This window comes from Silene latifolia, chromosome Y (assembly GCF_048544455.1).
Source record: "Silene latifolia isolate original U9 population chromosome Y, ASM4854445v1, whole genome shotgun sequence".
NCBI classification, from domain to species: domain Eukaryota; kingdom Viridiplantae; phylum Streptophyta; class Magnoliopsida; order Caryophyllales; family Caryophyllaceae; genus Silene; species Silene latifolia.
Window position 1 is genome coordinate 134,921,234 of NC_133538.1, and position 72,089 is coordinate 134,993,322.

General features: G+C 36.9%; 2 protein-coding genes and 1 non-coding gene across 3 annotated transcripts; 1 reads left to right on the forward strand and 2 right to left on the reverse strand.

Moving 5' to 3' along the window:
• Positions 1 to 20,099: 20,099 nt before the first annotated feature.
• Positions 20,100 to 27,818, forward strand: LOC141633419 (syntaxin-51-like). The gene is made up of 6 exons (XM_074445894.1): positions 20,100 to 20,321; positions 21,163 to 21,389; positions 24,399 to 24,604; positions 24,699 to 24,799; positions 24,933 to 24,977; positions 27,485 to 27,818. Exons 2-6 carry the CDS (start codon positions 21,169 to 21,171, stop codon positions 27,614 to 27,616), a joined length of 705 nt encoding a protein of 234 aa, XP_074301995.1. The 5' UTR covers positions 20,100 to 20,321; positions 21,163 to 21,168; the 3' UTR covers positions 27,617 to 27,818.
• Positions 27,819 to 30,248: 2,430 nt separating this feature from the next.
• Positions 30,249 to 31,586, reverse strand: LOC141628980 (uncharacterized). Its single transcript, XM_074442060.1, has 3 exons — positions 31,461 to 31,586; positions 30,960 to 31,336; positions 30,249 to 30,865 (listed from the first exon to the last, which is right to left on the reverse strand). Exons 1-3 carry the CDS (start codon positions 31,584 to 31,586, stop codon positions 30,253 to 30,255), a joined length of 1,116 nt encoding a protein of 371 aa, XP_074298161.1. The 3' UTR covers positions 30,249 to 30,252.
• An 18,633-nt stretch (positions 31,587 to 50,219) lies between these two features.
• LOC141634647 (small nucleolar RNA R71) lies at positions 50,220 to 50,326 on the reverse strand. The gene has a single exon (XR_012539373.1). It is a non-coding gene; the product is annotated as a small nucleolar RNA R71 (small nucleolar RNA).
• Between the last annotated feature and the right edge of the window lie 21,763 nt (positions 50,327 to 72,089).

Here is a 72,089-nt window from a genome sequence, read left to right on the forward strand (position 1 = left end):
CAAACATTGTGTTACTTGAACTTATTTTGGATTACTTATGTTATTTCAAGGAACAGTTACACTTATTTTCAAATAACTGGTGTTAACATTTACACTTCCCATGTCAGCACATTTACACTTCCAGTAACTTCACATTTACACATACTGTATCCTCACATTTACACTTTGAATATCTTCACATTTACACTTCCAATTAAGTCAGTTTTACACTTTATTTGTTCACATTTACACTTCTCCTATATTCAAATTTACACTTCCTATTTGTTCTTATTTGCACTTTTTTTTATTCACATTTACACTTGGGCTGTCACCACATTTACACTTCCCATGTCACCACATTTACACTGCATTCAATTTAATTTCAGTGTGTTTACATTCACACTTTCAGTATGATTAAGTTGACACTGACAATGTTAACATTTACACTTTAAGTGTGTTAACATTTACACTTAAAGTGTAAATGTGACTAAATTACAAGTGTGATAACAGTTACACTTGCAATTTAGTCACATTTACACTTTGAATAAACTATGATTATAAATGCCAAAAAATAGTCAACCATTACACTTCATTAGTGTAATTTACCATTACACTTCATTACTGTAAAGCTTACACTTGCAAACATTGCCAACCACAGTACAAAACTATCTTTTCTAAGTTCAAGATTTCCAAACAAAATACATTTACAAAAAAAATTATGTCCACAAATTGTTCACTTTTTCGACAACACGGCCTTAATTTTGCGCTTCTTTTGTAACTTGGCCCATAAATCTTCTTTTCCAGCGATAAACCCATTCAACTTTGCTTCAAAAATGTCTCTGTTGACATTTATGTCAGCTAGAACAAGCGTCGCCACCAACTCGACTACCAAGTATCGTCGATTCCTCTTCCTCTCCAAGTCTGGATGCTCAAAAGGTTGACCCTCGTATATCAGCATATACATCATACAGAAAATCCCTGATTCTGTTATGTTAAGAAGGGGTGTTTGGCGCCTGAACGGGATTTGCCGATGCTCAAAGCTAGTAATCTCATATCCCCCGTCCGTTCGACGTCCAAATAATCGCTAAACGGTGATGCCACTTGGCGAGTAACATTGCACATTTCGGACTGATCCCAGTTGGCATGATGTTGGTAGTCAAGAAGATCAATAGTTTGTTGTCCAAAATTTATACAGACGCATGCAAAGTGCCCACCAACGTTGACAGGTACGAAAATAAACTGGGCATTCAGGTTGAAAGTTTTACCACAATCCTGGATGAAGGTATCCCAAATGTGATACAGCCGATCAGTGATGTCATTAGACTGTGAGCCTGCTTCACGTATATCCAAAAGCAGCATGATATATTCCTGTTCAGATAAATGAGTGAGACTACATAATAAAAGTAAGAACTAATGTATAACTTTTAGGCTTTGTAGGGGGGGGGGGGTGTACCATATGACGTATCCCAAAGAAGGCCATCCTAGGAAGTAAGTATTCAAACGGACTCCAAATGGTTCAAAAAAGCGACCCACGACTCAATGACATGACAAAGCGACATTACAACCTCGGGAAGCATGGTCATGATGTCGGACCGGACAGCGGGCATGCCCTCGTATCAAGAGATTGATTCGCTGCGATAAAACACACGTGTAATAGTAAGAAATTGAGAAGTAGTTACAAATTAAATATCGTAACTAATTGGCCCTGTTATAAGAGTATGGCAGGTACTAATGAATTTTCAAAGTTGTAGTCGTCTTACAAGCAATAGTCCACCGCATGCTTTCGACGTGATCGAATACCCCTGACCAAGCTTTGATTGTTCCGTAAGAAGGTCGAGACAACAAGAGTCTGCGTGCGGTGACCCCACAGTCAATTGAGCAACCAAGCCATCCCCTCCGCCCCGGGGACGGCTCCGTACGGCTGACAAAGGTTGGCTACCTGACGACTGCGCTGACGCTTGAACAACAACGGGGCTGATTTCCGCCTGTATGGCTACAGGATTGACCACAGGGCTTCCTTCTACGCGATTAGGGGTGGGGCGCAACACGGGACGTTTATCGTACGTAATCTCTTCCTCATCGTCCGGACTCCGCTTCGTGCAACATTGGAGACCGGGTTCGGACCTTGACCATACTTTTCCCGAATTGGGTTATCCTTGAGCGAACGCTCTCCCTCACTTTGTTATGGTCACTCGGGATAAGAATCGACACCACTTCATCCCGGACGAGGTTGAACGTCCCTCTCACCTAAGGCGCGATCAAATAGCTTCCCATTGAAAAGCAGCATGTGTATCATCATGTACACCCCGCAATCAAACGCAGAATAACCCGTACCTTGCCATTTAAATTCGACATTCACAAATTTGAACCCGGCAACCTTTGAACCTCTGACAAACCCTTTAGACTCCAGATACGCACCCATTAAATCACCTTTGTAAAAGGAATTTGAAAAAAAAAGTCAATTTACAAACAGTGTTTACAATTCCAGAATACATCGACACTAAAGAACAAATTAAGCTATGCTATTTATAATTATTACCGCAATACGGGAAATTCCAAAATATGGAAGCTTCTCAAAATCATCGTCGTATCGACGGTTGTCCAAGTACTCAATCTGCTCGGAAATGAAGTTTATACATGCACAGCTGTAATGATCATTATTGCCATATAAGATCGGGATGAAGACCTGGCGGGTGTGACAACAAAGACATAAAAGATACACTCAGTAAAAATTTCAGATTTACACTTTCAATAATTCGTCACATTTACAGTCCCTGTGTCATGACATTTACACTTTCCATATATTCACATTTACACTATATATGTCATGACATTTACACTTCATATTTAGTCACCTTTACACTCCCTGTGTCATAACTTTTACACTTCACTATATCTCACATTTACACTTCCTATGTGATGACATTTACACTTTCCATATATTCACATTTACACTTTATATGTCTTTGACATTTACACTTCCTATTTTAGTCACCTTAACACTCCCTATGTCATCACATTTACACTTTCTATATAATCACATTTCCACTATACATCATGGCATTTACACTTCACTATGTATCACATTTACACTTCATATTTCATTACATTTACACTTCACAATATCTCACGACATTTACAGTTCACTATGTCTCACGTTTACACTTCGTATTCATGACATTTACACTTTACATATATTCACATTTACACTTTATATGTGCTGACATTTACACTTTCTATTTAGTTACCTTTACACTCACTATGTCATCACATTTACACTTTCAATATAATCACATTTACACTATACATCGTGACATTTACACTTCACTATGTATCACATTTACACTTCATATTTCATGACATTTACACTTTCTTCTTAATCACATCCAGGCATTTACACTTTCTGTGAAAATCACATATACACTTTCGGTGTGATGACATTTACACTTCACAATAGGTCACATTTACACTTACCATATCAGATCCAAGTTGAAATGGAGACAAACAGAATTGAATCCAAGCATCCCACCCAGCCCAGATTTCGTCCTTTTTGTCAAGAACAATTCCTTTCTTCTTGGCTTTCCAAATATCCAGTGCAGGGCTCTGTTCAAATGAAGGGCAGCGCTATTAAATTTAGACACTTACGTTACAATTAAATTGGAACTATAAAAATTGCATTGAGTGAGGATAGGGCAAGTACGGTGTGACTAAGCCCGAAGAAACAACGAGAGGATGCAACTGGTGCAGTTTGGTCATACATCATCTTATTGATTAGTAGGCACCAACAATCGATTCCAGAATTCATAACTTCCTGTCCAGGTTCAAGGGTTAACATGTCTTCTCGTGACACGAAGAAAAAGTCTGAAAAAAGCGCCAATTCTTCGCTAAAAAAAAAGAAAAAATTATATACGGCGAACATGGTTACGACAACATATAAGTATTAATATGTTTGACATAGAAATTAATCGACTCACCCTTTCAACCAATCTTCTGATTTGTTAAATACGTAGTCCAGGACGTATTTCCTTTCCTTAAAAACACCCCTAAATAATTTCTTATTCAGCTGCAGGTCTACAAGAATAAAGCCCCGCTTTCGGCATGGGTTCCCCACAATCCATGGTGCAAGTCGATTCTCGGGGACCACTTCCATGCACTGTAAGGGCTCAGGTGAATGAAATAGGAAAGGGTGGTGATCCATATTACTCCGGGGGACATAAATTTCCCGACCATCCGCGGAAACGGCTGGTTGAGAAGGGCCTGCCACATCAGTCGTTCCAAAATCCTCACCCGGAACCCCTTAAATGCCTCGGCTAGCTCTGCAGTAGATATAAACGTACACTAAAATTCCGGCAACTTAAACTCAGAGGAGGGTGCTTCGACTACCACCTTATCTGCTCCCTCTGCAACATCCATGGGCTTGTCATCATTCTGAAATGAACCAGCACAACCGAGTTGTTCAGTAGGGCCCTCACCTTCCTCGTTGACCATGCCACTACCAATCTCTAACCCTTCTTACGATGCATCTTCACAGACTGTGGTCGGAACAACGCCAGGCTCACCATCCGGTGCTTTCGTACCACTAACTTGGCGTCGGTCAACAGGCTTATCCACTCCCGGTGCACCGCTAACATCCACAGCCTCACCAGGCACTCGTCCAACCACGAGTGGTTCGGGCCCACGGCAGGGCCCCTGGTCTTGGGGCGACTCCATGTCCATGCCCTGCACAGCCTCATCCTGGATTGTCGGTGCACCGCTAACATCCACATCCACGCTAGGCACTACTCCAACCACCACTGATTCAGGCCCACAGCGGGTCCCCTGATCTTGAGGCGGCTCCATATCCATTCCCTGCACAGCCTCGTCCTGTTCTCTCAGTGCACCACCCTGTGCCACTTCACTGTCGCCCCTGTCTGACAACTTTTTCATCGCGTTATCAATATCAGCTATCGCTATAAATTTCAACTGAAAAGAAGATGATCCATCTTCAATTGACGGGACTACCACATCCGCATCCACCTTGTTTGCTACTTTTGAAAAAGACGCCTCCCCTTCACCAGAAACAGGCCCCTGTTCTTGAGCCAGCTCCATATCCATACCCTGCACAATCTCATCCTCACCTATCTGTACGCATCCTTGTACCGCTTCACCACCACCATGACCAATATCTGTCAAACCTTGCAACGCGTTCTCAATATCAGCAGTCGAAATAAATTTTAGTTGAACTGAAGATGAACCATCTTCAGTTGACTGACCTACCACATCCGCATCAACCTTATTCGTTGCTTCTGATTTACACGTCTCAACAACATGTTCAGCTTTCTCAGGGGCACCACTAGTGTCAGGCACTTCCCCTCCCAAACTTTCCTGCTCCTCGTTCAATGAGGGCTTTGTGTAAGCTTCTTCAACTTCATCCGGGCTATAAATTTTTTCTAGAATCTGCCGATCAGATAATTGAGTCAAGTCGTCGGTTAAAAGTAGCCCGCATTCCTCTTCCTCTCGTCGACAGGCTTCGTTAAGTTCAGCGGTGTTGTAGAAATCAGCGGTCTCCATTACATGTGACATCGCCGCATCACCTGCTTTATCACCCAAATCAGAATCTTCTGCAAGTGATACAGGCTCTACAGTAGGCGTAAACTCGAACTTAGGAACCTTGGTCTTTCTTTTCTTGCTTGCCTTTGTTTTTTTTTTGGCACTTTGTTTTTTTCTTGGCCAACATCGGACAATGAGGGAGCGTTATCATTATACTTCTTCATTTGGGAAGCTAAATTTCCAACTTCTTCAACATATTCCTTCACCTTTGCACCTTCAAAAAAAGCTTGCGTCGCTTGTGACGGAACAAGATCAGTTGAAGAAGAAGCACCTGTTGTTAAATTCTTAAGCATTGCAGCTGCATCCGTATACCAGGAATAGAACGCCACAGCGTTCCTTTGAATCTTCAAGTACAGCTCATGTACACCCTACAGTTGGTAACAAAAAAAGATTTAAGAGTCTAGATACACAAAATATACCTGCTCAATATATATATATATATATATATATATATATATATATATATATATATATATATATATATATATATATATATATATATATATATATATAGAGAGAGAGAGAGAGAGAGAGAGAGAGAGGAAGGATCAAGTGAGTCCTCCTTCCTTCATTGAGTCCCTAAGTCCTCCTTAGGACCATTAAAAAGATAGGATGGAGGGTTGAGATTGAAGGGGAAAAGGGAGGGATTAATACTAAATGAAGGGGATTGAAGCTAATTAATCACTTTCCCTCACTACCTCCACTAATCAACTACTAATTTTACTATATATCATTTATTTTCCACTCACTTCTCTCTCATCTCACACAATTACATTTCTCTCATCTCTCTAAAAACCCAAAAAATTCAAAACTAATCAAAAAATTTTTTCCCCCTCATTCTCCTCTTATCCTCATCAGTATCACCATACACCACCGTCATAGCACCCACCACTCAGACACCCGCCGCCATCACGACGCACCACCCACCACTCACACACCCGCCACCATCACCACGACTCACCTCTCCTGCCGACGACCACAACACCACGCAGCCTTACGCCACCATCCCCCACGACGACCACCACCACCTCCCATCATACCAGATCTACCACCACCAACCGCCCAACCCACAACTCCACCACCCCCGTATCCCCTCGATTTAAAAAAAAAAACCAGATCTGCCAACCGCCACCTTTCTCTCGTCCTCTGCCGCGGCTGCTACTGTCGCCCTCCACCACCACAACTTTTCTCTCTTTCTCGTTTTCCTTTTTTTTTTTTTTTAAAGATCTGAGAGTCGTCATTTGTGGGTGGTAACCGTAGGTTATGGTTTGTGTGTTTGTGTGTTCTTTGTTTTTTTTTCTCTTTCTCTCTTTCTCGTTTTATTTGGTTTTAGTTTGTCTGTTTGTGTGTTATTTGTTTTTTTTTTTCTCTTTCTCTCTTTCTTGTTTTATTTGGTTTTAGTTTGTGTGTTTGTGTGTATTTGTGTGTTATTTGTTTTTTTTGTTTCTCTCTTTCTCGTTTTCCTTTTTTTTTTATATTTTTTTTTGTTTTTTTTCTTATTTGTGTTTAAAGATAATTACCACATTTTATTCTTAGATCTAAACAAAATATAATAGATTATTGAAAAATAATCATATTGTCATGTTTTTTATTATTAGATCTAATAAATATATTTATTTTCAGATTTACACTCGTATTCTATACATTTTTGTCAGATTTACACTCCTAATTCTTTAAATTTACACTTGTATTTCCTCACATTTACACTCATTTTTATTTAAATTTACACTTGTATCTTCTCACATTTACACTCATATTTCTTTACATTTACACTTGTATTTCTTTACATTTACACTTATATTACTTTACATTTACACGCATTTCTCATATTTACACTCGTATTTCTTTACATTTACACTCGTATTTCTTTACATTTACACTCATATTTCTTTACATTTACACGCATTTTTCAGATTTACACCCTTATTTCTTTACAATTACACTCGCATTTCTTTACATTTACACTCATATTTTGTACATTTACACTCATATTTTTTACATTTACACTCGTATATCTTTACATTTACACTCGTTAAAATTATATAGATTTGCACTCATATTTTTTGTGGATATGAGTTGGTGGTGGAGGACGACGGTGGTGGTGTTTTTTGGTAGTCGGACTAAAGTTTTACTCGTAAAGGACTAAAGTTTCACTTATAAAGGACCAAAGTTACACTCAAAGGACCAATTTACTCTTAAAACATCACATTTACACTCGTAAAATATTACATTTACACTTGTAAAATGTTAAAATTATGTAAATTCAAAATTTCCGTCACAAAAAATCAAATTTACACTGTAAAAATGTTATATTTACACTCGTAAAACATCACATTTACACTTGTAAAATGTTAAAATTATAAAAATTCCAAATTTCCGTCACAAAAAATCAAATTTACACTCTAAAAATGTTACATTTACACTCGTAAAACTTCACATTTACACTTGTAAAGTGTTAAAATTATATAAATTCAAAATTTCCGTCACAAAAAATAAATTTTACACTCTTAAAATGTTATATTTACACTCGTAAAACCTCACATTTACACTTGTAAAATGTTAAAATTATATAAATTCAAAATTTCCGTCACAAAAAATCAAATTTACACTCTTAAAATGTTACATTTACACTCGTAAAACTTCACATTTACACTTGTAAAATGTTAAAATTATATAAATTCAAAATTTCCGTCACAAAAAATCAAATTTACACTCTTAAAATGTTACATTTACACTCGTAAAACTTCACATTTACACTTGTAAAGTGTTAAAATTATATAAATTCAAAATTTCCGTCACAAAAAATAAATTTAGACTCTAAAAATGTTACATTTACACTCGTAAAACTTCACATTTACACTTGTAAAGTGTTAAAATTATATAAATTCAAAATTTCCGTCACAAAAAATAAATTTTACACTCTAAAAATGTTACATTTACACTCGTAAAACTTCACATTTACACTTGTAAAGTGTTAAAACTATATAAATTCAAAATTTCCGTCACAAAAAATAAATTTTACACTCTTAAAATGTTACATTTACACTCGTAAAACATCACATTTACACTTGTAAAGTGTTAAAATTATATAAATTCAAAATTTCCGTCACATTTACACTTGTAAAACTCATACAACATTACATTTACACTTCTGAAATCTAAAACTCAAAACTGATTAATTAGGGGCTAGAGAGAGAAAGAAAAATTAATTAGTGTATAGAAATTTGATTAGTGGTAATTTTTTTTGGTAATTTTCAATCTCAACCACCCATCTCAATCCAACCATCCACATTTTTTTTCCTTTTCTTTTTAATGGCCTTTAATCAAATTCATCTCAACCATCCATTGAGGCCATCCAATGGCCCTAGAGGACTTATGGACTCAATTTGAGAGGAGGACTCATTAGATCTTACCTCTATATATATATATATATATATATATATATATATATATATATATATATATATATATATATATATATATATATATTCAAAAAATATGCGATTAATTAAACAATCATAACATAAATCTTACATCTACCGCCCTAGCTTTAAACTCATCGTCATCTTCAACACCGGGAGGGAGTTCAATCTAAATAAACTTCTTATCGGGTGATGTACCCGACGTTGAAATCAGAAGAGGCGTAGGGCTTGCCAATGGCGCCTTGGGCGCGCCCCTATAGCCAACATCGTATTACAGTGTCCTTCTCATCGTGGGTCTTGTTTTGACATCGCGGGTACTTCACCTTCGACAAAGTTAGTCGACCCAGTGGCCCCACGTCCAAGACATCCTTTAACCTATTCGATAGAGTTTTGGATCCCAATCTTTGAATAAGTGGAAGTCCCATCTGGGAACTCTTGCCACGGTAATCATACCGCAATTTGAAAATAAGTAATCATAAGGAAAGGGATACAACCAAGCAGATAGATCGCACGCTGCGAGCCTCATTGCGAAAGATTAGCTAAACATTCTAATACATACGAGCACCAGTCATACTCCGGTATGGCACTCACATCTTCAACCACTTTCAAAAGTTTGATTTCAATGTCGTTGTTCAATGTCAGCGCAAGGAATGATGAAATGCTAAGAAGCACAAACAGGCGTCAGAATTCATCACCTCCATCTTTGAATTGCGACTCAATATAATTGAAGACGTCTCCTAAAAGAATAGAATCATAATTTGATTTCACTTTGAACTTTTTGCGCCACAGTTGTTTTATGCGCACATATTTTTCATCTTTAGCACTGGCATATGTCCGTGAGGTACTATTTCCATCTCTCTCTCACCAATAGGTAACATGAAACAGTCATAGACATCATACTTAGTAACCATAAACTCCTTCAACTCCGACGCCCTGAAAACATGAGAACCATGGCTGAAAGCCTCAAGAAATTCAGGAACATGTGAAAGCGGGAAAGTTCTGAGTTTCAGATGAAGCAGCCCCCCAAATCCAATCCTCTGTACAGCGGCTCGTTGGGCAATGTTAAGCTTACCAATGAGCTTGTGAAGCCGGTTGGGGCGACACTTAATGTAAAAACTTGATGGGGGTAACTTGTGGTTGTTCTTCACTTCCAGGTACTTCTCCATCAGATACCATCTGAATCAGGAACAAAAAGTAGATAAGAAATGCACAATATCAGTCAACCTATAACAGTATATACATTTACATTCACACTTACTCTATCCTCACATTTACACTTCGTTATCTTCACATTTACACTTCCAATTTAGTCAGATTTACCCTTTATTTGTTCACATTTGCACTTACTCTATCCTCACATTTACACTTCCAGTATCTTCACATTTACACTTCCAATTTAGTCATATTTACCCTTTATTTGTTCACATTTACACTTCTCCTACACTCACATTTACACTTACAGTATCTTCACATTTAGACTTCCACTTTAGTCAGATTTACACTTTATTTGTTCACATTTACACTTCTCTTATCCTCACATTTACACTTCCAGTATCTTCACATTTACACTTCCAATTTAGTCAGATTTACCCTTTATTTGTTCACATCTACAATTCTCCTACCCTCACATTTACACTTTCATTATCTTCACATTTGCACTGACAGTTTAGACAGATTTACACTTTATTTGATCACATTTACACTTCTCCTATCCTTACATTTACACTTCCATTATCTTCACATTTACCCTTTATTTGTTCACATTTACACTTCTCCTACACTCACATTTACACTTTTATTATCTTCACATTTACACTTCTCCTATCCTCACATTTACACTTCCATTATCTTCACATTTACCCTTTATTTGTTCACATTTACACTTCTCCTACACTCACATTTACACTTTTATTATCTTCACATTTACACTTCCAATTTAGTCAGATTTACCCTTTATTTGTTCACATTTACACTTACTCTATCCTCATATTTACACTTCCAGTATCTTCACATTTACACTTCCAATTTAGTCAGCTTTACCCTTTATTTGTTCACATTTACACTTACTCTATCCTCACATTTACACTTCCAGTATCTTCACATTTACACTTCCAATTTAGTCACATTTACCCTTTATTTGTTCACATTTACACTTCTCCTATCCTCACATTTACACTTCCAGTATCTTCACATTTACACTTCCAATTTAGTCAGATTTACCCTTTATTTGTTCACATTTACACTTACTCTATCCTCACATTTACACTTCCAGTATCTTCACATTTACACTTCCAATTTAGTCACATTTACCCTTTATTTGTTCACATTTACACTTCTCCTACACTGACATTTACACTTCCAGTATCTTCACATTTACACTTCCACTTTAGTCAGATTTACACTTTATTTGATCACATTTACACTTCTCCTATCCTCACATTTACACTTCCATTATCTTCACATTTACCCTTTATTTGTTCACATTTACACTTCTCCTAAACTCACATTTACACTCCCATTATCTTCACATCTACAGTTCCATTTTAGTCAGATTTACAGTTTTAGTGTTCACGTTTACACTTACTTTATCCTCACATTTACAGTTTGAATATCTTCACATTTACACTTCCAATTGAGTCAGATTTACACTTTCTATTTGATAACATTTACACTTCTCCTATCCTCACATTTACACTTTCTATTTGTGCACATTTACACTTTTTTTGGTTCACATTTACACTTGGGCTGTCCTCACATTCACAGTCCCAATTACATCACATTTACAATCCCCAAACATAGTCTCGATTAAAACCCTAACAAATACATTGACACTACCCATCAATTCAGATTTACACTATGAATTTAATTAAAAATTCAAACACACAATAAAATCACATAAATTGAAACACGCAATAAAATTGAAACACGCAATATAACAATTACGACTCAAGCATAATTTGAAAAATTAAAAAGTTTAAACAAAGAAAGGAATAAAGGATGATCAGTGAATTACCTTCAAAGTGAGGTAAAGATAGGAACTACAAGGGTTTGAATGCGATAAAATATAGAAAAGAAATGGAATTGTTGTATTTGGTAAGCAAGAGAAATGGAACAGTAAGGAATAGAAAAGAAATGAAGAAATATGAGATGAAAAACAGGAATAAGGAAAGACGGTTTTTTGAAATTATGAGGAGGTTGTATGAGATAGTGGAGGGAAGTTGAAAAACGTGCAAGTGACTGATGAGGAACATACATGCAGAGTGAACAGTAAGACTAATAGCCTAAGGAGAGAGGTAATTAGTCTACATATTATTATAATGTTATAAGTTGCTTTTTGGTGTAATCTTAGCCATTCATCCTCACAATCTAAGGGCTCTAAATGGGACTTATGGACTTAATGACTTAAGGTGGACTCACTTGATCCTTCTTCTATATATATATATATATATATATATATATATATATATATATATATATATATATATATATATATATATATATATATATATAAGGCATATTTGGAACTTATGTATCCACCCAAAAAATTTTGAGTCTCATAAATATTGTTTTAAAGAGCTCTTAAGATTTTCTATCATTATCTACGATATGATATAAAAAATAAAGTGGAAATCGTTGGGAACTACCCGGGAAAGAGTTAAGAATATGAACAAGAAAATCAAAAAATACAAAACTAAAGGTTTTACTGATGGTAGTCTCCTGACACAGTACAACTAAAGATTTTACTAATGGTTGTCTTCTGAATGCACTAATAGAGCGTTAATGAGTCGTTATATGTACGAAGTAGAGATCTCTATCTAATGATCGAGACTAAGTGGTTTTACCTTCAAAGAAAAATAATATGTATACAATAATGGTTTTTTTTAAGAAGAGACATGTACTTCTTGGTATGCTATATCTTTCACATTGAAAAATAATGTAGGCATGATGAACATACTACGTCTAAATAATTAAATTATGTATCTCACGTCGAAAGAATAGTATACGGTAGGGTGATTCTATAAATATAAATAGAAGGCATCCTTGAAACTTAGGTATTAACTCAAAACTTTTTTATATAAAAGATATGTACTTTTTAGTATGTTATATGTCCCACACTGAAAAATAATGTAGGTGTGGTGAATATATTATGTATAAATAATAGAATTGCCCCATATATATACATTTTCTATATTATATTAAAGTGATGTTTATAATTTTGATATAAAAACTTTATATTTCATTTGACAAAAAAGTATCGTATGAAACTTATATAATTAGATTGTGACAAAAAATGCTATCATTAGAGTGTAGATTGTATTGTATTTTCTCATTATTAAATCGGGTTGATATCAAAGTAGGTGCGAAAAAAAAAAATGGTGTACTTAGTATGTTATTTGTCCTACATTGAAAAGTAATGTAAGTGTGGTGAATATACTATGTATAAATATTATTGTCCCACATCGGAAGATTACCATAAGGCAGGGTGATCTTATGATTATAAATAGAAGTCATAACCCAAAATCTTTAAATTCTCTTAAGTATTGTCAGAGAGAGCTCTTAAAAGAGTTTTTATTACTGTCTCGACAATAATGATTTCTAACCTAAGTTAATCTTTTGAAAAATTTTTAGTTATTATAATATATACTCTGTATTTCTTATTTTATATTCAAGTGATGTTTCTAATTTTTATATAAAAACTTTTACATTTCATTTGGCAAAATAATGTCGGTAAAAAAATTATGAAAATAATATTATTAGATTCATGGTAAGAAATGCTATCATTAGAGTATATATAGATTTCATATAATTTGCACATATTAAAGAGGGTGTATTTCATAGTATGTTATATGTCTCACATTGAAAAATAATATAGGTGTGACAAATATACTACATATAAAAAATAGAATTTTCCCACATCGAAATATAGCATAAGGTGGGTGATTCTATGATTATAAATAGGAGGCATCCTTGCAACTAAGGCATCAACCCAAAAATTTTTAGTCTCTTAAGTATTGTCTTGGAGAGCTCTTAAAAGTTTATATCATTATATTTTCCACCTATAGATTTTATATGTCCCATATTGAAAAATAATGTAGATGAGTAATTGAGCATGCCATGCTATTTGTGTTTTGTTATTTAGGTATTAAATGTTAGTTTATTAAATAAAATATGGATTTAGGAATTAAATGATGAAGTGTTTGTGTAATAGATAACAAAAGAAAAAGGCGTCACAAGTCATGAGAGTAATGGTGTTATGACGGAAGTTGTCAAATGGTATTCTGGGAAAGAAAAAAGTGAACACAAAGGTACCATTTGTAGAAACTTAAAATTAGGGGTACCATGTGTAATCTATCAAAGTTTAAGGTTACCATGAGAAATTTCCAATATTATAATGATATAATTAATTAATTTTTCATATAAAAGAGAGAGATCTCCGTACCAATAAAACAATAAAGGGGGTATTATTTTTTAATTGTTATTTTATCACCACGCCATCAAACTTAACGTCCATTTAACAGCCTTTATATTAGGGGGTACCATGGGCAAAAAAATGGAACCTCAAGGGTACCATAGGCAGATTCTTAAAAGTAGGGGTAACATGGAAAATCTGACAAAATTAAGGGGTACCACGGGAAATTTCCATATCTCAATTATGATAAAAAAAAATTGAATAAAAACAACGTACAAATATTAATGGATAGTACTTGATCATATTATTAAATTTAAATATAACTATTAGATATAATGAGTAGCAATTGTCCGTATTCGGTATTCGAGATCTGGTTGGATGTCGAACTAAGTGCAAAAAAGATGGTGTAATTCTGAGTTTGTTATTTGTCCCACATTGAAAAACAATGCAGGTTTGATGAATATATACCATGTATAAATAGTAGAATTGTCCCACGTCAGAAAAATAATCCATGTTTGGTGAATATATTACTTATAAATAGTAGAATTATCCCACATCGAAAGATTAGTATAAGGTGGGGTGATTATATGATTATAAATAAGAGTTAACCCACGTATATATTAATCTTTTATTTTTTTTGAAAGAGATATTTTAATAATATGTAAACAAATCATTAGACATAGAATGTAAACATTAAACCCTTATAACGTTTTTTTTGGCATTATAAATAAGTTAATTACCCCGTTGCAACTTGCAACGCACGGGTATTCAAACTAGTCTACTTAACTCAGGAAACAAGACTTTATTTTTATTAAATTCTTATCTTTTAATTAATATATAATCTTTTAGTCATTATAATTTATTATCTTTTTAAATTAAATTATAATCTTTTCACTAAAATAAAACAAAAATGGTATCTAAAAATTCGTATAAGAAAAATTTATAAATTCATATTATTAGTTTCGTATAAAAAAACTTCCCGCGTACTTAATTTGTATAAAAAAAATTATGAACTGATATTATTAATTTCGTGACAAAAAAACTCTTTAAAAGTATTTGAGAAAATTTATAAATTCGAAACTATGAACTGATATTCAATTATTTTGATTAGTTTTCCATTTCAAATTTTTATCCTTATTAAAATATGAAAAATTAATAATGTGTCAATTTTAAATGAATAAATAATACATTATAAACCAAATGATCTAGAAATACCCTCGCCTTAATCTATACTAGTATTAATAACAATGATGATACACAAATTGTTTAATAAGACGGACTTATAGCATAAGACTGACCCATTAGATAAAAACCCCAAAAAATCAAATACGTAATACTCTATGAAGGGAGAAATGTAAGCCCAATTGAACGGTTTCTTTCCACCTAAAAAATTAACTTCTCTAAGACACAAGTAAGACCTCAGAATCTCAGATGTTAGCCATGCCACCAACGACTTCCTCCACTCCGGCCTCAGATTCCGACGATAATAACACAACCAACTGTACACTCCGATTGAAATATATAACTCAAACCCATAATTTTTTAACTTACAACATAAAGTTTTCAAACTAAAATCTTACCTAAAAAAAAGCAAAATTGAAAGCTTGAGTCTTCATCTAATCACATGAAGTTTTCAAATTAAAATTGTGAGTTTAGAAATTAAAACTTTAAGATATTAAAATTATGTAAATGAGGAACCTGAAAAAATCAATTAAGCATAAATCAGAATCTGAATTTTCAGCTTACAAAGTTATCCAGTTAAAAATACAAGTATTCAACTTTAAAAACTGGAACTTGAAGATCAAACGAAACCTTGTTGTCGGTAATTAATGTCGAGGAGCCGAGGAACGTCAACCATGGAGGTGATGAAGAGCGACTTTTTGTGGTTGTAGAGGAGGCGGTAGTGTTGAAGACGTGGGCTGCAACAGAGATAGCGGAGTTGGCGGAGTAAGGTCATGGGTTTCAAACAAGATGGAGGCCAAACGTGGGTTGAAAGGGCAATGGAGGGGTAGAGTTTTGTATTTATATTTTTTTAATTTCATTGTAGCTTATATTTCTCTTTTTTGGCTAATCTCTTTTATTGGAACCGTCTTATGATATAGAACGGTCCTATAAAGTTACTGATGATGATAGGATTTTTATAATGCAAAAATGAGTAGTATGCTAATTATTTTCATTTGGGTTGAAAAGATTGGTATAAATTCCGTGTTTAACTTGGGTATGCTTTGGGCCTTATTTTGGCCTCATTGGGCCCCTAAGTCCAATCTTAACAAGCTCAATAAGCAAATTAAAGGATAAACCAACGGAGACATAACAAACTAAGAGTTAAGGCCTTAAGGGTGCATTGTTGTTAAAATCGCGATCCGGATCGTAGGATCGTACGATCCTACGATCCAAAAAGTGGAAAACGATTCAAATCGTTGTAGGATCGTTTTGGTGGTAGGATCGGTATAGGATCGGTCAGGATCAGGTAGGATCGTACAGGATCGTGTAGGATCGATGGTAGAATCGTTCAGGATTGTAAAATGCTTATTTGTGTAACAAATTTATGAGTTGGTTGTTCTTCTATACTTACAACTCTAAATTAAAGGTATATGTACTATATTGATATGATTATTAAGACTTTTATGTCATTAAATAAACTTTTTAACATTATACATCACAAATTATACCAAATAGTTTACATAAACTTGTTTATCCAAGCTATTTGTAGGATCTTACGATCCTACGATTCGATCCTACCACCCCTCTTCGATCCAAAGTAGGATCTCGATCCTGACAACATTAGGTCCACCAATTTTTTTGGTATAATTTAGGATTACGATCTAAGTTTTGAAAAACAGTAAGACGGAGTAAATGTTACCTTTTTTTAATGGAATGTAATCCTTTAATGACAAAATGTTATAATCGAAGTTGTCACTTTTCACCCTGACAATAATGGTAATATTTTATCGTAAAATTACTACATTTGATCCGTCTTATTTCAGACGGAAAATAGCCTATCTAAAATAAAAATTTGCGTACAAAAAAATAGAGGATTAATTAATAGGTATAGGTAGAATTTTGAAAAACACGGGATTACTATTTAAAATAACCCAAAAATAAAAATGATTTTATGACAAATCTAAATAGTATAAAAGTTGAGTTCTTTAGAGCTCTCATTGGCCCCTTAAATTCAGGAAAAAAAAATTAAAAAGTGGTCCCTATTGCAAGTAGTGGGTGTCAAAGTAATTTAATTTCCTTCCTTGCTCAATATAGAAATACAATCATTATCTAACACATAAATATTAAATATACATTACAATATACAAAGCATATGTTAAAAAAGGGATATTCTACCATGTACCCCCGAGTTTTTGGGTTTTCTATGTTGTATGATGCGTGCATTTTATATAGGTATTTTGTACTTCATTTGCACGCATTTGTATACATTTTGTGTAGTGTTTAGCTACAAATGTCCCCCGAATTGTCTACTTTGGTTTTTCTTGTCTTATTTGTAGGAATGAATCAAATAGGAGCATAATCAAGCTTAATACATGTCCCTATGCATGCATTTAGGAGATGAGATGAGTCGGAGGTTGGAAACTACTAATTATGATGCGCAAAGAAGTAAGTTAGCTAGGCGAACAAAGGAAGAACTTCAAATTACTAGTGCCTACTTTGAAGAGTCATATCTCGAGTTCTACAACATATTTTCAGGTGATTCCAATTGAAGATGAAATCTTAACCTCTTAGCTTTCCAACGCCACCGGAATCGCCCTGTTTGCCCAAGTAACGAAGAAATGGCAGCCATTTGAAGTTCAGTGCGCGAAGCAGGAATTGTGCGCTGGAAAGTACTCGATCGAGTACAATTGTGTTCGATCGACTCCTTTTTCTACTCGATCGAGTAGTGCCTATTTAATAAGTGCTCAATCGAGTACCTAAAGTACTCGATCAAGAGGTTTTAGCTTGGATTTGCTCGATCGAGTGATATAAAAGTCCTCGATCGAGTATTTAGCTATTATACTCGGGATTTTTATCCCGTGATAGGTTTAGTTTTGTTAATTTTCACTTCCCTATATAAGGGAGTCGTAACTAGGTTAATAGACACTTATTCTTTTACCTTTTAACACTTCTCTTAATTAACTTTTCTCTCTTAATCACTCTTCACTGTTAATCACTTTTTCTCTTCCCTTTAATCTCTTGCTTTGGTACTGGATTGATCTTTACGCCGGATTGCTTTAGATTGTAATCACTTTTCTCTCTTAATCTTAATCATTTTGTTTGTTTGCTTTAAATTCTTGCTTTCTCTCTTTAATATTTCTGCCCTAATTTAGTTTATGCTTAATCATCTTTATTTCATCATGCTTTTGATTAGTATGCTCATTATTATTATTGTTGACACCATTAGTAGTATGAATAGCTAATTTCTTCTATGTTAGGACTAGGGAATCCATGGTAGGATTGTGACGATGAAGCGAATAGACTAGATGGTTTACTTGTGAGAATCTGTCCCCATAGCAATATAACTGTACACCAATTTAGTTGAATGCATGCTTCTAAATTACATTAATCTGGTTAATTTCGCTCTTGGATCGAAAGATTGGAATGAACAGACCTGCTATGAACAGTAGACTACCCTAATGAGGACGGAAGTTAAGTTAGCAGAAATCTAGGATAGAAAGTAGACCGGAAGGACCTTTCCTGTATCCTTCTCACAGTAGATTGTCTAGGCTATTTGCAGCTGAGTCGATAGACTACCATAGTGAACCGAAATCCTGACATACCTCTTTTATCTGATCACTTGTCTACTATTTTTCTGCCTTATTGCTCTTTCCCTATTTCTCTTTCCCTTAAACCTTTAGTAGTTTAGAAAATCGATTACAAAACCCCCATTTGTGACTTAGATAGACGGACTTTCAAATAGATACCTTGTCTCCCTGTGGAGATCGACCCTATTTATCACTAGTTTCTGTTAGTATATTTAGGTATTTATTTTTGGTACAGAAACGACCGTATCATTGTACCCCTTATTTTTTTAAATTCTACATTGTATCCCTAAACTTTTTACTTATTTCTCCCTCATAACCTCGTTTAATTATGAATTAACTTTATCACTATCAAACGACCGTTCTTTGACCTTATTCTGACTTATTAACGTTGATCACCATTCTATATGAGAAACATCACAAATCACTTTTAATAAGCACCAACTACTATTAAACACATTTGTTATGATTCATTACATGATAATGGAGATTTTTTGAACTTTTAGTTAGTTTCGTATACTATTTCTCGAGTTAATAAGTAATTCGGATAACTAATAAGTAAATTAGTAGGTTATAGAGTAAATGGAATGATAAATAGACGATTTAATAGTTCATTGAAGAACTTAAGTTAGCAATGATAATAAATAAGGTCATGGTATAGACTAATGTATAGAGTTTAGGGGTACACCATAGAATATAAAAAAAGGAGGGTACAACGTAGAAAACCGAATACCACAAGGGCACACCGTAGAATATCCCTAAAAAATAATTGTGAACGTGAAAAAAAAAAACGAAAAATTTGGCCAATTGTTTACATTCTCTAAAATTAAAAATATGACTCATAGTCAAAATTTTTAAATATGTCATAATGTAATACCTAAGACTTTCTGCACGGGCGTAAAACTAGTAAGGTAAAAAGTCCAGGGTCTTTTTGTCTTTGACTTGGTACAGAAAATAACCAGAAAACACCAAAACGACACCGTATAAGTTCGAATTAGTTTAAATTTTGATGGGAAAAACAACAAAAGAAGAACGAGAGGGTGTGTGCTGGCGAAACGACGACGTGCTTCGCCGTCCCCACCACCTTCCTCCCTCCCTCTCTTCCCTTCATATCATCATCATCATCATCATCATCTCATTCAACATTTTAATCTCCAGTTAATCATTTTTTCGGTAATTTCTTCCTACTTATTTTTTCATTATTTATTTATTTTAATTTTCATATTATTATCACATTTCATTGTTTGTTACACGGATCAACATTCAATTTAATTTTATTAGTTTTTATCTGTGGGTAATTCACTACTTGTTGATCGTTTCACTAGACGGATATACCCGTCTTAAATGAGAATTTGTGTTTCACTAATTATGCTCCTCAAGTTACCAGTTGACTTTGGTTCATTTTATTGAAGGATTGATCACTGCTTAAAATGCCATTGTTTTGGTTTACTAATCTAAACTTTGTTTTAAACCGATCTGCGCGATTCACAGTGTGAGACGGTCCTTTTATATTTGAAATCTTCATTTATTGATGGTAATATATGAGTTTTGAACCAATAAAAGTAAAAAAGACCGTCTCATATGGTAAGATGGTCTTATTTTATGTTGTGTATCGATCTTTATTTGTAACATGATATTTCGTCTGAAAGGGAAGCTTTTGAAGGGTTTAGGATTTTTTGTTTGGTATATGTTAATTGGGGATTAGTTCAATTTTTGTTGGCAATGTATTTCTGTTGTAGCTGTCATTGCCTCTTCATGTTCAATTGCGTGCGTCGTACTTATATATAGTCACTTCATGAATGAGCTTGTCACTTCCCCTTATGTTTATGGTAAACTTTAGACAAGAGTGATCACATTTCTAGTTAGTTCTGTAGTTTTTGAACAATGTACAAGAAATGACGTTGTAAGAGTTGTAACCACTCTTAAGTTATGTGAGTTATAAATTTCGAGAGTATCTATCTCATTGGTTATAGGGATGATACTGGACTGATCATGAATGTTTGCTTTCTGAAAGGCATCAATGGCTTTGACAACGGGAGACTCTTGGATGAAGGAGTATAATGAAGCTGCCAAGTTAACTGATGAAATTGATGGCATGATAGCTGATAAAACTTCCACGTTAGATCATGGATCAGAATCAAAGCGTCATTTGTCAACTGTACGACGGAAAATCACCATTTTGGGAACTAGATTGGACAGCCTTGAGGCTTTGTTGGCTAAGCTTCCTAGCAAGCAGTCTATGTGAGTCTCATATCTCCCACTTCGGCAGTTGAACTTGTTTTCGAGCTTTTAAACTGCTCGGTATTAGTCTAGCAAGAGTGAGGATTTCTCTCCCTTGATTGTGGGTACTGCTCGTAAGTCGTACAAAGCATTTGAGAATATTTACCTTTTTAACATTTTTTTTTTTTTTTTTTTTTTTTTTTTTTTTTTTTTTTTTTTTTTCCCTTATGCCCGTTACTGATCTGCCTCTGCTTGCACAGGGGCTATGTCACCGTGCTACTTTATAATGTTGATTACCTTTGCTCGCCGCATTTTAAACAAAATATACAAATAAAAAACAAAGAGGAATAAACTCGGTATATAAGAGCCCAGCAGTAAGAGTTAACACAAAGATAGGTGACTTGATGTATGTGCGTTATCACCGCAAAGACAAAAACTTTCCCTTCGGATTCCGACTCTTTCTTTTACAGGACCTGAAAATCATTAACTCTTTGTTTGGATACAGTTAAGAGGGAAGGGGAGGTGGATGGGTGGAGGTCATAGGGGAGGAAACGGGACGGAGAGATAGGCAAGAGGGAATAGAGCTGTGCCATTTTCCTTCCAAATATTTCATTGTTGTAGGGGTTTTAGTCTGGCTTGTAGAAGGGAAAAGGACACACAATTTCCCTCCCCCTCCAAATCCCTCCTCTGTTTTACCCAACTTGCTGCCCAACCAAGGGAGATTGTCCCCCTCCCTATTCCTCCATATCCCTCCATCCAAAACAACGAGTAGAACCTAAAATCTTATATTTCTACCCATTTAGGGTGTGTTTGGATAACAAAAGTGGGGGGAAGGGGAGGGGAGGGGGAAGGAGGAAAGGGAAAGGGAGAGAAGGGAAGGGGAGGGGGAATGGGGTGTGGGTGTTTGGATACAATTTCCCTCCAAATCTTGCCTATTGTGGAGAGATTTTGATTAGGCTTGGAGGAGGGAAATTGGATCCTTCCAAATCTCTCCACCCTCATTTACTATCCAAACAAGAGATTTTAAATCCCCTACCCTCCTTCCCTTTCTTTTCCCTCCAAATCCCTCAATCCAAACACACCCTTAAACTTGTTGTAAACAATAACTTCAAATACTAGGGGAGAATCCTCTTGTATATCACTCTTCTCAGAAAGTGAGAAAGAACCTGTCGACCCTCTTGCCTGGTAGCATTGTGGCAATGTGTTTTCCACCTTGAATTATTTCAGCCTCTTCTTTTCAGTATGTTCAGTTCTCTATTTACAAGGCAACTTTGATACTGGAGTTCAAGATCCCGACTTGCTAATTAATATATGTATTGTTTTGAAAATCAGCATAAAGTTGAAGGAAAATGCTCCATAGGTGGTGCACGTAGTTCTATGATTCTATCAGTTGTGGTTGTTTGGTTCAAGTAACGTAATATGGGGAATAGAAATTGATATAGCTGTTTTCGTGACCATAATTGGATAAAATAGAAAGATTCCTGTATCATGTGGTAGCTTGCTTTCCTACCTCTTATGTGGCTATGCCCACATCTTTTGTGTTGTGTGTTAGACATGCTTGTTCGATATGGCACATGTATACACCAGTTTAGGCCAAAACACGCGATAGTTGGCTGAAGTCTGAAGAAATGTATATGATAACCCTCTCTTGCTCATGGTTTTTCATTTGGTTGTGATACACTATGGCGACCGTGTGAATTTCATAGGAAATTACGCATCCCAATGCATCTCAACATTTTATGAACCAAACAACCCGTACCAACCCAAAGACAAAGCTTTTGGAAAGAGTTGGGATTCTACTGGCCCCTAGTCCTTAAAATAATTAGGATTCAAAGTTTTACTCTTACTACAAGGCCTAACTGTAGGTATGTAAACAGATTGAGCTTAGCTCTTCAAGTGCTCAATATCTAAGAGTCGCTTTTTCCATACAGCTCTGGTAACGAGATTACTATTCGACCTTGACTCAGTTAGCTAAAGGAGCCAAACTGAATCCAAACTACTCAAGAATGGTCGACTTTCTCTCGTTCTAAGAGCCCATTTATTTATTTTTATAAGATGAATATAAAGATCTTATTGCATTGAGAACTATGAGAAGCCTTCAATTATGAGATAAAAGAGTTAGAAACTCCATTAATTCTATTTGAAATAAAAGTTTTGTTTAATAAAGCTGCTTTACTCATAACTGAAGACATGTTAGTGACAATACAGGAGGAAGTGAAGATGGGTCAAAATTATATTTGTGTACTTCATTTTTGTGAAGGAACCTATATTCGACTTGAACATTGGTTCAATCAACTGTCGATGCTGCATACGAAAGTTTCCCGGATGAGCAGCCCATAACCACTTCAGCAATTTGGTTTAGGAACATCTTATATCAAAATGGTTTCGGCATATTCCTTGGCCCTGGAAATTTGTGTCAAAAATGTTGCTTCTCGTTTCATCTCCCACAGTGTTGCCATGTTGCTAAGCGTTATTCGTGATTGATAAGAAACTAAGAAATATTCTTCAGTTTGAAATACCGAAGTTCTGACTTGTGTACTGGCCTCTGTTGATTTTATATGTGCATGATGATTTATATTAGAGTTTATTCATAACTCTAACCTTTTCTATACTCGATTTTCAACATTTGTACCTTATTATTTTATTTTATTCTTCTAAACTCACACCATTTTCATCTAAATCTCCCACCAAAAGCCCATTCTTGCTTAAATAAAAGGCACTTTATTGGAAATATCAAACATACATGTCTTTCCCTTCTACCCAAAGTAATATTTCAGCAAGAATGAAAGTATTTCATTATTGGTACTGCACAAAAAAAAATGTTCTTCAATTTCACAAAATGGGCTATTGGTGGGTTTTAGAGGAAATGTCAGGATTTTTGAAAAAATACAAATGATGGAGTTTCTCGAGTATATAAAAGGTGAGAGTTTTGAATTAACCCTTTATATTAAAGTAAAATTGTGCTGTATAATAGGTTATTTCCTCTTAATATGACTCTTCTGAAGGTTACACTGTATTGTAAAATTGCAGAACAGAGAAAGAATTGAATCGGCGAAAGGATATGCTTTCAAATTTGAGATCTAAGGCAAAGCAGATGGCAAACACTTTGAACATGTCAAATTTTGGAAACAAAGATATGTTGCTTGGTCCGGAAGTAAAGTCTGTTGATGCCATGTCAAGAATTGCTGGCTTGGATAACCAGGGCATTGTTGGTCTTCAACGCCAGATAATGAGAGGCGAGTTGCTGAATGTCTTTCTGCCTGAGACTTAGTTTCCTTTTTCCTTTGCCTGCAGCATGTATTCTAATGTTGTTTTTTGCATTTGATGCAGAACAAGATGAGGGGCTTGACCAGTTAGAAGAGTCTGTGCTAAGTACCAAACACATTGCTCTTGCTGTAAATGAAGAACTTGACTTACATACAAGACTCCTTGTATGGTTCTCATTTTTTTTTTGTTATATAGTCATTACAACTTACTTTATGTGATTCTTCGTTGAGTTTGTAAAAGTTTGTATGATAGTTTATGCTATCAGCTTTAACTGTTTTGTGATTTTCCTATGAGCAGGATACCCTGGACCGCCATGTTGAAGTTACAGGCTCTCGGCTTCAGGTTTACTTCTGATTTTAGTCATTGTTTTTTTAACAAGATTAGAGTGTTGTATTCTTCCTCCATTGGGTAAAGTATGTACATGTTTTCATTACAATCCCCTGCTTCTAAAAATAGAAAAAGAACCATTTTTGAATCTTCAGCTAAGTTATTAGTTATACGATATACTATGTGCCTGAATGGGGAAAAATTTATACGAACAAGCTAATAAGTATTATACACACCTACTGGCTTCACCAACACCACTAGCCTTGTCCGCAAAAGATCTTTGATTCCGTTCTTCCCATCCAGCGTAAACTATGCCTAACAACTCTGCTTTGCGTAGTTTATTCTTAGGTTTCTTAAGTCCTGATTTTGCTGGTTTTACCTGTTCAGTTAAGCTCTTAGGATTGACTAAACATTATGAGCAATCCAACTCTTGATAGGTTATTGTTGGATACTTGGATATTACCTTGGTGGATTTGTTTGATTTTTCGCTGTGATGCATGCATTTTATTGGGTGTGTAGTACTCATCAATCATGTTCTAGCCCTTTAGATCGTTTTCTTCCCCTAATATTTGCTTAGTTGTGGACTTGTGGTCGTCGACGTATTAAACATATCAAAGCATTGTCCTATTACAGCACTATCAGGATTTTATAGTTTTTCTTTCAAGAAAAACTTGCCGGCACATGTTGAATTTTGAAATATAAAAAGGTGACATTAATGTCTAATGATTTATCAATAGCACCAGTGTGTCTGGAAATATGATTTATAAGGATTCTGTGATTAGGCTGTGTAACTGGACATTCGTTAATTGTTACCTTGTCCGAAATTTGTATTTTTATTGTTTGGGATGACTGCAGATATTAAAACTTATTTTTTGGTTATTATGAGGGGTCTCCTAGAGGCTAGAGATAAGGGAAAATCTCACATTTAGGTAAGCAAGAGGATCCAAACTTGGGTTCGTCTTGCATGAGATGGGAATTCGGCATTGGTTCAAGGGTCCATAGACGAGAGCTGGCGGTCCTGTTAAGGTGTTACCTTGTGACCGAGAGGTCACGGGTTCAAGTCTTTGGAGCGGCCTCTTGCTAAAATGGCAAAGGAAGGCTTGCCCCTATTGCACCCTTGTGCTGGGACCCTTCCCCGGATGCTCGCCTAGCGGGGAGCCATCGTGCACCGGGCTGCCCCTTATCTGCTAGTTTTGACCACTAATTGGGAATGGTTTAGGCCACAGTTTATGTTGTCAAATTCACACGTATGTGCCTGCATGTGAAAAATAATTGTGTGATATTTTATACTACCTATGTGCTTCACATGTAGTGTGTGATATATAGGCATGAAGTTATCAACAATCACTTTATGTCCTCAGGGTCAATCACCAAGGGTTGTGAAAGGATTTAGAGAAATTTTATGCAACTTGCCTTTATGAACCTAGGAAAAGCAATAACTTACAAATTTTAAAGAACACAAATGAAAATAATTGTCGAATATATACTCCCTTAATTTCAATTAATAAACATTTTTTACTTTTTCTCCTCGCAAAGATATTCAAATGGGGCTAATTCACAATTTCACATAAATGGTGGAAGTACAACTTTATTCAATTCTTTTAATTCTTATGATTTTTTATATTCGCAAGACGAAATTAGGAATGTGGTAAGAAATCAGAGAATCAAGGGAGTACTATTGTATTTAATTTAAGACCACATCAGTGGAAATAATTATCTAATATATACTTCCTCTATTCCAATTAATTAGCCTCACATGACTTTTCCTCCTCACAAAAATAGTCAACTAGGATAATAGACTAAAATGGAAGTAGTACTTCATTCAACTTTCTCAAGTCTTATGATTTTTAAGACTATGGAGATGATTTTTGGAAAAGTGGTAACAAATAAGAGAATCCGAGGGAGTATTATTGAAAAAGTACTGCTCACACAATAGGGGATGACAGTCCTATACTTGATGATTCATGATTGTATATTGTGTTTGATCATCAAATTCAACCGTCACAATGTCATGAAATCGCCTACGGTGGTTTAACCATGTAAGACGGAGACTAAGTGATGTGCCAATCAGAAGAACTGAAAAATAGTACTCCGTAGTTAATATCTCTATGTGCATAGTTAAAGCTCCTCTAGTTATGGTTAAAAGCTTTAGCAAGTGCCCCATGACTTTGTGAGGATAAATCTGTTTGCGGTTCATTTATTTGTATATCTAATACTAAGGTTTGAGACATTCACTGATATAAAAAAAATAAGAAACTTAAGATAAGTCATAGTGTCGACGTGTCATACTCATCCAAAATTGGTTCTGAGTACAATGTTTATGTCTACAAAACAAGATGGATCGCAAAAAATTAGCCTAGCAACAGGTTTGTAAATATAGCTGTTTGAACTCTCTGTGGTTTGTCTCCTGTTCCTGTATTTAGCTTTGAACATTATATAAGAATGCCGGTTTTCTTTGACACGTCCTAACTCCTTAACTGTTAAAGAGTCATCTAAAGCTTTTTCTTAAACCATGGCAACAGAGTGTAGCCCGAAGTCTGGCGCTTCTGAACAGGAGAACCAAGGAAAGTTGTTCCTGCTCGTGTCTAGTATTCTCAATTGCTGGAATTGTTATTTTATTCCTTACTATCTGTGTGCTGATCAAGTATTTGTAATTATATACCACATGAAAATCTTGTGTGTTTTTGCAAGTTTTTCTTGCTTTTCCCCTTCTCGCTGTCTCAATTTTTTCTGGGTTTTTGGTTCAAGCCTCGTGTATCATTATAGTGAGTGTGCTTTACAGTGGTGTGTACAATGTAAAAACTACTGGGTTGATATATTTGAGTGTCTCAAATGTGAATGGTCAATTTGCAAAAATTCCCGAACATGAAGGATGTCAACTAAGGTAAGAGCGTTTCAATGAATCAGTTTTCGAACAGGAGTGCCTCAAATGTGAATGGTCGTTTCGCCTGTATTTAGCATAATACTACTTGTTCATTTTGATTTGCACTAGAGTTAATTCCGCCTATTCATGAACCAAATTTTGTGGTGAAGGCGCAAGGTGCATTAACTGTTTTAAGACGAAGAGTTTTTGAGCATTTACTTCCTTTCTTACACTCTTTTAACTTGTTTTTTCCAAAGGTTTTCACACACTATTAAATTAGGTTTGAACTGAAAAACTTGATTGAAAAGATGAAGAACTGAGTCTAAAAGGTCGAAGAACTCGGTCAGTCGGTCTATTTAAGTATATAAAACAAATACTCTTATAATACCGCGAATTAAGATCATTTGTGGGCATAGTTAACTTGTTTGGATTATTCACATTTGGGTGTATACCACTGTGGATTATTCAGGTTGTGTGACTTGTGTCATACTGTCATATTGCATATATTGTTAGTCTCATTTGATTCGGGTCATTCTTAATCCAGGCTATTTTGGTTGCATTTTCAGATCAGGGTTGATCCTGGTCTGTTCATCCGACCAGAGTCAGTTTTACTAGGGTCTAGAGACGAGTCTTATGTTAGATCACTAAGCCAACTTAGTGCAGCGACCAGCGGATCTAGATGCATTCAGTGTTATGGTTTTTTTTCTGGACAATTAACCAAATGCATTCCTTTTACTAAGACAGTGCTCATTTCATTAAACAAACACAATCCCAAAGCTTGACGTACGTCAAACAAAGCATGGGATTGTGAAAATACAGTCGTTTATTATTTGCTCGAAAAAACAAGAAAGAAAAGACACATAAAACAGTAAGAATAATAATTCAGCCGACACGCAGAGCATGCTGATACCCGTCGTGAGGTGTCAAAAATAAGATTTATAATTTCCAACTACAACTATAGCAAGTGGCAGTCGGGTCGAACCACAGAGAGGCAGATGTAATTCTAGTTGTCTAGATTCAGTCTAAGATAACAAGTGTGGGGGTTGAGTTGATTTGGTCTAAAGCTAAGAGTAAAAACAAGAAACTAAAAAGATGGCTTAAACAGATAAAGAAGGGGTACTAGGATGATCGGTTCATTAAAGCTTTCGGCAAAGATATTAAATGTGTCTAAATCGAACACAAGTGAGGCGGGAAACAAGAGGTCCTTTCAGTCCACTCTTAATGAGATAAAGCATCTTTCGATCTCGCTTATAGGACCCTAATATCACTATTATCGACTCTCGTCCGAAAAGTGACTAACGGTCCAAACTATACCTATCTTTCGATCTCAAAGACAGCTTTAGTCGATTTAATTGATGGTCCAACAACTTTCCCTATCTTTCGATCTAATGGGTCAGTCACAAATTAGGTATCTAATCGTCGCATGCATTCGATTCATTAAATACAACATTAAAATCAATCAAAACGAAGGGTAACCTCACGAGGTCGGGCCGATCGACCGATGATGCGATCGATCGATCGACACGCGAATCGACCGTGTTCAATACTTTGCCGCCTACGCTAAAATTCGCCTACATCCTAGCACAAACTATTTAGCTACTCATGCTAAGGGTAAAAACAATAACTTTAATAATGAAATTAACTAATGGATTCATGCTTGAAACGACAAAGAGAACAATTAACATAAACAATAAATTGGCTGCGGGAATTAACTAGCAATTCTATACTAATGACGAAATAAGTAATAATCTGGAAATTAGAACAGAAGGAATACCGAATTTCGCAGAAGGAATGTAACGGAGTGATTGAAAGCACAACGGAAATCCAATGCAAATTAATATCCCAAACCCTAATTAGTAAACTAAAACTCAATGTAAATTTCTGATAATAAAGCTTGATAAAAAACTAGATAGTCACTGAATATTTCTAGGTTACGTTATATAGAAAGTTCACGTAACAATTATTCCAAAACCTAAACTTCATGGGCTTCAAGTTCCTCGGTCTTTTAATTCTCGTCTGGAATAGCAGTGTGGTCGATCGACTGATGTGAGGGGTCGATCGACTGAAGGTGGTGGTCAGTAGCTTCTGTAACCCGAGGGTTGGTCGATCGACTGAAGGTGGTGGTCGATCGACTACTTGAGCTGCTACTTGACTTCTATGAACTCGTGGACTTGTCTTTTGGGCCTTGAATTGCGCACCAAGCTCGTTCCTCGGGTGAATACTTCACGTCAAAATGAAATGCAGGATACTCGGGGACGGATTTAGCTTGATTTCCGCTGGATTCTTCACATTTCTGCAATAATGTACAAAATACGGAAGTAGACGGAAATAGGGAGAAATGCAGCATAAACTACATGAATGAGCTCTGAAATGCGTGTAAAATGGGATGTATAACATCATATAAAAGACACACATCACATGCTTTGCCTAACCACGGCTTTGGGTGATGAGCAACCTGATATTGTTAAGAGCCTCAATAGCATCCTCAAGGTACTGAATAAAAGACGGTGCAAGGTTCCCAAGAGGATCCGCACTGGCTTCAACCTTCTCATCCTCCTCAACGGACGTGACTGTGTCAGGATCCAGATTGTTTTCAAATGCCTCAGCTTGCTCCAGGAATGTGTCCATACGAGGTGTGGCAAATGACCTGACATTCTTGACATTGTCACCTCTCCCAGCAAAACGCTGTCTTCCATGAGATGTACGTGAGCACATTGCAAATGGACGTCCCTTCTTCTCGTAGATGTCCCCATCTTGCATGTACTCCAACATAAGATCCACTTCTTGTTTGAGGGCGTCGATTGATGCGTTTGGTTCCTCAAATTCTGCATCGTCCAGTGCTCCTTGGGCGTCTGTGAGGAGTTTTGTGGCGTTGACAAAGTCTCGCTTCTCTGCCTTTTCAATGGCTGATGCGATTGTTTCTAGAGTTTCAATGCGGAGGATCTCGGCCTTGAGTTTGTCGGATTCTTCTGATGACGGTGTTTTGGTTCGGGTCACGGTTCCCACTGTAGGTCTGGGGTTCTTCAGTGACCCACCAACTCTGAAATATATGAGAATAGGAAAATTAGATGGTTACTAATTTGAGAGCGCGATTAAAGTTGGGGATTTGATTAATAATGAGGGAGAAGAGATACTTGAATGAGCGTTTAACTCCAATGATTTTGGTGTCAGCAGACGTTTTTACGACAACAGCAGGGAGAAGAAACTCGACCACAATCTTTCGAACTTCTTGTTGGTAAAGATCACCAAAGATAATGGTGACAGAGCCATCGACATTAGTGGTTTTTTTGTAATCACCAGCAAAAATCTTGTGGATTACAGACTTGGTTAACACACCAAGAACAGTATCATCCTCTGGTTGTATCGTCACTGTTAAGTCCTGAACCACAATACTAAGCAGTCCAGCCAAACACTGTGAGAATACAGTGCTCAAATTACTTGTTTCCGAATCGTTCACTTCAGCGTACGAGAATGTCCCGCTTATGCTGTTCTTCGCTATTGCTTCTAAAGCCTATACAACAACGTTTAGGAGAATGTCATTCCTGTTTCTAATACCACAGGACAAGGGAACAGGGAACAGAACCACTTACAGCAGGGTTTTAGTCTTTGCCAGAGCCAAAACCGAAGGTATGAACAGGAATTTTATCAAGAGGAATGAACTCGGCTTTGGGGCCTTCATTCTGCACGCCATCAGACATAAGCATGATAGCCATGGCTCGACCCTCTTTGAGGTTTCGATCATTGAGAATCTGAAGGGCCATCTTAAGGCCTTCGGTTGTGTTGGTGTTAGTTGTGGTCCTCAAGTTGTTGACCAAAGCACCAACCTCAACTTTTGCATCACCGTTATCTCGGCGCGTTTGATTTGCAGACCGTCACTCGAGATGCAAAGGTGACAACCGATAAACGGTCATTTTGGCTAAGTTTTTGTATCAGAAGATCATGGCCCGTTTCATTTTTTCGAGTTTGTTTTGTTGGCTCATGCTTCCGCTTATGTCTAAAACGGCAATAATGTCGACTCCCATCCTTTCCTTGCCGTTTGCGGCTCCGGTTACTTCCACTAGAACCGGTGATAAATCAGAAACTTAGAAGCAGAGGAATTGATGAGTAATTGTTGATGCCATTGAACGTAAAAGGTTGGAATATATACACAACCTAGCTCCTAGATATGAGGCAACAAACTTCCTAAAAGTATATACGATCTAATCTATTCCTAATATACAGCTAAGGAATATAACAAACATATAACAAACATTGACTAATAATATATACAATATCTTTTCACTCCCCCTCAAGTTGGAGCACTTGGTAGTCCAAGTCCCAACTTGCTCTGAAGATGGCCAAAAGCTTCACCTCCTAATGCTTTCGTGAATAGGTCCGCCACTTGTTCCTTACTCCGAACGTGAAGTGTATTAATCGTTTTGTTTACCAAGTATTGTCGGACAAAATGACAGTCGATCTCAATGTGTTTGGTTCGATCGTGAAATACCGGGTTCCTAGCTATGTGAAGAGCAGCTTGATTATCACAAAATAAATTTATAGGCTGCGTATGAAACACACCTAAAGACCCCAAGAAAGATTTTATCCAAACCAACTCACTTGTTACTGCAGCCATTGCGCGATATTCTGCTTCTGCCGTAGACTTTGCTACCGTGACTTGCTTTTTTGCTCGCCAAGACACCGGTGATCCCCCTAAAGAAACGAAATATCCACTCAAAGATCGTCTTGTTGGAGGATAACTTGCATAATCCGAATCACAAAAGGCCTCTAATTGTAAATTCGAATTGCCTTTGATAATGATCCCCTTACTCGGGTTCATTTTTAAATAGCGTACAACACGCATTGCCCCGTCCCAGTGTTCTTTTCTTGGCTCATGGACGAACTGTGAGAGCACGTGCACTGCATACACGAGGTCCTATAGTTTTATCGTTAAATAAACAAGTCTTCCCACGACCCTTCGATATTTCATCGCATCTCTTAACAATTCGCCCTTTGCTAATGCTAGATTATGGTGCTGTTGTATTGGTGTGTTAACTGGCTTGGCTTGCGATATCCCTGCTTCCTCAATTATCCCTAAGGCATATTTCCTTTGATTGAGGAACAAACCCTTCGAACTTTGTGCTACCTCAATACCCAAAAAATATTTAAGTCTCCCCAAATCTTTTATGCCAAATTGCTTATCAAGGTTGCGTTTAAACGATGCATATGCTTCACTATTATTACTTACTACCACCATATCATCAACATATACAAGCACTCCAATAAAAGTTCCGTCTTTGTTGCGGGTAAACAGTGAGTAATCTGCCCACGATTGAACAAAACCACAAGCTCGCAAAAATTCCGTTAGCTTTGAAAACCAATTACGTGAAGCTTGTTTTAGACCATACAAGGATTTTTTTCAATTTACATACCTTGTTACGGTCCTTCTTTTCGAACCCTTGTGGTATGCGCATGTAAACTCCCTCTTCTAAATCCCCGTGCAAAAATGCATTGTTTACGTCCAATTGTTCAATCACCCAAATTTTTTTAGCTGCTGTTACGGCTAATAAGCATCGCACACTCGTCATTTTCGCCACTGGTGCATATGTCTCGTGATAGTCTATCCCTTTCACTTGGGTAAATCCTTGTGCTATGAGTCTCGCTTTGTACCTTTCGACTGTCCCGTCTGCTTTATATTTTATTTTATAGACCCATTTGCACCCAATTGGTTTCTTCCCATGTGGTAAGGATACTATCTTCCAAGTTCCATTACTTTTAAGAGCATCTATCTCTTTACGCATCGCTTCTCTCCATTTCGAACTTTGTGCAGCCTCGAAGTAATGTTCAGGTTCTCGTGTCTCATCAATTGCAGCCAAAAACTCCTTATGACTCCTAGAAAAACAATTAGTAACAACGTAATTGACTAAGGGATAGCGAGTACCTGGTCTTTTGGACTTTGATTGAGCGGAATGATCGCTTCGTGGCGTGGGGTTTATTATTTGAGTCGACTTGCAGCTGTAATCCTTGCCCCAATAAGGTTCGAATTTTTGTCGCGCCCCTCTTCCAAGCACCTCCTGCTCTGCCTCATTTGCTTCCTCATTGCCGTGACCACTGTCAGTTCCCTCTGTTTCTTGTCTAGAATCACCAGTGGAGTTTTCACTCCCCCTGCTTTCGTGAATGGCATCAGTGGGTCCATCATTGTCTAGCTCATTTTCACACCACTCGTCTACTGTTTGCTTATTATCATTAAGTATAGTATTCTCTTCATTTGAATTGGGTTTTTCAAGAGTGTAAGGCAACGTATATTCGAAAAAGTGGACATCTCTTGAAACAAGCAACCTTTTTTCACTTAAATCATATATTTTCCATCCCTTTTTATTGTGTGGGTATCCCAAGAATAAACACCGCTTTCCTCGTTCCCCGAATTTATCCCTTGTTCTATCCTTATTATGCACATAACAAAGACATCCGAACACCTTTATGTTATCAAAATATGGTTTTTCTCCATGCAATAATTCATATGGTGTTTTTCCGTCTAAAATGGGCGTGGGGGTTCTATTTATTAAGCATGCCGCTGTTAACACACACTCCCCCCCAAAAGGTAATGGGTAGGTTGGCTTGGAAGCGTAATGCTCTAGCCTTCTCAAGGATATGTCGGTGTTTTCTCTCGACCCTTCCATTTTGTTGCGGGGTGTCCGTGTTACTAGACCTAAAAAGAATTTCTTCTTCTTCATAATAATATTTCATTTGGCCCGATAAGAACTCCGTTCCATTATCACTTTGAATAACTTTAACAGAAGTATTGTATTGATTTTTAACCATTTGGCAAAACACTCTTAGAACCTCACCTGCCTCTCATTTGTGTTTCATTAGGTATACCCAAACATGTCTACTGTGGTGATCGACAATCGTTAAAAAATAATGAGAATGCGATAGACTGGCCGTGCTATAGCCTCCCCAAATATCACAATGTATCAAACCAAATAAAAAGGCAGAACGTTTATTATTAAGCGTAAACGGAGTTCGGGTTTGTTTAGCCCTACAACATGCATCACAAACCTCACGAGAGTCCCAAAACAGTTTATTGCCAATCAAACTTGAAAAATTCGATAAAATGTTACTCGAAGGATGACCAAGCCTTGCATGCCATAACTTTGTTTCCTTCGAAATATCAACCTTTCTCGCTACAAATTTCTGCTCCTTCTTGAAATAATAAACCCCGCCACGCGCATCACCCCGTCCAATCTCCGTCTTCATAGACCGGTCCTGCATAACACAAAAGTTGGAGTGAAACGTTATTACACAATCATTTTCCCTAGTTAATTGCTCTATCGAAATTAAATCGCATTGCAACGTTGGGACATAAAGAACATCCTTTAGGACGATATTGTCGCTCAAAATGACTTCACCGTGGTCTGTTGCTTCCACCTCTCTTCCATCGGGCATCCCAACAATGGATTTCCTCATTGTTCGAATGTTACTCAAACATCCTCATCGCCCTGTCATGTGGTGGGAGCACCCACTGTCAATAAGTCATTCAACATTAATATTGTTACTCATACCTGTTAGTTTATCGCTACCTTCAGGACTCGATGCTAACATGATCCTTATGCGCTCTATTTCCTCCGCGTTGAAGGGCATATTTGGCTGCGAGTTCGTTTCCTTTGCAACACTCGAGGTGCTGGCTGCATTGGCCTGGTGTGTCCCCTGCTGTCCACGGCCACCAGTCCTGCCTCCTCCTCTGCCAAAACTCCCTCTGTTGCTGCTATCGCCTCTACGTCCTCTGCCTCTTCCACGCGCCTTCACGACTTCATAGCCATGTTTGTCATAACATGAATCTTCCTTATGATAAAATTTACCACAATATGAGCATTGTGGTACATCTTCTTCATCAATAGTGCTCTGGTTTCCCACGTTGGCTCTTCCTCTTCCTGTTCCATGCATCTTAACGGACATGGCTGCCTCATTTCTTTCATCCTTTTCCTTCGTCATGCTCATGTGTCTTTCCTCCCTTAAAACGAGTGCATAAGCCCTCGCAAGAGAAGTGATGGTGTCTTCCATCAACAGGTTTGAACGAAGGTTTCCATATAGCTTTGAATCAAGTCCCATCAAGAATTGACGAACCTTCTCTTCCTCACGCTCCTTTGTCAACTCGACTGCTGCTCCACATGTGCACGGTGGAACTCGAGAGTAATTGGCAAGTTCGTCCCATATTATCTTGAGACGAGTATAATATTCTACCATCGACTCCCTTCCTTGTTTGCACTCATTCAATTCTCCCTTCAATTGATGGACTCTCGGTGCGTTTCCGGCCGCATAACGTTCACGCAATTCGTCCCAAATTTCTTTCACACTGCCAGAGAACGTGATGCTTGCGTGTAACTTGTCCTCAATCGAACTTTGTAACCATCCCCTTATCATGGCATTACATTGCCTCCATGCCACCAATTCGAGGTTGTCTTCTTCCTCATCTCCTGCTGGTTTTCCGACCTTTCCTTCGATGAATCCTAATTTGTTCTTTGCGTCTAATCCATTCTTGACAGCTGCTGCCCACAAATCGTAATTATCGCCATTGAATTTGGTTGTTGTGAGCGACATATTAGGACTATCAGAAGGGTGGAGATAAAGCGGTGACGACATGGGTATAACTCGTTTTTCATGTTCTGCAGTTCCTTTTTTTGAATCTTTTCCCTTCGTCATTAGGTTTTGTTTTTGTGCGTTTTTTTTTTTTTTTTTTTTTTTTTTTGTTTAAGAAATGAACCCGCTCAAGATACCATGATAAAATCAGAAACTTAGAAGCAGAGGAATTGATGAGTAATTGTTGATGCCATTGAACGTAAAAGGTTGGAATATATACACAACCCTAGCTCCTAGATATGAGGCAACAAACTTCCTAAAAGTATATACGATCTAATCTATTCCTAATATACAACTAAGGAATATAACAAACATATAACAAACATTGACTAATAATATATACAATATCTTTTCAACCGGGAACTTGGTTTCTTCGTTAGTTACATCCCTCTTACGCTCTATTTTAACTTCGATTACTGTTAGGGATAAAAATTACATTTTATCACCTATGATGTGGTATCTTCCCATTGGCCGAGAGAAAGACAAATGAGCTGATGAGGTGGCGCTTGTTTATTGGCGGATGAAAAAGAAAGAGGATTGATGAGGTGGACATGGGACCATTGGATAAGAATCAAACAAACACACTTTTCTAAGCAATAAATCCCACTTGCAAAAAAGGGAAAGATTGGGCTTTGACTATTTCAACAACTACTACCTATTTTCATGGCAACAACCCAAGATTTCAGGAGCAGAAGCAGGAGGAAGTTTGCTAACCCTAAGTCTACTTCTGAAAGCTATATAAAGCAAGAAAAGAGCAACACTCAAGCACTCTCTCAACACTTTACTACTCAACACTCCGTCTATACTTAGCAATATTCCGCTAGAAAAATAATTCTTGTATTTCCTTACTCAAAAATTCTATCTCGATTATAGTGCCAAATTGGTGGGATTCCGACTCCCCCGCGGTTGTTCCCACATCGGGTTTTCCGCGTCACCAAAAATTTCTCGTGTCACTCTCTTATTTTGTTGTTTATTCGTACGTTAAATTCGTTGCATTCATTCTGTCGTTGGCCATAGTTTAATCACTATCACTCACTAAATTAAATCAATAGTCGGTAAATTTTTACCAAAACAATTTGACGCCCACCGTGGGGCATAATGATCATTTTCTATAGCCAAATCTCGCAAGACCTAACCAACCATCACCATGTCCGGAACCAGCCAGAATCCTTCCAGCAGCCAGAGCATGTCAGCCATGTCTTCAGGAGCAGGACTCTCCCCTGCTTCTGAAGGATCAGCTGTGACACCTTCATTTATTGCGGAAAAGTAAACACATAATTCTAGATAAAAACTGCATGGATATGTTTGTAATAAGTTCATTTGGGTAAAAACCTGTAAATTTTAAAAACCTGAACCTGTTATAAAAATATCCAAATGGGAAGGTGTCAAACATGCAAGGTCTAAAATAAATCTCATGAATAAAACATCGCTAAAGTCGTGAAACAAAGTTATACAACCCAAATATGAAAAAGGGAGACATATGTCCCTAAAAAGCATATGACATAAAAAGTGTTTAAGGGTCACAATAAAATAAAGCCAATCTAGGTCCCAAGGTTACTTTGCTCGCTAGCTCGTCCATGTACCCCATATATGTATCACCTACCTGTCAATCGCATTTTATACAAATACGAAAGCCACAGTCAGTGGGGAGTAACTCCGAGTTCTCCCAGCCACGAAATGTCATAATTAATATAACATTTAAACATAAGAGTATGAATATGGATAACACATAGCCTTAGCATATAGGTGCTAGACAATCGTGCTTATCATGTGATCAACAATATAACAACACATAGTCCTAGCATGTGAATACTAGACCGACTCACACTACACTATCATGTGAATCACATAACATCCAGGAATCCAAACTCTATCAACCATAGCCGGCTTGCATCTCATCTTCTATGATTCATAGAATCATCAAACAAGAAAGGACAATATATCTAGAGACAGGCATAAGTTCTTAGGACAGTCAATAGTCACTCTGTAACTCGAGTCTATACCATGAGGTAAGGTAAACACCCTAGTCCTAAACCTGCGCAGACCTAGCGACATGCGGAAAATACCGCATCCAAGACCCATGATCACACACATGAGTACCCATAAGGAGTCCACCAAAGGGTTGGCTAGTATTTAAGCTGACCACATACTTCTAAGAGTACGTCAGGAGGTCATGCCCTAACTTGGATATAAGCCCACGAAGCTAAGACACAAAGGCTATTAAGCTGTGAACATACACTCGTCAAAGACTATAAGGGCCTATCTATGACGAAGGCCGAAATACTCACCTAGGACCTAGTCTCAGCTTGAATACTTTAGCCCACACCACACAAGACAAGTAGGACACCCAATTAACCATAAGAGGGGCAAAGAGTCCAAACTTGCACACACACAAATTATCATACACACCCTATATTTTAAAACCTTTTTATTTCATTTCTTTACATTTTCAAAACAAATGCATTAGTCATAAATAAAAAATTATCCTTGGTTCTACATACCATGTCGGATTTCAAACCGAGCACGATGATGAACATTGACTAATTACAAACAAATGAACTAAAAACAATTAGTTCATAATCATTTTCAAAACTATTCATGTCAAGCTTGAAAAATCGAACCTGACATCGAATATCGTCAATATAATGATGATTATTCAAGTCCCGTTCTTCACATCAACACAAAAGCAGTCTAAACGACCTTTAACACCCTCTTTTCAAATCATTTTACAAACCTTTTAATGGCTAGAAGACGTCCCTTCAATTGTCTATTGACCCGCGCCTAAACAGGCCACTCATTTTCCAATTTTCAAACCAGGACATGCCTATTTGCATCGCCCAATGGCTCGCTATAGGCTGCCTGATGCAGACCCTGATTCCTTCCAACATTCGTCTAGGATGATCCTTCGGTTAACCCAAATACAGGACGGATCAGATGACAAATCCGCTCTTTTACATTGTATTTGCAAAACACCTTACTAAGACAAATGGATCACGTTATGCACCATAAACCTAACTCGGTAAATGGATGTTTAATTTCCGTCTTGCATGCAAATCAACATTAAATCCAACTCAACATCAAATACTTGATACTTGGATTAAACAACCGACATAGAAAGCTCACATGTTAGGTTCAAACTTGTGGATGCGCATTCATGCATTTACACGTTTTATCAACTTTTCCATTTAACCAACCAAGATCAATCAGTAGAGGCCACTATCGCGGGCGGGATTGAGTGTCCGATTAAAGGGCTTCCCAATACGTACATTCACCTCTTACTCAGAAACTTTGGATAGTGGATGACCTTATCCAGGGCGTACGAGAGTCATTCTAGAGATAGGATGCTAAAGAGCGATGATTCCTTATCTTAGCGATTGCCGCTTTTCATGACTATGAAATTTGGCAAATGGATGTGAAAACCACCTTCTTAAACGGTTATTTGGAGGAAGAGTTGTACATGGTGCAACCCAAAGGTTTCATAGATCCTGAACATCCTAAGAAAGTATGCAAGCTTAAGCGTTCCATTTATGGACTTAAGCATGCTTCTCGGAGTTGGAATCATCGTTTCGACCAGGTGATAAAAGAGTATGGTTTCACACGATCGGTCAAGGAATCATGCTTATATATCAAGTCGAGTGGGAGCAATATTGTATTCTTGATATTGTATGTCGATGACATACTCTTGATTGGGAATGAAATTCCTCTCCTATCTTCGGTTAAAGGATGGTTGAAGAACTATTTCCAGAAGAAAGATCTGGGTGAGGCATAACGCATTTTGGGAATCCGTATCTACCGAGATAGATCACGACTAGTCAGGAGTCTTATTTGGATAAGATTCTTGAGAGGTTCAGCATGACCAACTCCAAGAAGGGGAACCTTCCAATGACGTCTGGGATGCAGTTGAGCAAGTCTCAGTCACCCACGACGCCTGAAGGGATTGAGCGCATGAGTCGTGTTCCTTATGCATCTGCAATAGGATCAATCATGTATGCCATGATATGCACACGTCCAGACGTGGCATATGCATTGAGTATGACGAGTCGGTACCAAAAGAATCCCGGTGAAACACACTGGATAGCTGTTAAAAATATCCTCAAGTACCTACGGAGGACTAAGGATAGGGTATTGACTAATGGAGGCGATACTAAGCTATGCGCAATCGGTTACGCAGATGCTAGCTTCCAAACGGATCGAGATGACTCAAAATCTCAGTCCGGGTTCGTCTTCACCCTTAATGGTGATGCGGTCAGCTGGAAGAGTTCCAAACAGAGTGTTGTAGCAGATTCTACCATTGAATCCGTGTACTATGCCGCTTCGGAGGCAGCAAAGGAAGCGATATGGATACGTCAATTCTTACAAGGACTTACGATAGTTCCTAGTTCGAATGACCTGATCACCATCTATTGTGACAATAGAGGTGCCATCTTCCAGGCTAAGGAGCCAAAGTCTAGCAACAAATCTAGACATATACATCGGAAAGCTCACCTGATCCGTGATTACGTGGAGCAAGAAGAGATAGTGATTGACAAGATAGCTTCGGATGATAACATCGCGGACCCTCTCACTAAACCGTTGAATTTTGATAAGCATGAAGGGCACGTTATTTCCATGGGAATTAAACGTGTTCCTGAGTTGTAGTAGTTGATTATGGATTTGATACATTATCTTTTTCATATACTATTTATAACTTCATCGTTTTTATAATATTTTGTTTTTCATGTGGATTGTACTGACAACATTGAACGCCACAAAGTGAACTGAATTACATTATATTTTGTTTGGTCCGTAATCGCCTTAATGAGCTGATAACTCTGGGTATTATATTGTGCAGTCGATTGATGGTGGGTTCAACGAGCCATAAGTCAATCGGTTGGCTGATCGATCACAAATACGGGTTATAACGATATCTCTTAGGACAATTATTTTTGTGACAACGTAATGGAGTCCTAAATGTTTAAAAACATTCGGTGCCAGGTCGTGGATAGGACATCCATTGTGTTCCTAGAGTCGATTCTTTTGACTATCGACTGTCTCTTGAGATTAAGGCAGTTTTTGGGTGACTTTGGTTTCTTTCTCACGGTCTGCCGTAGCTGGAGGCCAAGTAGATTTTTTCTGGGTCATTTCATACTGTGCTTAAATCGGCAGGATTCGAGTTGAGGAAAATATCCAACCCTTATTAGGTTTAGTTATTTCTCAGGGCCACTCGAGGAGTTGTAACTGAAATGCATGGCTATGCTCGAATGATGATTCGTTTATCAGTTAAGTTACTCTCTAGTCGGGGAAACCACTTTTGATACAGATCACTTGTAAAATACGACCTTTGTGAATACAGATTTTGCAAATTGTTTTACATTGAGTGGGAGAAATTTTAGGATATGAGAATCGGTTATCGCACATACACTTGTGAGGACAAGTGGGAGTTTGTTGGAGCTTGTGTCCTCCACAAATTAGTGTGATAACATTTATAAATCTCTTTTAGGTTCACAAGGGTATACTTCATATTTTATCAGTTGATTAACGATTACCTAATAACGGTTGGCTTACTGGAAAGTTTGACGTTATTATCATACTGATGGCGGTGATCAACTGGTCCCTAAAAGTCACACCTAAAGGATGTGTTTGAGAGATGTGATTGTATGAAAATATAATCACATTGATGCCTGACTAAAAGGTTAGTCCATGTATTTGACTAAACAGTTAGTCATTGTGATGATGAGACGATTATTTAATCTAATTAAATAATATTAGCTGAGACGAATTAACTGTCAATTCGTAAATTGAATATAATATGTTATATTTAATTAATGTATATAATGTTAGCTTGAACGAATTAAGATGTTAATTCGTAATTAAATGTAATCGGTTATATTTAATTAGTTAATTATAAATATGCGATATTTATTGTTAAAGTATATATTATACGATATTGTCATTATACATTATTACAGACCGGCATTAATATATCGACTGCAAGCTATTGTGTGTAGACTTATTAATACGGAATAAAATAAATGACAATTTATAATAATACACATTATTATACATTTTTGATAACAACTTAAAATAAGGAGATTTTTCTCCTTATTTGGTGTTGGTACCACTCGGTCAAACCGAGCTAAGGGAAAGAAATATTCCCCTTATTTCTTCTTTTATTTTCGGAAATTATAAAGGGATTGGGGATTCATTTTCTAACCTAATTGATTTTTGACCTAGCTTTTCTCTCATCAAAAATTCACACACAAAAACCCTAAAAATTTTACAGAAAATTGCGGATCTCATTCTAGCAATTTGAGGGGCATTTCTCGGAGCATCTTGGGTGCAACTAATATGCGAATATCATTGCGATATTGTTCTTAGGCCGAATTTGCTAGGACCGAAGGTTGATTCTCATCCTCTTCTATTTTGTTTATGTAATTTTCTTTTATGACTAGTTATCATCATTATAAATTCGTTATAATTCTTATTATTAAAGGGAAGCATACAGATAATTCCCACAAGTGGTATCAGAGCCAAGGCCACGAATTTTATTTTGATAATTTTCATAAAATGAATTTGAACAAAGGGTTTATGAATCGAAAAATATATATATATATATATATATATATATATATATATATATACACGGCTGAATTTCTTTTTGCCGATTGAATATTTTTTTCTGCCGTGTTTTTGTTTTTGTTTTGATATTATATTTCCATTTTGATTTTTCATATTGTTGTTTTAATCAGTTAAAATAATTATATGAAGAATTGGTAGATGTTTGATTTAATGAAGATTAAGTTAAAATGTAAATGGAATCGTCATGTTGATGATATAAAATTCGTTTTTGCTATATAGTTTTTGGCATATACGGTTAATCATGTTTCATTAATTCATATGCTAATCATGTTCTAATAGTAACTATAAACGATTTTCTTCATCTTATTTTTTTTTGTTTTAGGGCATTTTTGCCGCAAGAAAAAAAATATGACGGTTGGTTTTTTTTAGGGTTGTGCCGTGTACATAAGAAAAAAAAGGGTTTCTGTTTTTTTTGTGTTTCGTTTTTTCCAGAAATACCGTATAATAAAAAAATTGTTTTGATTCGGTTTTGCTGAAATATCGAAAAGAGAAAAAAAAAAATAAGGTTGCTTTGTTTTCAGCCGTGAACAAAAAAAAAAGGAAATTTTTGTTTTGATTTTGGCCAATTAATTATTGTGAAGCGGTTCATAATTCATAGATACCTAGTTATTTTAAAGAGGTTTAAAATAATGATTGAATTAAATTCATATTACAAGTTTAATGTGAATTAAGATTAAAATTAATGTGATTAATTGAGGAATTGTCACTTAATTTGATCATTTAAATAGGTGGTTTGGGTAAAATTAATCTACATAATTAAAGAATTATGTCTTGTATGTTTAATTTTTTTTAGTTGATGCATTTTATTTAGTTGAATGAATCGTTGAATGGTTTTATTTACGTATTTTTGCAATCTGTTTTAATTTGTAATACCTAGTGTGGCCTTAGTCAAATTATGTTTTCGTAATGATGGAAACATAATTTTTAATGTAATTTGAGATCTCGTATCTCCGTTTGGTTTTCTTTATTTATTACGGTTTTGAAATTAGAATGTAAATAGGTTTATTATGTAATTTTAAATTGTAATTTTTGAGAAGACCAAAGATGGAGATTGGAACTCACTCCCGCTACATAGATCAAGATGGAACATCAAGACAAGCTTCTCGGGTCCAAGGATGGATTCCAAAGTTGTATTTATGTTCATTTTGATAGGATAGGCCACACTAGGACTTTATTTTTGTTTTACGTTTTACCGTTCTTATTGCTTTTCATTCACATGCTAGTTAGTGCATCATTTTCTGCCTAAAACCAAATCACCTACTAAAATGCATGAAAATTGACACATATAGGTTGTATGTTAGTTTTCATAGACATACAGATGTCACATGTTTTTAAGCCATCACCTTAGTTTATTCATTCACGCATGCTAGATATTAGTTCACTTAAAATGAATTAAAACAAAGTTGATGGGATCTTCCTCTAAAACGGAAATTTAGACTAGTCTTTATAAGGGCAAACAACTATGAATGCCTTCTTCGTCGGTAGGCATAATATGACCCCTTCTACGTTGGGTAAGTAGTTTGTGTGACTTAGTTTATCTCAACATTATAGTCCGAAGAGTTTCTCGTGATTATGATGGACTAAAGATAAAATTTACAGAAATTTATCGACCAAGAATTCTAACAGTAGAATTAGCCAAAAGGTTGGCTTATCAATTTACAGATAATTGAGTCTTGGGATCATTTATATAATACTTGAGGAAGGTCAATTGTATAAATGCATGAGTCTTCACGTTATAACAATATTGCATTAGACTTAAATTAAAATCGATGCACATGCTCATTATTTATTCTTCTTTCACAGTGTAGAACACGTTTATATTACTGTTACAACAAATGGCTGGATATAACGAAATCCCAATGCTAAGTGCCACACTTGGACGCGAGTCCTGGCTGAAAGGTTTTATAGACAACATGAATCAGTACACGCGACTGAAGAATGATGGGTCCAATTTTGCGGACTGAGAGGCAGCACTACGGAATGTTGCCATTGCTGACGGTAAGCTCAAGTACTTAACTGAGCCAATACCGGTAAACCCAGGCCCCAATGCGGGAGTTAACGAGTCACTTGCTTATAGTGATTTCGTCATGGAAGCGGGTGCGATAAAGAACGTACTAATATTTGCAATGGAAACCAATTTGCAGAGACGCTTCATTGCCCAAGGTGCGAACAAGATTTTCACCACGCTCACTAACGAGTTCTCAAAAGCACCAAGAATCGTTACTTATGAGCATACCTGTCGCTTCTTTGATGCGAAACTCCAAAAGGGCCAACCGGTTAGCCCACACATTCTTAACATGATTGAGAATGTCGAGAAATTGGAGGCACTTGATTGTAAAATCAGTGAGAGCATAGTCATTGACCGTATGCTTCATTCTCTTCACGATGGTTTTGCCTTTTTCAGGGCGAACTGCTACATGAATGAATTAAAGGAAAGTCCTCATGAGCTACACTCACTTCTCGTACAGACCGAGAAGGATATGAAATTGAGTGGGAGCATGAAGCAGGATGTTCTCACGATTTCCAACAAGGGTAAAGGTAAGGGCAAAGCTCCAGGCGACCTAACTGTAGGTAAGCCAAAATTCAAGAAGCCAGGAAACGGTAAGAGTGAGCCTGGTGAGACTAGTGGCTCACAGGACAAGGCAAAGAGCAAGGGCGGTGACATTGAGTGCCACCATTATCACAAGACTGGACATTGGAGGAGGAACTGTCCCGTGTACCGTGAGGACATAAAAGCAGGCCGCGTCGTTCCTATTGGTATGTCATATTATATTCATATGATTGAGATTAACCATGCAAGTTTTGGAACTTGGGTACTTGATACTGGTTGTGGTTCTCATCTGTGTAATCATTTGTAGGGCCTAAAGAACATCACACCTCTCGGAAAGGGTGATGTGGACCTGCGAGTCGGGAATGGAGCACGTGTTGCTGCAGTCTCAAAAGGAACATACGTAATCCAACTCCCTAGTGGTTTTGAGGTATATTTATATACTCCTTCCTATCCAGACCAAAGATTACAGTTGCTTTTTGGCACTATTTATGGTCGTAGGGAATCTTTGATATTATTCTTAATCTATAAGACAAAATATAGTCATGTGAGATCTTGTTTGATTTATCGTCATGAATGCTATAAGAATATCAAATTTTTATAACTTTTAGTAATGTGTAACTAAAGATATGCACGTTACAAAATGTGCCTCGACAAGTGTGATAAAGCAACTGTAACCTTTGGTCTGGATGGGAGGGAGTAACTGTTACTATGTATCTAGTTTATCTAAGAACATTATTTCTGTTTCCGTACTCGATAAAGACGGATTTGTATTTTCAATAAAGCATAATAGCTGTATTTTCTCTTTCAATGAAATGATTTATGACAAAGCTGTTTCCATGAATGGAATTTACATCTTAGATCAAACCACGGAAATATTACACGTGAATAATAAGAAATTAAAGGTTGGTGACAAAGATCAAACCTATCTATGGCATTTCCGAATGGGACACATAAATAGGAAACGTGTAAAGAAACTCGTCGATAATGGGACTATTCCCGCATTCGAATTTTCTACATATGGCACGTGTGAATCATGTCTCATTGGCAAAATGACTCGAATTTCCTTTAAAGGTGTTGGAATGCGCGCTAGTGACCTATTAGGACTCATATATACTGATGTTTGTCGACCTATGTCAATTACCGCTAGAGATGGCTATAGATATTTTATCACTTTAACGGACGATTTGAGTAGATACGGATATGTCTACTTAATGAAGCATAAAAGTGAGTCCTTTGAGAAATTCAAGGAATACCGTAATGAGGTTCGAACCAACTGGGTAGAAAGGTTAAAGCACTCCGTTCAGATCGGGGTGGTGAATATCTTTCAAATGAGTTTGATCAACACCTTAAAGACTGTGGAATCGTTTTGCAGTTAACTCCACCTGGAACACCTCAATTAAATGGTGTGTCCGAACGGAGAAATCGAACCTTACTTGATATGGTTCGATCCATGATGGGTCACACGGTAGTACCTGATTCATCATGGGGCTTTGCTCTTTTGTCAGCCGCTCTTATACTTAACCGAAGTCCGACTAAAGCTGTCGACAAGACTCTATATGAAATGTGGAGGGGAACGGTCCCCAACTTGTCCGTTATTCAGGTTTGGGGCTGCGAGGCTTATGTCAAGTGGAGACACGAGGATAAGCTCGACCCGCGATTGGTCAAGACATACTTTATTGGTTATCCAAAAGGAACGTTTGGTCATTACTTATATTCGCCTACCGAACATCGAGTTTTCTTTGCGGCTAGTGCGACGTTCATAGAGAAAGAATTTCTCGAGAACAAGACAAGTAATAGAACCTTCAAGCTGTCGGAGATTCCAGAACCAACAACCGAGGAACAGATGGAGGAAGTTGTTCCTCTAACTGATGTTACGGTTAATATTCATGAGGAACCTAGGAGGTCGGGTAGAGTCTCTAATCCTCCGGACAGATACATTGGTATGGTCGAGGAAAATGACGTTTTACTCCTAGAGAGTAATGAACCCGCTACCTATAAAGGTGCTATGGCCTGTTCCGACTCAAAGTTATGGCTTGAAGCCATGCACTCCGAGATGGACTCCATGTATGAGAATGACGTATGGGATCTAGTTGATTTACCTAATAAGGTAAAACCTCTACAGTGCAAATGGCTTTACAAAATAAAGCATTCTGTAGACGCGTGATGTGACCATAATTAGCGCATATTTAGCCCCCGAATTAGCTTTGTTCCCATGCTTTTTAGTGCATATTTTGGTCATTTCTTATCTTTAGTTCTTTGTTTTGCATATTCTTTGAGATTTTGATCCCTTGGTAGGAAAGGAGTAAGAATCTTGCATTTTCATGGCAAAACGAGACTAAATTGATCCAATTCAATGACCAAGCATCAAGGAGAGACAAGATTAGAAGGTCTTTGTACATATTATAGTAGAAGAGCAATGTTGAGAAAGGATCCTTGAGTCCCCAAGGAAATCCCCAAGGAATTTATGAAGAAAAGGGAAGAAAAGAAGAAGATATGTTGCTGGCTCGGATTGTCACCAATTCGTCCGTCCCGCTGCTGCACAATCCGTGCGGCTTTGTTTGAATCCGCTCGGATTCCACCTCCACAATCCGACCGGATTCCCTTGAATCCGCTCGGATCCCAACGCCAGATTCCGCCCGTCCCGACCTTATTCCGCCCGGATTCCAGCACAGCACGATTTCCTCTTCTCCAAGCTACAAAGAAAGAAGCCCTTCTCTCGAAAAATACCGGCTCCTCCTTGCTCAATCTAAAAAGTGTAATTACTAGTTTAGCCCTTAGTTAACCCTAATGCATCCTCCCTAATTTCCACTATAAATACCCCATTAGTCTAATTAGAGGAGCATGTTCTTCTTATCAATAATTAGTGTAGTTAATATCACTCAAATCTCTCTTTAATATTGTAATCAAGTATCAATCAAGTTTTAATCCAAGTTTTAGTTCTTTAATCTCTCTTTTGTTCATCCTTTATTTTGGGTAATTGAAGATTATTTGGGTTATTGTTGGGAGATTGACAACCTCTCAATCAAGCATTCAAGTACTTCTTTTATCTTTGCTTTATTATTGGAATCATTAGTAGGTATAATCTCTTAATCCCTTTTTAATTATTGTTAATTACTTTCATTTATTCATCATGTTTCATATTGTTGGTATGATTGACAACCTTGCTAGCATGATCAACATGATAATGAGTGAGTAGTCTCTTAGCTAGGGTTAAATGGGTGATTAGGGGAAACCAACATGGGGAATGATTCATGCTTAAATTAATATGCTTTCATGTTTTATTTGCTTGCTTGTTTTGATCTCAACTCATGCACATGTTATATTTGATGAAATGCTAAGCCTATGAATCCTTGCATTTACTATCATCTTCTATCTTTTCAATGAGACTTGTAAGACATAACCCAACTCGAGTCTCATTAGACCATGCATGTTGTTGAGTAGGGAAGATTAAGTCGACTTGTAGGTGTTGTACAATCTAATCGATTCGGCTCCGGGACCCAAACTTTCCTAGGATTGTAAGATATAACCCAACTTAATCCATCACAACAATAATTGCTTGCTTATAATTTGAGAACATGTTTGTATGATCAATTCCCATGATTCCCCTATGATCCCATGACACCCTAGTGCCTTTAATCAATTGTTTACACCCCTTTAATTCATCTTGCTTGTTTATTTTCATTGCTATTTTAGTTTAGTGACCTTCTACATCAACCCAATTTGTGACACCCCTTAGACACCACTAGTTGCAATAGAAATCTTATTTCAATACCCGTCCCTTGGAATCCGAACTTTACTTGCCTCTTTACTAATTGTAGAGTTGTTTGTGAAGTTATAAATTGTGTTTTGATTCGACCGTGACCCAACGACCACATCTTAATTTGTGAACACGAAACGGACTCGCATAAAAAATGGCGCGTTTCTGGGACGGTGTTTACTTGATTTAGATTTCTTTTTATTGTTATTAGTTGTGTCTTTCTTCGCCTTGGGGAAGTAAAACTCCTCAAGGTTTGTTCTAATTGTTTTCGAGTTGTTTGATATTTTGCATGTCTAGAAGGTTACAAGGTGATTTGTTACCTTTTGACCGTGAAATCGAAAGAACCTTGACGAACAATAGGAGACTTGTTAGGAGGAATTTAAGAGGTATTAGTAAAGTTGTTCAACCCACTAGTGAGTTTGTCAATCCTTTCGCAATAGAAGGAGAAGAGAACCCATTACACAATACCCCACAAAATCCACCTACAATGCCTAAATTCTTGTCACACTGCACCCACCGAGGAGAATCTACCAAATGGTACTCCTACACCGCAACATCTAACCGGAAATTTTATTGCCAAGTCCGCCTTCATCCAATTAGTTGAGAGGAGCCAATTTGGGGGATGCCTAGTGAAGACCCTCATTCTCATATGGAAACCTTTGCGACTATTGTGATGCAATCTCTCAAACGGGCGTGACTCAAGACCAAATTAGATGGGTCTTATTTCCTTTTTCCTTAATCGGCACCGCGAAGCAATGGTTGAAGGGCCTTGATAAGGCCACCCTCGGAATAGATTCTTGGAAGAAGTTGGCTCTAACTTTCTACAAAAAATTCTACCCACCGGAAAAGACTAACATGCTAAGAGCTCAAATTACGGGTTTTAAGCAAAGGGATGAAGAGTCTTTGTATGAAGCTTGGGAGCGGTTTAAGGGAATTTGTCGCTCATGTCCTCACCATGGACTTAGCGAATGGTTTTTGGTACAACAATTTTGGAATGGTTTATATGAAGATTCTAGGAACATTCTCAATATGGGATCAAATGGAATGTTCACCGAAGTTGATGACAATCAAACATGGAACAAGATTGAGGAAATGGCGGTCCATAACTCACAATATAGTAGACCTCGCAAGGCTACTAGAGGAGGAAAGCATGAAGTGGACTCCGTTACTCAATTGGGTGCTCAACTTAGTGCTCACATTGACACAATCAACTTGAAGTTTGAACAAGCTATGGCTAGACTTGAGGAAAACTCAAAATCATCAAAGCATCATGTTAATGCCATGACGGCATCCTCATCAATCCCAAGTGGGATATGTGAGAATTGTGGAACTTTGGGACATGACCAAGGTGAATGTAGGGGAACAAATGAACAAGTGAATGCTTTCCAAGCATACAAGAGTGGTACCCCTTATTCCAACTTTTACAATGAAAACACCAAATTCCATCCAAATCTCTCATACAAAAGCCAAAATGTTCAAAACCCTCAAACAACATACACTCCACGACCCATGAGAAACCAAAATCAAAGACCCTTTTACAATCAAAACCAAGGTTACCAAAATCAAAATCCATACAATCACGAAAATGACCAAGGCTTTGATGTCCAAAAAGCGGTCCTCCAAATGCAAAAGAATCAACAAGAATTTTTCACTCAAATGCAAAAAGATAGCCAAGCAAAGGAAACCACCATCAACAACATTCTAGCTCATACCAAGATGTTGGAAACACAATTGACTCAACTAGCATCTTCAAGCTCACAAAGACAAAAGGGGCAATTACCACCTCAAAGTAATCCCCCTAGACATGAAACGGTTAGTGCCATTCACTTGAGAAGTGGTACAAGGTATGAAGCTAATCAAGAAGCAAGTTGAGGATGAAGTTGTGGAAGCTAGTGAAAAGGAAGAAATTGTGCAAAACTCCAAAGATGGAGAATCATCAAAAGAAGAAAGTTCAAAGAAAAATGAAGACAAGGCCAAGGAGAAGGAGCCCATTGTGATTAGACTTCCTTTTCCAAGTCGTCAAGCCAAGCCCAAATTTGATGATCAACTTGGAAAGTTCATGGAAATTGTGAAGAATTTGGAAGTCTCAATTCCTTTCACGGAATTAATTAATCACGTGCCGGCCTATGCGAAATACATGAAAGATATCCTCACAAAGAAGAAGTCGATCCGGAAGCTTGAGACTATCGCCTTCACTAAGGTGAGTAGTGCAATACTTCAAGGGAGTTCACCTCCAAAGTTAAAGGATCCGGGAAGCTTCTCAATACAGTGTACCATTGGCGACACAACGATCAACAAAGCCTTATGTGATCTAGGGGCTAGTGTGAGTGTCATGCCGTACTCGGTGAGTAAAAGGTTGGGGATGGGAGAGCTTAAATGCACCAATATCACACTCCAAATGGCCGATAGATCGACGAAGACACCATTAGGGGTATGGGAAGATGTCCCCGTGCGAATTGGGAAGTTTTTCATCCCGGTGGACGTTGTCATTGTTGATATGGAGGAAGATTCCAACATTCCAATCATCCTAGGAAGACCTTTCCTACACACCGCGGGTGCGGTGATTGATGTGAAACATGGTGAGCTCACTCTAGAAGTGGGAGATGAAAGCATAACTTTTAATCTTGACAAGACTATGAGAGCTCCTCGTTTGCATGAACCATGTTTCATGATTGATCATTATAGCCGAAAGGATGAAAGGAAGAAATCGGAACTCCAATGGAAGAAGAAAATTGAAGATGCTCCATTCAAAGAGCAAGTGAATTGTGACAAGGAGAGCTTGCAAAGCTCATCAAAATCAATCAAGGAAGAAGAGGATGGCCTCATTGGCCAAGAGAAGAAATTGGGAGAGTTGTCTCCATCTAAGCAAGAGATTTTCAATGATCAACTTAATGAAGTTTGTGGTCTTTGGGACGACGAATTTGAAGGGATTTTTAATCCCTACATTGGTAATGCCATCGATCAAGACCAACAACAAAGGCCAAGGTCTATTGAAGACCTCTACCATGATAATGAACAAGCCTTTGATTACTTCTTCAAGGTGTTGAGCAACATCAACAACACCTTGGACATGCCCCCTTGACATCTCATCAAGAATGAGAGTTTGATGGAGTCCTCCCTAAACCACCACTTGTAAATATTTCTAACTCCCTAACTTACATTTCAATTCTTGTATTGCATTTTTGTCATCTTTGGATTTTTATTTACTTTGATCAAAATAATTGTCATGTTTGAGAGAAGTGAGGGAGGGACTAACAATTTCAATTGATGTGTAGTGCTTTTAGCTTAGTGTGGGGATGGCAATTGCCTAGGCTATCCATGCCTAGTTGTGCCCCCACAATGAAGAACACAAGACTTGAAGAAAGAATGGAAGAATGGTAAGGGAAATGCATTGTGCACGGATGGAATCAATCCGTGTACACGGAGGAAAGAATCCGAGCGGATTCCACGAGTAATCCGCCCGTCTTCGCAGAATCCGAGCGTCATCGCGGAAAATCCGCCCGTCCCGAATCGAGCTGAATTTTGAAAATTTCTTGATCGTGGATCGAATCCGGGCGTCCCGAGCAAGAATCCGCCCGTCTTGAAGAATCCGCCCGTCTTGAAAGAAAGACGTCCGTCTTTGCGGTGAGGAAAACAAGCAAAATTTTCGGATGAAACCGAAAGTCTTCGAGGCAAATCCGCCCGTCCGTGTCAAGCAAATCCGAGCGTCTTCATCAGAATCCGCCCGTCTTTAGGCGAGTTTTGTAAAGCCAGAAAAGAGTAGAATCCGCACGGATTAGGCGGAGTAATCCGCACGGATTGCCCCTTCGATTCGAAAATTTCGGTCTCTTTAAAACCCCTCCCACCTTCCTTCATTCATTCATTCATTCATAAACACTACCCACAACATCAAAACCCTCATCCTCTCCATCACAAAAACAAAAACCTCAACAACATTCACCAAAATCAAATCAAACCATCCTTCTAACAACAAATCAATCACTCCTTCTTCAATAAAAACCAAAACCAAGCACAAAATCTTCAACCTTTGAGTCGATTTTTGATTTCATAAAGGCAAAGCCTTTCACCTTCAAATCGATTTGGGTATACTACAAATTGAAGATTTTTCATTCTTTTCTTGGTTAGTTCATCAATGGCAAGGACTAAGGGAGCAACAAAGGCAACAAAGGCACCAAAGGCTAAGGCACTCTCACAAAGGCAAAAGGCTCTTCAAACAAAGAAAGCATTGGCTATGGTGGTAGCAACACCAAACTTGGAAGTGCAACAACAACAACAACCTTCTATGGGAGCAACAACACCTTCTACTCCGGAAATTGATCAACTTTTGCATTATCCGGAGGTAACTTTTATTTCCGATACCCATAGAAATACCTTTGTCAAGTTTGCTATGAAGTCATTACAATCCACCAAATTTATATGTGAAGATACCTTAGAAAAATTGGGTGTTCTTGAGCAAACTAGAGCCTTTTTCAATGCCATGGGGTTGAAGAAATTGTTTGAAACAAAGGAATTGACATACCCCTCCCTTACCTTGGAATTTTTGAGTTCCTTGAAAGTCACCAAAGTTGAGAATAGGGAGAATCTCGAGTTTCGTCTAGCTAATGTTAGTAGACGCATTACCTTTAGGGAATTGAGTGAAATTTTGGGTCTTGGTGATGAACCGCGTTATTTTAAGAATTATGGAAAGTATGACCCCGAACCTCTTTGGGAGGCAATCTCCGGGAAGAAATTTGAGGACTTTCATGCAAGTCGTGCTATTTTGGTCCACCATCCGGGCATAAGAGTATGGCACAAGGTCGTGGGAAACACCATAATTGCAAGGAAAGATACCAACCATTTCACCAAACTTGATTTTATTCTCCTTGAATCGGCTTTGAACATTGGAAGAGTACACACCAAGCCTTACAATTCTTTGAGGCTCTTGGTAGATAGATGGCTCAACATTGATTGTGGGAAGAAGGGCACAACCGTTATTGTCAATGGCGGCCTAGTCACTATCCTAGCTAAGCACTTTGATCCTAACTTCAATCAGGATAACAAGTACAAAGCAAAGGAAGGTGGTCATCTTGTTGATATGCATACTATGATACACAAGTTCAAGTGGGTTGCCCATAACCCCCTTGACACTAAGTATGGATGGCTCACTAGTGAAGCTAGATCGTTCACCTTGCCTTCAAAGATTTGTCGTCTAAGCGTCCACCGGACCAATTATCTACTTCCCCTTTCTAAAGACGCCGAGTATATTATTCAACAACAAAAGGGTGATCTTGAAACTCCCTCCTCTTCCATTGTCATACCACCTTACCCATTTGAGTATGAAGAGTTCAAGCCGGAAGGAGTTGAGGCTAGAAAAGATTATGTGACTCTTCTCATGCAAGCAATGCACAAGCAAGCCTTTGAAGATCGGAAAATGCTTTAATTACTTGGCTCAATATCCACCCCTCCTACACTTAGCTAGGCAAGGACTACTTGATCCATCTTGTCCTTTACCTAGTTGGGCGGATAGAGAAGTCCTATTTCCGGGTGCATCTAGGGTCGTTTTGGGTGACAATGAGGTTGTTGGTAATGATGAAGAAGTTGATGATAACATTGATGAAGAAGCAAGTGAAGGAGAAAAGGATGGTGAAGATGATGATGAGCAAGATGAGGAAGAAAGTGAAGAAGCAAATGACAAGGGAAGTGGCAATGTGGCCACTTCTAATGAGGAAAGTGATGGTGATAGCATGATGGAAGATAGCAAGCCTTGGAGACTCCTACCCTCTCATGGTTTGTCTATTTCTCTCTTTGTTTTAAATATAATTTTGATCATTGTTGGAGTAGTCCTAGCACCATTAGAGGACTCACACCTCGGTACCATTGAGGTGTTCTCATTTTATTGTTCCCATTTTCAAAATCCAAAATGACAAATTAGTTTCATGCATAGCATAGTGTGTGCATGAACTACACCCATCCTTGGACATTAGCAATAGTGTCTCACTCGGTTTGGGGAAGTTAATGCATACACAATGGGAGGTAATCTAAATTATCCTCTCCGTCATAACAAAAACCATGCATCATGTAGTGTAGCTTAGTATAGATTGCATTTAGTATAGAAATCATGCATCATCGTTGCATAATTTCCATCATTTTGGCCATTGAGGACAATGCCCATATTAGTGTGGGGATGGGAATTCTAACATTTAACTCTTATTCAAAAATCCAAAAAAATTGAAAAATTTCAAAAATCATAAAAACTTGAAAACCGAAAAACATGTTTATTTCCTTTTGTAGTCTTGTATATATTGTCTTGTATATATTGTGTTTGTTCTATCCTTGTTCACATTGATTGACTACGCCACATCCGAGACATGAGGATATTGAAGACCGCATGGTATGATCTTTCCAATCTCCTTTTTCCTCTTTATGTTAATGACTATGTGGCTTTATTTTGATTGATGCGGTATAACAATGTGAACTTAGGACTTGCATTTAGTTTATATGTCATATTAGTTGATAGAATCACTTGCATTAGGATGTTTATATTAGTTGCATCATGGCATGTAGTTGCATGTTAGAAATGTTTTGAAAAATGCCTATTTAGGAACTTTGACAAGAGCAACTAAGCCATTACAAATACTTGTTCAACTTAAGACTTTGCCTACTAGAATGGTTGTAAAACACCCTAGATAGTGTCATACTAGTGTCTTTTGACCCATGACCCAAGGCCTAGTCAAGGGTTTGCATGTGAGTCACCTATCCAACCCCGTGATGCGATGTGGACTTGGTTAACTTGTCTAGGTGACCTTGTTTGACCTTGTGGTAAGGCAACCCAAAAATATTTTCTATCAATAAGCTTGAAGTGCTCATTTCAAAGAAATTTTGTCATGTGGAAGTAATGTAATGCCAAGGAAACCTCAAATGTTATGAATTGTTGAAAGTTGAGAAATTTAAGTTGTTTTGATGGAGGCGTACCACTTCGATGTGCTTTGGTGCGGGATCCATTGAATTGGGCCCCCATACGGTTGTGAATTCGGCCGCCCAGAGACAGAGTGACTATCACCCCGAAAACCTGTTGTCTAGAGGTTAACCGGTTGCCTAATAAGCGATTGGCGAAAGCAAAGGACACTAGCCCGGAAAGGACAAACCCCATCTTAAATTTTTGAAATGTGAAAGTGAAATGAGGACAATTTTGAATACTAGTCATATCCACCGTTGTGAATAAAGATTTGAGCATTTCATTCCCAAAAAGCCTTTTGTCAAGCCACTTGGTCGAGTTTGGGACGATCCATGACCTTTACTTTTGTAGAGAATTCGAGACTTGTCATGTCATATGCTACTAGCATCATAGGGATCATCATTCCACCACCATCCGATCGCTCTTGACGAAAGCATTTGGAAATTGAGGACGAAAGTAGTCTAGTTTAACACCATTTGGAGGTGATTTAGTGCCATCCTCTTAGACTTAGTAATTTGTTGAGCTAGTATTTGTGAAGGATTACATGCTCTTAAATTTGTTCCTCTTTAGTGCCTCCGCCACTTGATGAGGGAGTGGCTATTCTTTTTGTAGATGCATCCATTATGTGTTTTTGTGTGCTTAAAGTTTGGATGTGTCGCCATTTTGGCAAGACCCACCTTGCCTTGCAAGAAGGCATCCTACCTCATGGTTGTCTTGTTGTGAGTTGAAGGGGCGGAGTGAGACCCGCTAATTGTCTCATATCGGCTATATTATTAGGATAGGTTAGTATTGGTCCTAGTCTTTGTCACCTCTTTACTCGGGACGAGCAAAGGTTCGGTTTGGGGATATTTGATGTGACCATAATTAGCGCATATTTAGCCCCGAATTAGCCTTGTTCCCATGCTTTTTAGTGCATATTTGGGTCATTTCTTATCTTTAGTTCTTTGTTTTGCATATTCTTTGAGATTTTGATCCCTTGGTAGGAAAGGAGTAAGAATCTTGCATTTTCATGGCAAAACGAGACTAAATTGATCCAATTCAATGACCAAGCATCAAGGAGAGACAAGATTAGAAGGCCTTTGTACATATTATAGTAGAAGAGCAATGTTGAGAAAGGATCCTTGAGTCCCCAAGGAAATCCCCAAGGAATTTATGAAGAAAAGGGAAGAAAAGAAGAAGATATGTTGCTGATTGACAATCCGAGCGGATTGTCACCAATCCGTCCGTCCCCATTTGCACAATCCGTGCGGCTTTGTTTGAATCCGCTCGGATTCCACCTCCACAATCCGACCGGATTCCCTTGAATCCGCTCGGATTCCAACGCCGATTCCGCCCGTCCCGACCTTATTCCCCCGGATTCCAAAGACAAAGACGATTTCCTCTTCTCCAAGCTACAAAGAAAGAAGCCCTTCTCTCGAAAAATACCGGCTCCTCCTTGCTCAATCTAAAAAGTGTAATTACTAGTTTAGCCCTTAGTTAACCCTAATGCATCCTCCCTAATTTCCACTATAAATACCCCATTAGTCTAATTAGAGGAGCATGTTCTTCTTATCAATAATTAGTGTAGTTAATATCAATCAAATCTCTCTTTAATATTGTAATCAAGTATTAATCAAGTTTTAATCCAAGTTTTAGTTCTTTAATCTCTCTTTTGTTCATCCTTTATTTTGGGTAATTGAAGATTATTTGGGTTATTGTTGGGAGATTGACAACCTCTCAATCAAGCATTCAAGTACTTCTTTTATCTTTGCTTTATTATTGGAATCATTAGTAGGTATAATCTCTTAATCCCTTTTTAATTATTGTTAATTACTTTCATTTATTCATCATGTTTCATATTGTTGGTATGATTGACAACCTTGCTAGCATGATCAACATGATAATGAGTGAGTAGTCTCTTAGCTAGGGTTAAATGGGTGATTAGGGGAAACCAACATGGGGAATGATTCATGCTTAAATTAATATGCTTTCATGTTTTATTTGCTTGCTTGTTTTGATCTCAACTCATGCACATGTTATATTTGATGAAATGCTAAGCCTATGAATCCTTGCATTTACTATCATCTTCTATCTTTTCAATAAGACTTGTAAGACATAACCCAACTCGAGTCTCATTAGACCATGCATGTTGTTAAGTAGGGAAGATTAAGTCGACTTGTAGGTGTTGTACAATCTAATCGATTCGGCTCCGGGACCCAAACTTTCCTAGGATTGTAAGATATAACCCAACTCAATCCATCACAACAATAATTGCTTGCTTATAATTTAAGAACATGTTTGTATGATCAATTCCCATGATTCCCCTATGATCCCATGACACCCTAGTGCCTTTAATCAATTGTTTACACCCCTTTAATTCATCTTGCTTGTTTATTTTCATTGCTATTTTAGTTTAGTGACCTTCTACATCAACCCAATTTGTGACACTCCTTAGACACCACTAGTTGCAATAGAAATCTCATTTCAATACCCGTCCCTTGGGATCCGACCTTTACTTGCCTCTTTACTAATTGTAGAGTTGTTTGTGAAGTTATAAATTGTGTTTTGATTCGACCGTGACCCAACGACCACATCTTAATTTGTGAACACGAACGGACTCGCATCAACGCGCAACCAGATACCTATAAGGCACGACTAGTGGCAAAAGGTTTCACTCAAGTGCACGGATTGCAATATGATGAGATTTTTGCACCTGTAGTCATGTTACGTTCCATTCGGATAATCTTAGCGATTGCCACTTTTCATGACTATGAAATTTGGAAAATGGATGTGAAAACCGCCTTCTTAAACGGTTATTTGGAGGAAGAGTTGTACATGGTGCAACCTGAAGGTTTCATAGATCCTGAACATCCTAAGAAAGTATGCAAGCTTAAGCGTTCCATTTATGGACTTAAGCAAGCTTCTCGGAGTTGGAATCATCATTTCGACCAGGTGATAAAAGAGTATGGTTTCACTCGATCGGTCAAGGAACCATGCTTATATATCAAGTCGAGTGGGAGCAAGATTGTATTCTTGATATTGTATGTCGATGACATCCTCTTGATTGGGAATGACATTCCTCTCCTATCTTTGGTTAAAGGATGGTTGAAGAACCATTTCCAGATGAAAGATTTGGGTGAGGCACAACGCATTTTGGGAATCCGTATCTACCGAGATAGATCACGACGGATGTTATCACTTAGTTAGGAGTCTTATTTGGATAAGATTCTTGAGAGGTTCAGCATGACCAACTCCAAGAAGGGGAACCTTCCAATGACGTCTGGGATGCAGTTGAGCAAGTCTCAGTCACCCACGACGCCTGAAGGGATTGAGCGCATGAGTCGTGTTCCTTATGCATCTGCAATAGGATTAATCATGTATGCCATGATATGCACACGTCCAGACGTGGCATATGCATTGATTATGATGAGTCGGTACCAAAAGAATCCAGGTGAAATACACTGGATAGCTGTTAAAAATATCCTCAAGTACCTACGGAGGACTAAGGATAGGGTATTGACTTATGGAGGCGATACTAAGCTATGCGCAATCGGTTACGCAGATGCTAGCTTCCAAACGGATCGAGATGACTCAAAATCTCAGTCCGGTTTCGTCTTCACTCTTAATGGTGATGCGGTCATTTTGGAAGAGTTCCAAACAGAGTGTTCAGCAGATTCTACCATCGAATCCGAGTACTATGCCGCTTCAGAGGCAGCAAAGGAAGCGATATGGATACGTCAATTCTTACAAGGACTTACGATAGTTCCTAGTTCGAATGACCTGATCACCATCTATTGTGACAATAGAGGTGCCATCTTCCGGGCTAAGGAGCCAAAGTCTAGCAACAAATCTAGACATGTACATCGGAAAGCTCACCTGATCCGTGATTACGTGGAGCAAGAAGAGATAGTGATTGACAAGATAGCTTCGGATGATAACATCGCGGACCCTCTCACTAAACCGTTGAATTTTGATAAGCATGAAGGGCACGTTATTTCCATGGGAATTAAACGTGTTCCTGAGTTGTAGTAGTTGATTATGGATTTGATACATTATCGTTTTCATATACTATTTATAACTTCATCGTTTTTTTAATATTTTGTTTTTCATGTGGATTGTGTACTGACAACATTGAACGCCACAAACTGAACCTGAATTACATTATATTTTGTTTGGTCCGGAATCGCCTTAATGAGCTGATAACTCTGGCTATTATATTGTGCAGTCGATTGATGGTGGGTTCAACGAGCCATAAGTCAATCAGTTGGCTGATCGATCACAAATACGGGTTATAACGATATCTCGAAGGACAATTATTTTTGTGACAACGTAATGGAGTCCTAAATGTTTAAAAACATTCGGTGTCAGGTCGTGGATAGGACATCCATTGTGTTCCTAGAGTCGATTCTTTTGACTATCGACTGTCTCTTGAGATTAAGGCAGTTTTTGGGTGACTTTGGTTTCTTTCTCACGGTCTGCCGTAACTGGAGGCCAAGTAGATTTTTTCTGGGTCATTTCATACTGTGCTTACATCTGCAGGATTCGAGTTGAGGAAAATATCCAACCCTTATCAGGTTTAGTTATTTCTTAGGGCCACTCGAGGAGTTGTAACTGAAATGCATGTCCATGCTCGAATGATGATTCGTTTATCAGTTAAGTTACTCTCTAGTCGGGGAAACCACTCTTGATACAGATCACTTGTAAAATACGACCTTTGTGAATACAGATTTTGCAAATTGTTTTACATTGAGTGGGAGAAATTTTAGGATATAAGAATCGGATATCGCACATACACTTGTGAGGACAAGTAGGAGTTTGTTGGAGCTTGTGTCTTCCACAAATTAGTGTGATAACATTTATAAATCTCTTTTATGTTCACAAGGGTATACTTCGTATTTTATCAGTTGATTAACGATTACCTAATAACGGTTGGCTTGCTGGAAAGTTTGACGTTATTATCATACTGATGGCGGTGATCAACTGGTCCCTAAAAGTCACACCTAAAGGATGTGTTTGAGAGATGTGATTGTATGAAAATATAATCACATTGACGTCTGACTAAAAGGTTAGTCCATGTATTTGACTAAACAGTTAGTCAATGTGATGATGAGACGATTATTTAATCTAATTAAATAATATTAATGAGACTTAATTAATCTGTCAATTCGTAAATTGAATATAATATGTTATATTTAATTAATGTATATAATGTTAGCTTGAACGAATTAAGATGTTAATTCGTAACTAAATGTAATCGGTTATATTTAATTAGTTAATTATAAATATGCGATATTTATAGTTAAAGTATATATTATACGATATTGTCATTATACATTATTGCTGAATAGGCATTAATATATCATTGCAAGTAAGTTGTTGTGTGTAGACTTATTAATACGGAATAAAATAAATGACAATTTATAATAATACACATTATTATACATTTTTGATAACAACTTAAAATAAGGAGAATTTTCTCCTTATTTGGTGTTGGTACCACTCGGTCAAACCGAGATAAGGGAAAGAAATATTCCCCTTATTCCTTCTTTTATTTTCGGAAATTATAAAGGGATTGGGGATTCATTTTCTAACCTAATTGATTTTTGACCTAGCTTTTCTCTCATCAAAAATTCACACACAAAAACCTTAAAAATTTTACAGAAAATTGGGGATCTCATTCTAGCAATTTGAGGGGCATTTCTCGGAGCATCTTGGGTGCAACTAATAGGCGAATATCATTGCGATATTGTTCTTAGGCCGAATTTGCTAGGACCGAAGGTTGATTCTTCATCCTCTTCTATTTTGTTTATGTAATTTTCTTTTATGACTAGTTATCATCATTATAAATTCCTTATAATCCTTATTATTAAAGGGAAGCATACAGATAATTCCCACATGGCTTTCAGACCGCTGCCGCATCCAGAGATTGGATGGGCATCGCAGGTGGCCCATGTCCACAGTCATCCTTGCACGTGTTAACCCTGCCTCTTCTATTTGAGCCTTCTGACCAAAAGTTTCTTTTTGTCTTTGTCCTCTGTCTGTTTATCTATCGTTACTCTCTATTTGTTCTTTATTTCAAATCCAGTTCCTTCTTCTTTGAACTTTTGTAATTACCCTTTTTACATTGATTTCTCATTGAGCTTATACTTCCTAAAACTATGTGCTATTTTGCTTTGTGGTATTGCACAGAAATGTTTTGTTTTGGTTCGCAAGTTATTTATTATTTTATGGTAACTTAAAAATGTTTGAAACCTATTTAGAGCTACTTGTGATCATCTCGTAGTGGAAGCTTAGATCCTTTGGCGAGCGGTGTTAGATCTCCGAGTATGATGTTTGGCTATTGAGGTTATAATCTTGTCGTTGTATGGACATTGGTGATAAGGTTAGTGCGGTGATATTATTATTATTATGCTTTAATGGAAATGTGGTATCGAAAGCAAATGTGTTGTGGTACAATAGCTACTAGCTTAACTAAAGGTGTATAGTTCCTTGGGTGCTTAGGAAAGTTGCGGTCATGTGTTCAAAGGAAATGAGTGGGTTTTGCAAGTGCGATAAATGATTATGTCATAAGATTGAGGTTGGATAGAATTATGACAGTTTAGTCAGAGTTTAAGGTTTGAGATTGTTGACTTTGGATATTAAATGTCCCTCGAGAAGCATCGGGATTTTATATTAAAGTCTTTTGAGCTTAAGAGTTGTGAATGGTAGTAAGCACTACTCGCTTTGAGGATAGTAGAGTAGGCCGGAGTGATTTTAATGGCACTTGTGAATGGAAGAGTTTTCTCATTCAAATGATATTCTTTGTATATAGATTTTCTGTATGGAGCTTGTGTCAATGCCATATCTTGTGGTGAATAGTAAGCTAGAATTTGAGTATTTGTTAAAAGTTATATGAATTTGGAGTAATAGTAACGAGTTCACAATTATGAGAGGTTATATGTTTTTGAATGATGGTTAATGATGGAAGAATGTTTGAAATATATGGACTAAAAGTTAGTGTTTCATGAGACGGATGTTTTACATTGAGGAATGTTGCTTAAAGTGTTGAGTGTACTTGGTGAAAATGAGGCACTCAATGATATTATGGCTTATGAGATATGATGGTCTTTATAAGCGTCAACCACATGCTTAAGGTGATGCATGTGTGAAAAACGTTGTGGGCTTAAGACGACCTGGTCTTATAGAGATAAGAGAGAGTATGTGGGAAGAAATTAGCATAACCATTATTTTGAGTTGCGATGATATGAGTTTGATGTGATTTTTGAGATTGTAAAGTGAGTGGAGATGATAATAACATTGTGAATTTTGGATATTTTATTTGGTCTAAGCGTTGATAAGGATCAGAGTGGGTAGCGGTTAGGATTCTGAGGTGACTTTTGGTTGATGATCACTTGTAATTCTTACCTTCTTTTGGTATTGTCTTTGAATTTCAAGTTTCGAGGACGAAACTTCTTTTTAGGGGGGTGGATTGTAACACCTCGTGTTTTATAATAATATTTTATTCGGAAAGTCCCTTATTAACTTAATTATTTTCTGAGTTTAATGGTTTATTTTAAATATTTATATTTTATTTTTATCGCTTCCATTATCCGATTATATTATTTTGTCGTTTTGATCAACTTTGGAACGGGTTAATATGTCCGGGTATGATTTGTGTGGACACAATCACCCGCGCCGCGCGGCATCCCGCTCGTTTTGTGTTTGAGGCAGTGACACTTCTCCCACGGAACTTTGGTGAACAAAGCACGTCATTGGCTATTACCGATTTGTAAGGCATTAACCGGTGAAAGGTTTGACAAGTTTTGCATTTGTGGAGTCGCCACCAATTTTTATGGAAAATTGGAATCGTTCGAATACTTCATGCCATGTCAAGACACAAAGTAGTGACATGAACACTAAGAAATTCATTACCCTTAGCATTCTATGTCTAGAATGACTCTCGTGATGCCAATGCACACGAGTGTTCACATAAAAATTGAGTAAGGGGTGAGGGTACGTATTAGGAAGCTCTTTATTTGAACACCTAATCCCGCCCGCCTCAAAAGCGGCCTCTACTAAGATCAGAGAAGTTGTTTATATTTGATATGTCGTCAATTTTATGCATGCAATGCAACATCCAACATTTTAAACCTAGCATGTGAGATTAGACTATGTCAGTGAACAAACAGTTTAGCAGACAATTGTGTCGAAGTTGGAATTAGATTCGTTACATGTGAATGCCAAGAAAGTAAATCATATAAGAGCAATATGAAATAAATACATTACGATGGATTACAAATGGATTAAATTGAATTTACGTCATAAATACGCTCAAAAGGGATCTGAAAAGAAACTAATAAAAGAGAAGAAAATAAAATATGACAAATAGGTCAAATTATAAAAAATAATATGAAAAATAGTCGATTAAAAGCGTAATTAAAAACCTACGTCAAAGCGAGAAAGAGTTCAAAGACAGAAACCAACCCAGAACAGACTCAACATCTAGTGCATCCTCTGGAAGAGGCACATCACTTGTTGCGACTGTTCTCGAGCTGGGTTCTGACTGTGAAACACTACTACAGATACAGGCTATAACAACGGTTAAAAACCGTTGTTATATAAAAAAGCGGACGTTGTTAAAGCGTCCGTAGTAAAAGGTTTTAACAACGGTTGGTTTTCTTAAGGAACCCGTTGTTAAAACTATTAACAACGGTTTTAAGTATAAAAATCCGTTGTGGAAAGTGTGACTCAATTTTGGTGGGAAAGTTATAACAACGGTTGTAATATACAAAACCATTGTTATAACTAAAGACAACGGTTTTTTTTATAAATAACCGTTGTTGTTTGTTCTTAAAAAATAAAAAAAATTTAAATTAAATATTACTAGATACATGCATAATTACGGCCCGTTATAATTCCGATGCATGAATTATTACTGCCATCCCTGTGCATATGAACAGACAATATGGAATGAGAAGGGTTAGTAATAAGATTTGAAGCAGCATTGAGAGATATGATGATGACTATGGCACAACTTCCTAACATATATATTAATTAAAAAACAACTCAAACCACACATTGCTTAGTATAAATACATGCATTATCTCAACTAACATTCCATTATCTCACTATATACATCTCCAAACCCTAACTGCTAAAACAAACTCCAAATAAATTAACCCTACTTAATCTTTCAAAACAAACTCCAAACTCCAACAAAATGAATGATATCATCCTTAAGACTCTTACTATGATCGAGAACAACAACAGTTTCATCCGCCGGTTGCTCCACATTGAGGAAAGTTTCAGGAGCCACCTTGCGGATGCTCGATCCATTCTAAAGGACGCCAAAGAAGATGGCTTGACGGAGCAGCAGCAGTTGCAGCTATATGACGATATAGCAACTGCTGAACGGAACCTCCAAATAACTAAGGAGGAGAGGACGGATAACATAGAGGAGAATAAGACCCTCTATGAAAATATAAGAATTGCATTTTTATTAATGTAATTTTTTTTTAATTTATGTATTTATTATATATATATATATATATATATAGTGTAAAGATCAAGAGAGTCCACCTCTTACATTTGAGTCCATAAATCCTCCTAGAGCCCTTGGATGAGAGAGATGGAGGGCTGAGATTGGAAGCTAAAATTGGTGGTTATTAGTCTAATTAACACTCTATCTCTCTACTCACCCTAATTAATTACTAACCCACTTAATCAATAACTAATTTAATATATAAAGTTTCTTTCAACCACTTCTCTCTCTATCTCCCACACTTTCATTTTTCCTCCCCTCTCTCTAAAACTTAAAAATCCCCAAAAAAAAATCCTCCCTTTCTTCCCTGCGGCCACCTCCCTACGGCCACCTCCTCACGGCCAGTTCGCCCACCACCCACCCCCACCACTCACGACCCACACCCTCACCCCCACACCAGAACCACCGCACACCAAAACCACCTTCTTCCCCACCCCAGATCTGCCTCCCGTGCCACCCTCCCTCAACCACCCCGCACACACGCACCACCGCACTGAACCCACCAGAACCCGCACCACCACTACCTCGCACCACCCCCGTCACCTCTTCAACCACCACCATAATCTCCTTTTTTGCCGCTCCCGCCGTGCACCACTTCCAACCCGAACCCGCTCTCTCCACCCCGTACACCCCGCTCTCGCCGTCCACCACGCCCAACCCGAACCCTCTTCGTCATTTTCGAATAATTTATGAGATCTTGTCTTAATTTTCGTTTTTGATATCTCATTTTTCTTCCTATTTCGAGATCTGGATTTTTTTTATTTTAAATATTCATTTTTGATATCTCGTTTTTCTTCTTGTTTTTTTTTTTTTTTTTTGTTTCTTCCCTCACCAACGACACCACCTCCTTCCCTTCTTCTTTTTTTTTTTTATTTTTTTATTTTAAATATTTTTTTCTTAAGTTGTGACGAGGGGAGTGTGTGTGGTTTTTTTAGATCTATGTTTGGTGGGTGTGGTTTTTTTTCTTCTTCTCTTCGCTGCCGTTTTCACCTTTTTTTTTTTTTTTTTTTTTTTTTTTGTCTCTCCTCTCAAAACTGTACTTTTTTTTTATAGTAAAGTTGGGTCGTTATTATGTCCTTCGTTTCATTTTTTTTGCTTTATTTATTTATTTATTTTTTCTTTTTTTTTCCTCTCCGTGTATTCTCAGATCTAGGTTGGTTTTTTTTTTTTTTTTTTTTTTTTTTTTTTTTAAGATTTAGGTGTTTGTATTTTGTGTCTTTTTTGTTTATATTTTTTGTCTCTTTATATAGTCTTTTTTCTAAGGTATTACACTTTTTCCATTAAAATTACACTTTTCTCCATTAAAATTACAATTTTTTCTATTAGAATTACATTTGTCTCTGTTAAAATTACATTTTTTTCGTGTTAAAATTACACTTTTTACCGTTAAAATTACACTTTTTTCTGTTAGAATTACACTTCTCCTGCTAAAATTACACTTTTTTTCGTTAAAATTACACTTTTTTTCGTTAAAATTACACTTTTTTCTGTTAGAATTACACTTCTTTTGCTAAAATTACACTTTTTTCTAATGAAAAAAAGTGTAATTCTAGCAGAAAAAAGTGTAATTCTAACGGAAAAAAGTATAATTCTAACAGAAAAAAGTGTAATTCTAACGAAAAAAAAGTGTAATTCTAAAGAAAAAAGTGTAATTCTGAAAAAAAAGTGTTTACTGTTAAAATTACACTTTTTCTTTAGAATTACACTTTTTTTCGTTAGAATTACACTTTTTCTGTTAGAATTACATTTTTTCTCGCTAGAATTACACTTTTTTTCATTAGAATTACACTTTTTTCTGCTAGAATTACACTTTTTTTCGTTAGAATTACACTTTTTTTCGTTAGAATTACACTTTTTCTGCTAGAATTACCTTTACTTCTATTGGACTAATGTTACACTCTCAATGGACTTGGTTATATTCTCATTGGACTTATGGACTAATGTTACACTCTCAATGACTAAAATTACATTCTCAAAGTGGTGAAATTATACTTTTCTTGACTAAAATTACACTTTTCGGACTAAAATTACATTCTCCTGGACTAAAATAACAAATTCATTGGACTGAAATTACACTTATATGGACTAAAATAACACTTTTTGTTGTTAAAATAACACTCTTAGAATGCTAAAATTACAATAACTTGTGATAAAATGACAAAAATTCAAAATATTATTCGTTAAAATCACTCGGAAAAGATTGAAGTTAAACTTGTAAAACGCTAAATTCTAAAAATATTTCTTAAAATTACACTTTTTGCCGTTAGAATTACACTCGTAAAATCCTAAAATGTCGAAAACTTGTCTAAAAAAAAAAAAAACGAAACAAATAAAAACTTGTCTCGAAAAAAAAAAAAAAAAAAAACGAAAAAAAACCGAAACAGAAAAATGTTAACAAAATTTTCATAAACTTTGAAGTATAAGACAAAATATGGTGTTAATTGTGTATGATAATGAATTAGTGAATGTATTATTAAAACTAGAGAGAGAAGTGAATTCATTAGTGTTAAGTGTGTTTTTTTGCTTTCAATCTCAACCTTCCACCATGCATGATCCAAGGGTTGTGGGAAGGACTTATGGACTCAAAAAAAAAAGGGACTTAGAAGAACTTTGCTCTATATATATATATATATATATAGAGGCAAGATCCGGTGAGTCCACCTATATATTTGAGTCCATGAGTCCATAACACAATATCACGCACTATACAAAACAATATCACGAATTTTTTTTTTCGAAATTTTTTTTTTCAAATTTTTTTTTTTCGAATTTTTTTTTTCAAAATTTTATTTTCGAATTTTTTTTTTTTTCCGAAAAAGTTTTTTTTTTGTTTTTGTTTTTTTAAGCTGTGATATTGTTTAGTATAACGTGTGATATTGTATTACAAAATAATATCACGATTTTTTTTTTTCGAAAAAGTTTTTTTTTTTTTTTTTTTAAAAAAAAAAAATTTAATGTATGCTGTGATATTATTTAGTATAACGTGTGATATTGTATTACAAAACAATATCACGATTTTTTTTTCGAATTTTTTTCAAAAACTTTTTTTTCAAATTGTGATATTGTTTAGTATAACGTGTGAAACTGTAAGTTGTGATATTGTGTAGTATAACGTGTGATATTGTATCATGGACTCACGGACTCAAAAAGATAGGGTGGACTCATGTGATCCTAATTCTATATATATATATATATATATATATATATATATATATATATATATATATATATATATATATATATATATATTAATTATGTTTATCATGCATTCCTCTCTATCATCTTGCTTCTTCTTTGTTTTAGTTTATTTAATTTGTTTTCCTAGCTAATTAAGCGAATAATACTTAAAGAAATAACATAATGGTCGATAAAAACTAACACATACACATGCAAATGAAATAATTAGAAAAAGAAAATAATGACGATGAAAGACGATGAAACCAACAGTGACGGCGAGATTTACCTGATAATTAGACGATGAAATCAACAGTGACGGCGAGAAGATAAAGTTACGATGAGAAAGAGAGAAAGAGACGATGAAAAAGTGTGTGTTTTGTGTTTGTGTTTGTGTTTGTCTGCTGGGTTTGTGTTTGTGTATTAAGTTTTGTGTTTTGTGGCTGTAGCAGACTTGTGTTTGTGTGGTTTATAGTATGGAAGGTATTGACAACGGTTATTAAAGAACAATTGTTGTCAAATAAGTTTTAACAACGGTTGTAAATCAACAACCGTTGTCAAATAAGTTTTAACAACGGGTTCCAAAAGTAACCGTTTTGATTACTTTTCACTAACTTTGCGTCAATTTTGCGCCAAATTATTAACAACGGTTGTGCATGTGTAACCCGTTGTTAAAACTTATAACAACGGTTTTTATAACCATACCCGTTGTAATTCATTAAAGTAAAATTCGCGCCATACATTCTACAACGTCTATTGTGATTTTCGTGAATAATCGTTGTTAAAGGGGCGTTGTAGTTGCCTGGATTTGTAGTAGTGAAAGGCAGTCCCGTGGGTTAGTTATTATTTGTTAGTTAATTTACATCGATTATTGATGCATGACCCGAATAGAAGTGATTTAGTTAGATTATATATACTAATATCGTCACAAGTCAGATTAGAGAGCAAATTATTACGGTGATTGACGTGATTAAAATTACAGTTATACGATGTCGGGTTTTATAAAGGTTAAAACTTTTAACTTGAAAACGAACGAAAATGAAATTAGAGTAATGAAACTGGAAAAACTATGTACAAAAGACGAATTCTAAGGACTCGATAAAGGAGAATCGAACCTTTAAAATACGGGTTTGAATAAGATGGCGAAAACCCGCAAATATTAAATTATAAGAGATTTAAGCCGCAAAAGGTTGAAAAAGATTTATAAAAACTAATTTGAAAAGATTAGAAGAAATAAGAAGAAAAAAACGAATAAAAAAAATAAAAGGCGGAAGAAGCAAAAACCCGAGGAAGAAGGAGAAGTGAAGCAATTGAATGCAACCTCTGGAAGAGACGCAACCGATACTGCGGCCTTTCCAGAAGGCGCATCAGTTGATGCGATTCTTCCCCACATCAGATCTCTGTTGTTTCCGTCAAAAGGTTTTAGAAAATCAATTGTAAAGATGGTTTGAGCATGCTTATGATATAAATTCTTACATATATTATATATACAGAAAATAAAAACAAATAAAATTGGGGATTTACACCCTCAGACTTACATGTTTAACGAAATGAGATTGACTAAGTTGTCGTTTAGTGATTGCTCGACTCGATGTATGAATGAAAGTGCCCTTAAAAAGGATTTAAAACAAATTGATAAGATTGATTAGGTGGAGTTGGTCAAATTGGTCGGTCTATGCAATGCGACTAGTACTCAGAATGATCTAAGATAACGTGATCGCGTAGAGCATGCACGTAAGCATCGAAAAGTAAGAGCGCGGTCGTAGAATGCAAAGAGAGAAGAGAAGGGAGGACACTCGTGTGAAAAATATGTGAGGCGGAGGCCTTTATTTCTACTAGTCACGAGGAGGAATTGTAACACCCTCATTTATTTAAGAGTCTTTAGCAAGACATTCCCAAATAAATAAAGGAGTTATCATCCCAGTTGCCTGAGGTAGTAAGTACAAAGACAAACAATTACCAAGTACTTTAAGACAATATAAATTAAAGTGCCACAAAAGTTTTTATTACAAAACTCCAATGAGATAAATAATTAATACAAAATACTTTTAAAAAACCTGCATCGAAAAATCAAACTAATAAATAGTGTCTGAATAATTTAAGGTGATCTCTAGACTCAAGTGATGATCAACGTCCCAAGCTCCCATTCAAGCATCCAGCACTCCACACAAGCTAACCTGAAATCAATCGGCTCTCCAATATTTGGTTCATCACAGGTGTTCAGGAATACACAGTCAACCACGAGGTTGAGTAGGATAACGAAACAACAATAATAATACGATAACTTGCAATAAGATATAATCAAGAAACACAAGCCAAAGACCATCTCATACACACGGCCAAACCGTGTGCCACCACACGTCATCACTGAAACCACAACAAAACGACACAATGTGTGTACTGCTCAGGTCCACGGCCAAACCCCAAACGCCACCGTGCCTGGCCGTCCAAAACCGCGCAGAACCACGGCTCTCCCACATCCCCGTGCCTGGCCGACCAAATAATCTCAAAAGCAATGCCAATTCTCTTTCACAATACCAACCACCAATAGAGAACCAACCAACAATAATAATAATAATATGATTATAAGATGCTCAAGACAACATTTATAACAATATGCTCAAGATGATAAATTTATCATGTGACAATGCAACCAACAACTTATCTCATGCCAACAATACATTAACAATCCATCTTATAAATAATTCACCAATTACCAATTAGTCATAGTTGAGTAGTTAACCTACCTTTAGCAATTCTTCACAAATCAACAAGTAAATTAAAAAGCTTCCTCCACAAATCCACCACCTAATCAATCAATTAAATTACATATGATTATAAACTAATCTTATTAATGAATTTAAGATGTAAACTACCCAAAATAATCCCGCAAAAACAGTCACAACGCATCCCCATAACACGGTTAACCCGACGGTGGTCAAACCCATCGGTCAACGCCTCCCCATGGCCACGGTCAGTCAACGGTCAATGGCACGGGTTAAGGTCAAACGTAAATAATTGATGTGAGGCGATAAAATAACTTACAACAATTAATTTACGCGAGATGAAAAGTCCGTCTTAAGGTTGTCTCACAAAAGCTCTTCCTCATTGAGTTTTT

Coding starts and splice junctions, on each gene's coding strand:
- LOC141633419 (XM_074445894.1), top strand. CDS start 21,169: ATGGCTTTGACAACGGGAGACTCTTGGATGAAGGAGTATAATGAAGCT. Junction 21,390..24,398: donor CTTCCTAGCAAGCAGTCTAT/GTGAGTCTCATA, acceptor GTAAAATTGCAG/AACAGAGAAAGAATTGAATC. Junction 24,800..24,932: donor ACTTACATACAAGACTCCTT/GTATGGTTCTCA, acceptor TCCTATGAGCAG/GATACCCTGGACCGCCATGT.
- LOC141628980 (XM_074442060.1), bottom strand. CDS start 31,586: ATGGCCCTTCAGATTCTCAATGATCGAAACCTCAAAGAGGGTCGAGCC. Junction 31,337..31,460: donor TTCCTCTTGATAAAATTCCT/GTTCATACCTTC, acceptor GTTGTTGTATAG/GCTTTAGAAGCAATAGCGAA. Junction 30,866..30,959: donor GGAGTTAAACGCTCATTCAA/GTATCTCTTCTC, acceptor CATATATTTCAG/AGTTGGTGGGTCACTGAAGA.